General features: G+C 40.4%; 5 gene segments (V, D, J or C); 4 read left to right on the top strand and 1 right to left on the bottom strand.

Moving 5' to 3' along the window:
* Positions 1-9,603: 9,603 nt before the first annotated feature.
* Positions 9,604-10,214, bottom strand: LOC100725392 (immunoglobulin kappa variable 1-39-like). The segment is given in 2 exon segments: positions 9,604-9,938; positions 10,059-10,214. Coding segments are annotated over 2 exon segments (375 nt in total).
* Positions 10,215-34,307: 24,093 nt separating this feature from the next.
* On the top strand, positions 34,308-35,012 carry LOC134471446 (immunoglobulin kappa variable 3-11-like). The segment is given in 2 exon segments: positions 34,308-34,437; positions 34,639-35,012. Coding segments are annotated over 2 exon segments (423 nt in total).
* A 5,380-nt stretch (positions 35,013-40,392) lies between these two features.
* On the top strand, positions 40,393-41,789 carry LOC134471445 (immunoglobulin kappa variable 1-39-like). The segment is given in 2 exon segments: positions 40,393-40,507; positions 40,629-41,789. Coding segments are annotated over 2 exon segments (462 nt in total).
* Positions 41,790-46,134: 4,345 nt separating this feature from the next.
* Positions 46,135-46,767, top strand: LOC100726208 (immunoglobulin kappa variable 1-39-like). The segment is given in 2 exon segments: positions 46,135-46,242; positions 46,365-46,767. Coding segments are annotated over 2 exon segments (375 nt in total).
* A 5,236-nt stretch (positions 46,768-52,003) lies between these two features.
* LOC100733598 (immunoglobulin kappa variable 1-39-like) lies at positions 52,004-52,528 on the top strand. The segment is given in 2 exon segments: positions 52,004-52,058; positions 52,182-52,528. Coding segments are annotated over 2 exon segments (402 nt in total).
* Positions 52,529-72,089: the final 19,561 nt, after the last annotated feature.

Here is a 72,089-nt window from a genome sequence, read left to right as displayed (position 1 = left end):
AGAAGAGACACAGGTAGGCAAGCGCTTGGGTTTTTGGTTTAAATCCTAGAGACATTTGAGCATTTATATTCCTAAAGTAGAGCTTTCTCTCCTCTGCTGAGTCAAGTCAGGGCTACAAAATTCGTTCTCATATAAGATTTTGCAAAACTTTTCAAAATGCGTAATAAACTTAACTAAAAACACCAGGATCATTTCTATACCTTGATAAAGTGAATGCTCACAATGTCCCCACAGTACACACACTAAGTGTTTGCCCACACAGTTAGAGGAGGGGGAGGCAGACATGGACCCTACTGAGCACAGTCACCCATACCTCCCGAGAAGGTGGGAGATCACAGTCCCTGAAAACAGTCACAGCCTCAGAGACTAATGGCTCCTGATGTTCTGTGGAGGCCGCTTCTCCCCAAATGGGTGAGGGCCAACTGTGTCTTTCTTCCGTGTGATCACAGAGGCAGAGCAAGTCTTTAAGCAAAACCCAAACAAAGCCTCCCTGTGTGAGCCGCTCCAGGTAAACTGAATACATTTGGGTAAGTAAAATGATTTGTGATCATGAAGGGAATAAAAGGAGAGAGAGAGAGACACAGAAGGAAAGATGGCTGTGTGTGTACACAGGGAGAGCTGACACTTTAATGTTTGATAGAATGAGTGTGGTCACCGTGATTTCAGGTCCTATACTGTGGAAGGTAGGAATTATGTTATAAGGCAAAGGGGCCTTCGCAGGTGTAAATTAAGGATGCTTAGAAGGGGAGATTCTAAGGGAAGAACTAAAGGAGATCTTAATGATGATTACTATGGAGGGGGAGGGTCAGAATAGATAGGAGAGGGGAAGCAATGGGAAGACAGAAAGGAGACTGGTGTGATGTGGCCATGGCCACAGAGACAGGCAGCCACCAAAAGCTGGGAAAGACAAGAGGCAGAGTTGCCCTAAAATTTCTGCTTGACATAACCCCTGTCTATACCCTGAGCTTCGCCCCCTCAAACTGATTCCAAACTTCTCTGCCCCAAATCTATACCTGAATAAGTTTCTGTCATTTTTTAAAATTTTAAAATAAAAAAACAGGACTATGATACAGAATTTCAAAACACAATAATCAGAGATTAACACTGATTAATATGTTGCATATTGTTATCTTCAAAGTACTTGTTCAGATTAGAAGATACAGGTTAAAAAAGTGATCAAACAGTCAAACCATGAAAACACAACTGTTCTTTCTAGTGAACTAACAGAAATTAGTAGCACAGTGATCTCTCTTGTACACATATAAGCATATATATATATATATATATATATGAATTATATAAACAGATTCATAATCTTTTCCCTTTTTTCTTTTCTCCTTTCCCCATTCCAGTTGTTCTCACCTTTTGAGAAGTTTCTTTTTCATATCACATTATCTATTGTAGTTTTGGATCTTATTTATTCTTTCAGTATTTTTACACTGGAGAGACTGTATGAGATTTATATATTTATACATTTATTTCATCTATTTAGGCAAAAAGTGTTTGGTAATTTTTGATGACATCCTTGGAAACTGGCACAAATGGTGTTCAGGGTAATCCCAGACTGAAGGTGCTGTGGTCATCTGCGATCTCCTTGCTCATCTTCCTAATGCTACCCATAGAGGGGTTGGTGGAGGCTCTGCAGTGGAAAAAACTGCACAAAAAACCCTACAATGTGTGCACGAGAGTTCTCTGCCTGATGCACCAAAGCCAAAATTATGCCACCAGCTTTTCTGCAAAAAGAAGAAACTCTGTCACAGGTTAATTGAGGAGAGGCCTCAAATCTGGGTCCCCAATCAGCCGTGCCAGTGGAGAAATTTTAAGGCCTCTGGGGAGTAGGCAGGTCTGGTTGTGTCTTGGATCTTGATTGTGTGCAGTTGTGTCTTCCAGGGCTTTCACTCTTTCCGTCCTGTGTTGTGAGTTCACGGCCAGCACCCCTGCTCTTGACTGTGGTCTGTGTACCTCACAGTCCTGAATCTGAGTTTCTGTAGATTTGAATCTCTTAGCTCTCTCCAGCTCAGGTTGCTCTTGGGTCAGAATTCAAGGTATCTCTCTGGACACATTCTGTAAAATATTTTACAGGACAGTTAAAAGTAAAGCTACTTTTTTCAACACCTAGTAGTCTGGAAGGAGTTTAGCTCCCAGGCTGGGCAGTATTATCATAGGAGCAGGGTCATGGCTGGAGCAGCTGTGCCTCACCTGCCAGCTGGGGAAACTCACTGACCACAGGTGCAGAGCCTGACGGGATCAAGCCAAGCCCCGAATGGTGTACCGATCATCTGATAGTACAACTTGCCAGATCAGAGGTCAACCTTCTGGCACTAGACACAGCCCCCCCACCCCAGGACCCACTATTGAAGAAGACATAAGAAGACAGTGGCAGCTGACTTGGGGACCACTATGGTTCATGTCATGGTCTCCCTGCTTGCTGGATGTGTATCTTCTCTTTTCCTTCGGAGCACTCTCATCCACTTGAACATTTCTTTTAGCTTCTTTTCCTTTTTCTCTTCATTTTTATTATTTCTGTCATAAAATGCCAGCAGTCTCTCACATCCACCAGCTGTCCTGGTTAACACACCGAACTGGACAATAAGAACCTGGGAAACGCTGCTGTTCCCTGCTTTACCCTGTAACAGTGTGGAGCCAGAAAGAAAAGTGGGGGCTCATAGACTCAGAGAAGTGAGGAGCACAGGGCATCAGTCAGTGTACATGACATGGGGCTAGATATGTCTAAGGATTGCCCACTCCCACACTCAAAGAATTTTGTCCTTTCCCGGAGTCCTGGAGACAGAAGTCTCACTTTTTGATCATTTTATTCTTGGAAATCGCTCAGGGACCATAGAGATGACTCTGAGTTAGAAGAGGGGCATATTTACAGTTCTCAACCATGTTAGTAAACACCTAGTATGAGGAAGCTCGAGCCCATTCAGTGAAGGCTCTGGTATGTCAGGTGAAGAACGAGGCACTGTGCAGTAATTACTGGTGACTTTTAGTTTGAAATGACATCTGGCTAGTCAGACTTCACACAGCCTCACCACTCTAAGACCCTGAAGGAGGCATGAGGAAGAGTATGGTGGACCCTTCTGTAAAGGTGTTGTACTCCTTGGCCCATCATCTGGCAGCCTTCCACCCAGTCCCCCCTTATATCCACAGGGCTCCATTTCACAGAGAAGAGGACCTTTCCCAGCATGGGTGGTTTGCACAGGTGCCATGTTCAACCCAGTTCTGTCTGACCTCCACTGCTCCTTACATACAGATGTATTCACCCTACAGACAGGCACAGGGGGACAACCAGAATGATGGTGTGACAGTCACAGACACCTGCTGCCTCTCTACCCTTCTGCGATGACCTTAACATGAAACTCAGCCCTTCTGGGGCCAAACTCAGCCTTTTCTCACCCAAATGACTGTAATTCGGTGTCTTGCAGTGCCCTGGCTTTTTCATCCTCTCTCCTCTCTGTGCCTGTGCCTCTGCCTAAGTCCTTCCTTTCACAGAGTGCCTGTCCATTGATTGTCCTCCTGTTATGAACCCGATGCTTTTCTCCAGGCCTTTGAGCTCTGAGTCCTGGGGTCTCAGACATCCCCCGCATGACAGCCAAGGAAAGCACCTCACCAGGAGACTCTCATCCCGAAAGGAATTCTGTTTTCTCTCCAGAAACTGTTTCTTGCCAAAACTGACCAAAAGATCACAGTGTGGGAATGGGCAGGAGAACAATCATTCATTCAAGAAGAGAAACACAGTCTCTCCCCTTGTGTGGCTTTGCTGTGGCTGCTTAACCAGTCACCCACCTCACTGGCTTCAAATAACACAGCACATTACCTTACAGTTCTGGGAGGAAAAAGCCTGATCCAAGCTAACATGGGAGCTTTCTTGGGAAAGCTGTAGGGAGAACTGGTTTCTGTGCCTTTTCCAGCTTCAGACACCACCATCCTCTTTTCTTGGCCCAGAGATCTTTCCCTGCATCACACCATCCTCTTTATCCTTGGCCACATCACTTTTCTAAATCCAACCACTCTGCTCTCCTGCCCTGAGAATTTTGTGGTTAGCAGAATCCAAGCTCAGCCTCCAAATCAAGATCCTCAGAGTGAGCACAGCTTCCAAGTTTCTCTTGCCATAAAAGTTACCCTGGGCTCCAAGATGAGGACAGGGATATCTGGGGAGAGAATGGTATTATTCAAACTTCTAACCCCTCTCATGCTCCTTACCTAAAGAAGAATCCAAAATTCTATGGCTGGGAGAAACAAAGGACATGGAAAAATAAACAGATTCATAAAGATTCATGAGGCGAGAGCTGGCCGAGAGTCAAGGGCTGGTCCGCAGGTTTTAGGGGCTGCAGGACCTCTTCTACCACCACCCCTAATGTGGGCCCAGGGGCACAGCTGGGTAGAGGCTCCTTGGTTTTTTGACCCACAAAAAAATTAAACACTTTTTCAACTTAATCAGAGGGAGGCTGGCAAAGGAAACTAATCTAAGAGAGGCTTTCATGAGTTGAAGCAGAGGGCTGTTGCAGTAGGTTAAAGACAGAAAGGACAGCAAGGAAAGGGTGACTGTGGGTGCAGGCAACTCTGACAGCAAAATGCGAAGGGAGAGAAAGAGAAGCACATGGTGGAGAGGAAATTAAATGGTTCTTGAATCTTCTAGTTCCTCTCCCTGGAAGAAAAAGAAAGAAAGAAACTGCAAAAGTTCAGGTGAGAGTTTTCCTCCAACATGTAGATTTGTTTGCTCTTTTATGTCAGTTCCCCCAGCAACAAGGATTCCCACGCAGGCTGCATGTTTGTGAGCCATCAAGAAGCCTGGGAGGAAAAGAGGGAGCGAAAAAGGAAGAAAGATGGAAGTAAAAGGCTACAAATGAGAATGGCCACAGTTCGCACCCTCTGGAAACACAGGGAGCAGAAGTCTGGTTACAGAAGCTGGAGCAAGAGCGCTGGATGGAGCAGGCAGGTCCTCCTGCCATCACCCTCTGAGGCTGACCTGGGAGGTGCAAAGTCTAGGCTCTGTGATCCTCTAGGTTTGCAGGGAAAGCTGCCATCTGCAGCTCTAAAGAGCCTGGTATGTTACATACAGGACCATTAGAATACAACAGAAAATAGGAAGGGAGAAATGACCCAGAGGTAAGACAGAGACTGTTTTGTCTACTCAAAAAGGAATATGGTGTGTATCTCTGGAAGAGGACATGGATCAGCGAGGTACAGCCTGACTTCTAGAAATCCAGTCTCTGGGAAACACAGCAGGACATCTGTGCATAGCCTGCACCACTGTGGACTGGCCATCCATAGTCATGCATGCAGAAATACTCTCGAGACTCCCCGGGCTCTGCAAGTCTGATGCTGAAGACATAGCTCATTCAAATTCCTTTGCTGCTGAACCTGGTTGGGACACCCGGTGCCACAGTGGTGACATGAATATTAGGGCCTCAAGTCATTGACTCAGTTTAATCTTCATCCAAGGCATCTCTGTGTATACATCAGCACTAGCCTGACAGGAGACTGAGAGGTCTCTACTGGAGATGCAGACAAAGAGGCTGGTGTCTGGATCATGGTGACACCCCCACTGCCTGCTAAAGGGTAAAAACGGAAACTGTCATTTACAGAGCATGGAATTTTTATGTACCAAATAGGAGCTGTCTTCAGTAAGGACACAGAGTTTGCTCAACTGGCCTCTCCTTGGGCCCTCCTTCCTCACCTGCTCCCCAGAAAGCCAGGCTCCAAAGAAGCCACACTGGGGCCATCAGAAACATGCTGGCAGAGCCTGGGTACCACACAAGGCTCCAGATCCTTATAAGAATAGGTTGGGGGTTGTGTGAGGAGGAGATATGCAAAGAATGGTCACCAGGAGAACAGTCTTGTGAGTGTTCTTCCAATTTGGTCCTTTCCGTTTTCTCCAGACCACCCAACAGCCATTGCTTTAAAGGCCATGAGGATCCCTGACACAGATAATTACTAACGCATGGTGGACAGGGAAGGTGTTGATGATACAGGATTTCCTGAGAATCCAGTGCAGGTCCCTATGACCCTGATACTCAGGATCCTAATACAGCAGCACTGTGTGAAAAAAGGGTGAATTTTTTGTTGAATCCAGAGTGGCACCTCTTGATGGTGCCACTCAGAAATTACACATGTGTTTAAACATCACTGTATCCCATTAAAATATACAATTAAAACATAATTTAATGGAACAGATCTTCAGTCCTTTTTGGCCTATCTCCCTGGAACTGAGCACAACTGGCCTAGATAAGGTGGGATTGGTTTTAGAGAAATAAAAGCTCAGAGGATCCCGTGAGCTTCCAAGATGGAGAGCAGAGAATCCAGGAGATGAAGATGTGACCCTGCTGCCCACCCCCACCTGTTCCATCTCACAGAAGAATGTCTCTCCTTACCCCGGCCCTAGCCCTTCACCCCTTCCATTCCCACCCATTGATTTCACCAATCAAATGTCAGCCCTCCTTCCTCTGGCTCCCAGCTCCTCCTGTCCACCTCATTTCTCTCTCTCTCCTTTCACATCTTGCTTTCCAAGAGATGCCTGCATCTGTCTCCACCCTTTTTTGCATCCTTTACTGTTCAGCCCACGACAATCAGTCTTCTGCCTTCACCACACAACTGAAATGATAAATTATTACTGATGAATCAACCTAACTAGGTGGTCCCCAGCTCCAGCATTTTAACCTTCTCTTAAGGGCCAGGCCCTGCTGCTCACTGCCTTCCCAGAATGCTCCCCTTTCACTTGGGGATTCTGTTCTCAGTTCACCCTACACCTACCTAATTGCTCTGCTTTCTTTTACTGTCTAAATTGTTTTTTTCAGTCTGACCTTTACATGTTGGAAAAGTCCCTGGAATCTCACATCATTCCTCTTCACATTCTTCCTGGTCCCAAGTGGCTGACATATGTGAAGTTTCACTTGCTGGTGATCATGGTTATGAGCTGGGCAAGGCTCTACCCAGGGCTGTGGGAGAGAAGCTGGATATGAGATCCTAGGAAATTCACCTCACTGGGCCATTCCCAGGAATGGAAAATGTGGGGAAAACTGTGGCCTGAGGAAAGTCTCTTTGAGTGATTCACTGGCATCCAATGGATGTACAGAGACTTCCTGGCTTCCCTCTCAGCAACTCTATTATGCTGTGAACATACCATAGGGGGGAAATGCATGGAATCTTGTAGGTCTAACCTACTGAACACCTTAACTCAGCCTAGGCTGTCTTAAATATTCTCAGGTTACCTACATCACCCTACAGTTGGGCAAAATCAATTAACAGGAACCTGTTTTATAACCAAGTGTTGTCTCATGCACCCATGCTGATGGGGTTTACAGAAGTGACAGGAAGCAGAAATACAAAGCCTGATGTCCAAACACTGCAGGCCTTGCTGTGACGGTTGCTTCGCCTCTGGATCATGGGGTTCACTGGTAGCTGCTGCTGCTCAGCACGGCAGAGAGTATCATATGGAACAGTGCCCGCCCAGGAAAAGACAAAATGTCAAAATCCAAAGTATAGTTTTTACTGACTGCATACTGTTTATACGCCAGCAATGTCAGCAAACACAATGTGATCCACCGAAGCTGGGGCCTCTGTGATCTGATACCATCTCAGAAGCATGGGTCCAGCTCTGATTCCAGAGGGTCAAGGAATGAATGCAACCCTCTCCCTGAGGGCCCTGCCTCTGGAGGAGCTCCGCAGCCCTGGCGGAGGGTGAACTCAGCCTCACTGTCCATAGGAATGTAGGGTTCTGGCAAAGGGCCGCTGTCATATTGGGAGGGTGACAGCCCCAGGAAGTTACAAGAGGAGAGACTGAGTCCAGGGCATGTTTGCGGGCAAGCATAGGAAGGAAAACTCCAGGTGCTCATGAGGTGCTGTGGGGTCAGAGACAAAGGACTCTTATGGGCACCCACCTGTGCACACATGCTTTCGCACTGGCATGCACACACTAGGTCTAAGGGTCATGGGCAGGGAAAGCAGAGACATAGCTGGAATGATTGGGTCTTAAAGGGTGGAACTGGGCCCAGCAGGAAATATTAATGAAGGCATCAGGATATCAGATATCTATTCTAAGCTGTTTGTAATGTCTTGGGAAAGTCACTTCCCTATTCTGACTTTGTTTTTTTTTTTTTTTTTTTCATTGAAAATGAAGAAATTAAAGTGCTTGGTCTCTCAGGCTCCTCCTAGTTCCTCATCCCCTCAGTCACATCTGAGGCTGAGATTGGAAACGCTGCACATATTCATTTTAGCCACTAGAGGGAGACAAAGGAATACCTGCCAATTTCTACGTTTGCTATTGTCAGACAAAACCAGGGGCAGGATACCCTTTCCATTTAACAATAACTTCTTAAAACTTTACGAGTAAAAAGTGTAAATTACCTACCTCTTATAAAACAATAACTTTATTTTGAAATGTTATTTAAAAATTATCTAATGCTTGTTTGGCTATGACTATCGTTTTTATTAGTATTACTTATATGATTTTCATTTGAAAGTACTATGAAAACATCATAGTATTGCAAAGTAAACCATCTAACAACGTTACTATTCCTGGATATTCGGGATAATAATAGATGCTATAAAGGGAGTCTCGGTAGTGGCAAAATGTATTATTCATTATTTTTATTTCTCTGTTCGATAGTAGTATATTTTGAAATTAGCTTTTGAAAATCTTCCATACTGTGATCTACAAAGATTTTGTTTTGCATAAAAGGAAAAACTATAGGGAAGACTTGATTCTCTTACAGAAAATGGAGGATAAAGAAGATGCATAAGTATGAGACAGTGGTATTATAACTGCATTGTGTCATAACACAATTTGGACGTGTGCATTACACCTGGCTTTTTTCCTGAAATATTTAATGTCAACAGTCAAACTTAACGTGAACTGTGAACTTTGAGCTTAAACTTACTTTGATGGGTTGCGATAGCTGCAATTTATGGTGATGATCTACTATGCAGATGTAGAGGCAGAGGCATCGAAAATATCTCTGCACTTTAACTTTTGTTGTGAATGCAGATCTCTAAATGCATATTTATAAGAGGCATGTCTGCAACCATTACTAATATCCTATAATCTTGTTTTGATGTTCTGTATCGGTTATTGTTTTGTTTGAATTTATTCCATTTTGTTTATTTGACTATCACATCTGATGCTATGTGAAGCTACTTTGAATTTAACAGGATACATCTTGTTAGCCACTGTTGATTTTTATTACCTTGTTTTTTAGTGCAGTATGAATTTCATTGTATTGTTTGAATTAACTTTATTCTGTTGTACTTCGGTTTTAAAATAAAAATCTCTTTAAAATAAAAAACCAAAATTAATTAATAAATCAATAACAGTGGAAAAAGATTTTAAAAATTATTGCTTAAAATTCTAAGAATAGCATCTGTGTGGCCAGGTAAATACAAAATAAAGCCATAATCTGCATTACTTCAGTGTATTCATTGGTAGCTTTCATTAAATCGGGGGTGAGAAGCTGAAAAGGAAGCTGGCAGAAGAAGGAGCTTTCTTGGATGCTTCTACCCAATCCTTCCAGTGACATTCAGAGCCTGGATGCATCTGAAGAACTTGGTCTGCAGCTGGAGACACAAAGAGGAGCAGCTGGGGTAGCCCAGCCTCACACTTCTGCTTCCCTGGGAGGTTTATGTCATGGCTTGTATCACTGTGGGAGGGTTACTCTTACTCTGTTGACAGTAATAAGTTGCAAAGTCTTCAGGATTCACGCTGCTGATGGTGAGGGTGAAATCTGTCCCAGATCCACTGCCACTGAACCTTGATGGGACCCCAGACTGCAAATTGGTTGCCCAATAGATCAGGAGTTTAGGAGCTTGCCCTGGTTTCTGCTGATACCAGTTTAAGAGACTGCTAACACTCTGACTGGCCTGGCAACTGATCTTGACTGTGTCTCCCACAGATGCAGATGCAGATGCAGGCTGTGTCAATTGGATGTCACATCTGGCACCTGAAATGGGAAACTTAACAAATATCAACAGATATTCAAGATAAATCAGGCCCATAATGCAATATCAGGCAACTGTGAACCTTCAGAACTAAGTAAATTCCTTGTGCTACCCTTTCTTACCTGATATCCAGAACACCAAGAGGCCCAGAAAGTGAGCGGGGACCCTCATGTCCATGCTGTGTCCTGACCTGGAATGAAGCTGCACAGGGTGAGAACGGCAGCCTGTAAATAAGTCCACATGTAGCTGGCTGGGATCTTGGGATATGCAAATTAGCAGGGCTGGAAGGTTTTTGGCCCAGCTGCAGGTTGGCTCATCTCAGCACAGGCTCAGTGTCCCCTGGGGACCCTATCCACAACAGGGCAGCACAGATGCGCTTACAGAGCACCTGTTTCTCCCTTGGGCCACAGGACAGAATTGGGCTGCTGTCCAATGAGTAGAGTGCACTGCTGCTCTCACGTTACAGAACACGCCTTGCTTGAGGACTGGGGTTCTATGTTATGATCCCTTTGAGAAAGAAGAATGAAGGGAAACACATGGGCTGTTTCAAACAGGGTAAAAAATGAGAAAGCAAGACAAGGATAGAGCAGAATCTGTGAACTCTGTGAAATTCTCTGGGTTTGTCTATTCACTATCACACCATGACTAGAGGGCAGGGAAGGACCTGATCAGTGCTGCTGTCCAGCCCCAGGCTTCCATAGCACACACAGAAGCATGTTTCTGCTTGTCTTCAACCAAGCACAGTTCTAAGGCCCAGCCAGATTCTTGTGCTCGATGTTCGTTGCAGGATAAGTTAGAATCATCTGAGAACAATTTGAGCATCAGGACATACTTAAAGTGGTAAACAGATCTCTGGGGGTCAGAATATTTCTGAGCCAAGGCCTCTGGAGAACAGCAAGGAAACAGATCTGCAGTCAGAGCCCCAGTGCCCTCCTCTTAGGGACTCCTCCAGGGCTTCTCCTCCACATCTCTGACTGCAGTCGACATCTACAGCCCCTGTCACCTCCACCTCAGAGTACACCAGGCCACTTTACTCTTGTTTCACTGATGGCTGGCCACATTCAGAATTGTGGCCCTAGCTTTGTCACCCATCCTATTTCATTGCTGACCAGAGGCCTCCTGGGTAGCTCACCATAGTCATGTGAATACCAGTCACAGATTGAAACAAGAAATAGTAAGGAACTGGCAGATGAGGAAGACAGGGACCATTGTGCACAGAGGCCCCAGCCATGTGAGCTTCGAGAGCTGGGCAGAGCTCCCTGCCTTAGTGGCTCCCTCTCAGGAAAGCACCACTCTTTGTTTAATGTGGGGTTGTTCACCATCTACTGGAAGATGTTTAACACAGCAGCCTGTTCAATTTCTTACCCTCAGGCCATGACTGAATCTTTTTAGCTGTATAGTTGAAGCTGATTGTATTTTATTATGTATGAGAAAAGATGATATAGAAAATTCAAATGACTCCTATTAATAAACCATCCTAGTACTGAGGACAAAAGACTAACAGTTCACCTTGAGATCTAAAGTGATAATGGTAATAAGACAGTGAGCATGACGTGTGTAACCTCACGATCTGACAAATATTTAGTTTTGGCAATGCCCATGAGCCCCTGAAGACCTGCAGGTAATGTTTGTAAAGAATCACACTATAGGTCTGTAAAGCCAGCCCATCCTTCCTGTCCCAGAGCCCCTGACAGAGCAGCCTGTGAGAACACAGCAGCTCCCTAGCTCACACACTCAGTGGTTGGTCACTGGCTGCAAGTGTGACAGCTGAGATGTGAGCAGGTCCCAGTGCTGGGTTCCTGTAAGCCACTCTCCAGCTCTCTCTTCGCAGCCACTGCACAGGGCCTGAGGAAGGGATCGCAGCTAACACTGGAGCCCAGGCACATTCCTGCCTCCACCAACACCTCCTTCCTTTAAGGGATTTCAGCCTCCCCAGATCCATGTTTCACAGTTTAACATCTCTCAGGCAAACATTACTTTCAATTTTCTTTGAAAATTATGAACTTAAATGCTAGGAATACATTATTACAGCTACGGGACACAGCAGTCCTAATTTATCAGAGCTTCATTGCTGGTATATTGGTGACTCTGCTATTGCAGGTGTTGTTCCCAGTGTCACGAATATTCACTCATTCCGGAAATCTCCCAAGAGGATCTATGTTGTCCAAAAAGAATAATGAGGTGATAATATATAAAGGTCACAACAGAAGATTTTCTGAATGGCAAATACTTTGCTACAGATGATTGTGTTCAAGATAAATATGGTAACATATTATTCAGGTTTATCCCTTATTTTTGGCATTATTTAATGTTGGTTCATTAAGGCCATATAGTTTGTTTAATTTATCAGACACGTAGATTGACTTCATTTGTTTTGTTCACCAGGATGTTTTATGTTTCAATGGCAATTATAATTTTATCTGTAATGCTGTAAGTTTTTACATTTCTACACAATTAATATTTATTTTATTGCATTTAGTTAGATCTTTGTCACTAAGGTAACACATTTACTTTCTAACGCTATAAAACTAGAAGTGCATTTGTTTAATATTTATTAGTTATTCTGAGGATCTCTAAAGTAATAAGCATGATTATAAATATTTATTGATGTAAGGAACAAAATTTCTGACTTGCAGATTAGGAAATATCTCCTGAATTTATTGCTGAAATCAGTAGTTGATACAGTGATTAATGCAGAGAAGACAAAGTAACCTCACACATCCTCACTGCAAGAAAACTCTTAGTTAGTATCTTGTTTCCCTCTCTTCCCTGCTTCCTGTTTATAATCACCATCAGCTTGTAATACACCGACAAGGCTGTGATTATAGGTTGAGTAGAGAAATGCTATCAGGTAACCTCTTCCCACATGTCTCTAAGGGATGGCACTGTAAACTACTTTTATAACACAGTTAGATTACTAAAGAGAGGTGACTTATAAGATTTATTCGGACACATGTATTATCACCTCCTCTTCTGAGAGCTTACAAAACAGCAGACGTCTCAGAATAGCAAACACTTTTCTCCAGACAATGAAGGTTAATTTCAAGATAGACAACAAACCCTTAATTTTATTCTGGTTTAGCCTTTACTTCTTAGAATTTTTATATCTTGACTACTAAAGTTTATATCCTTTGGATAATTAGCAGTTAACACCTGTATAATTTGGTTCATTTATGATTTCATTTAACTATCTATAATGATAGATGTTTTTGGATTCTTTTCTTAAATTTTTAAGTCTGAGGTGTCTTGTTCCTTCCAGTTATAGCTTCCTACCTAAGGAAAAAATATTTCCCCTAAAAGACTGTCAACAAAATGACCTAACTGTGCAACATTTCCGTATTTATTAGTTACTCTGAGATTATTCCTAAAGGTAATAAACTCAAATACATTGTTTTACTGAGTTATAGCCCAGGAGCTCCCTAGTGAATTTACATTTGATGCAGTAGCTAACACTGCTAAGGTGAAAAAAATATCATCTCCTATCTCCTCCTCAATGCAAGAATGGTCACGACTGGGATAATTTTGTTTTCCTCCCTTCTGCTTCCTCCTTTCCTACTCACTTTCTCCTGGTCACAGTCAGTCAATTGTCCAAGTATGGATTTGAACAACTGCCCACACAATCCTTAAGAAAGAATGGAGATATGAAACCATAGCACTGTTACATAGTAAGATTGAATCCTTAGATTTATTCTGACAGGGGTCATCCTGAAATAAATATTGATTCAGTACAGGGGGAAAATGAAGCAAAAGCTACAGAGCCAAGGAAACATCTGAGACCAGCAAGCTTATGGGATGCAGGTGGGGAAGTTATGGCTCTGCCTTTAGCAATATGAGTGACATGGGAAACCTGATCAGTGATGACCAAAATAATTTTCCAAAATTATTTAAGTGTATGCCCTCCTGTTGATCAGTAGTCTACCTCATGAATCACATATTTCTATTCAGCCCTGGATCTACGTTTAGTGTAACTGTGGAATTATGTTTCTAATTTTAATTGAGTTTTATCTAGCAAGGTACTTGGATCATCTATCCTGTGTCTAAAGCAGTTATAGACAAAGCCAAGGTGAGGCACACACAGAACATTACTGACTCTTTGGAAACTTCCCTGCATTCTGCTGCTGCAAGAAAAGTGGTGGATCAAATTTCTCCTAGAGACACTGAAAGAGAAGCTGGGACCTTGAGCCCACAATGGTCTCACTAGAATGTAAACACAGAAACAAGACACAGATGAGCCCCTCAGTGAATGATGTCCAACATTGGGGTCTTCCCAGCAAGAGTGATGCTGGCTGATCAAGTGGACGGTTGATATGGGCACAGTGAACATGGTCTCAACCTCAGACCTCTGGGTACTTTGGGCCCTGTCACGGAGGCCTTTCCACATCCTGCTGTCTCACGTGGATCCAGAGAACCAGGACTCAGGAGGCCACAGCTCCATGTCTGCAGCTCACTGCCGCGCCTGATTCAGGTTGATCCTTGCCCAGAGACAGTGATCACATTTTTCCGAGAGCTTGTGACAGACAGGGCCTTTCGAGAACAAGCAAAGCAGCAATAAGGCCTCCAGGTTCTAAAGAGAGGGCAAATTCTGAGCTGCACGAGAGCTAGGACCTCATGTGTGCTTAAATTTATCATGATAGTTTCCCATTTGAAAAGGATAAAATCACCCAAGGTTCTGATTCTTGTGTTGCTGGTTCAATTTTTTATGGCCTATGAGGCAAAGCATATTATTTTCAGTAAACTCTTAATGGATTTAGTGAGATCTAATGTTTTCAGGCCGCATTCTTTTTTCTTTGGTCCTTAGAAGTCAACTTTACTCACATCACCACAGCATTCAGGGCACAAGCTGAGTAATGACAGACACCTTTTCTGGTCACCATAGCAAAAATCTCCAGACATTGCATCCAGTGCTTGAAATCTTTGCTATTTGACAGTTTCAGACTCTGCTGTATTAAATTTCATTTACACCAATATTGTATCCTGCTTTGGCCCTTCAATTAGTACTGCAAAAGTAGATCTGGCCACGAAAAAGCTATTACCTCTTCATGGAAATCACACAATGGCATTAACTTGACTCTGGAAACTTTAACTTTCAATGAAAAAATATCAAATGCAACATAGCCTATTTTTTGATGGAAAAATGATGGCTCATTTCACTTCAGTAAATAGACTGATTTCAGGTGGAAAATATTTCATTGAGCAATTAAATACAAGTTTACAGAGTTAACAAGTAGGTGAGATTCAGTAGATATCAGCGGTACCTAAAATGTACAAACACTGTGATTGATTGTACTGAAAGGAAGGAAAGAGCACCCAGTGGGCGGTGCTTGGTGCAGAGGGTGGGAGAATGTCGTTGGACAGGGATCTGAGTTTTATGAAGAAGGTGCTACATCCCCAAAACTCCCACAGCATAGTAGTTAAAAACGCAGGAGAATCTGAAGAATAATAACCTACCAGGCAGCATTTGTCTTCCTACCTCAGAAGAAATTGAATTCAGGGAAATGCCATGAAATATTAAAAATAAAGGAAGAATAAAACATTCAAAGCACAAAACAACAATGAAAAAGGTACATCATCAGACCAATGAAGGCAGCATACAAAAACAACTGACAATAAACATTGCTTCTGAACTATTCATTTTGCTTCATGTACAAATACCGTTACCTTTATTTCTGAGCACTGTTTAACCATGGTAACACCATCATTTATGTCTCCATGTGCTGATGACGACTTAGGTAGATTCCACTTCAGGCTGTTATGAATAAAGTTGCTTTGATTAGTCTGACATGGGATGCTGGGTGAACTGCTATTTTCATGGACTTTAGTCAGAGGCCTTGGAGGGCATCTGATAGGTAGGAGAATAAATTACTACACCTGAACCAAATTAATCTGCTAAGAACTCATAAGTTCCTTATTTTCTTGAGGAATGAACAGTTTCAGTTGCTCTAACTACTTGTTTCTTTGTTTCAGATTCCCATGAATTAGCATTTGATAGAAAACCAAAGAGATAGAGTTTTTTAGGTTATTTATTATCACTAATTAATTACAATATACTCACCATGTTTCTGTGCTTTACATGTTTTAGAACTTACCTTCATTAATGACATTTGAAAAGGCAAATGTTAATAGAGAAGAAATGAGTAACTACCGCAAAGTAGGGAACAGATAAGAACATCGTACCCCTGGGATGAGGAAGCAGGGAAGGGGGTACACAGAGGGGCTGCATTCTTTGGCCACGTATGAGTTTTTGGGCAAAATAATAGTGCATCTTAAGAACTGGGTCTCTATAGTGGCTGACATCAATTCTATTGCAGCCATCTCAATTGGAAAAATAAAGAACCATTTTGGGGACCCTGCCCCAACTATGCCACCTTCATTGTCTTCCCAGCAATTGCCACTGTTGCTCACACCTAGCAGAGACACTGTGTTTGTGAGACCTGTTAAATTTGCACAGTCATAAAATATCATGGGGAGAAGTGAGAGTAAGGAGAGGAGATATGTTTCAGCATGAAATGAACCCACTTCTTTTCTTCTAATGCTGGAGACCAAAGACAGCCTGCTGGGAACTCTCCTGAGCAAAGGTCAAAGGGTCCATGTTAGGTTCCATGAAATAGTGAATGACTCTAAGTGATATAAACAAATACAGTGAGCATTCTAAACTTTTACCTGTGAATCCAGTTAAAGGTAGGGGCAAAATTTGTATATTCATTCCCATGTTGTAAAAATAGTATTAGATTCTTACTCCATGCAAACCTATGTATATCTGGTGACTTCTGAGATAGAATCAATACATTGAAAGCTTCTATTCCAAAACCATCACTAAGCCAAGATATTCCAGTTAATCATAGAAGGTATTGATGGAACCTTGTAAGTACAAAGATGTTACTCAATTTCTTTTACTTATTGTGTTTATGAATACAGCCTGTTCTGAGATTATCTTTCAAGAACTTCTGTGCTATAAAGGCAAGATTTTGTTATTTTGGAAAAGGATAAAGTATGGGAATGGAAAAGCACGAATTAAGAGAATGAATGTGGAGAATTCAGAGGACTTTTAGGGCACTGAAACAAAATTACATTGTTCCAAATGCTGCATGTGTGTTATTGCAGCTGTCTCTGCTGGGGGAAATGCACAACCTCAAGAGTGAATTTTTATGTGAAATTTGGACTTTGCACATTTATTAATCTTGATTGTTTGCAACAAAATTATCCTTGGATATTGATAATGACTGCATAGTCATGTGGGCAGTGTTATAAGGGCCACTTCTGCATTTTAAATTTTTTATAGCTTTCAATTTATTCTAAAATTGAAGCAAATCTTTAAAAAATTCCTTCCCAGATTGCATAGAAGGGCTTCTCTGTTATTGTCTGCCAAAATGTTGCCATAACCCACAGTGTGCTGTGGTGCTCATCTGTGTCTTCATTAAATCTGGACAGGCACTGTCATAACTGTGCTTCTGGAGTGGAAGAAATGGAAAGAGGGTGTGTAGAGGAGAGTCTTGGTTCTTCTTCTAAAGTCTCAAGGAACTTCCAATCCTGGCTGGTTCAGAAAACTGCTCTCAGCAGTTGAGCACAGCAGTGGTGGCAGCTGGTGCAGCCCAGTCTCACACATCTGTTTCCCTGGCTGGTTTTTGTCATGGATTATATCACTGTGGTAGGAGTATACAAACATTGCTGACAGTAATAAGTAGCAACATCTTCAAGCTGGAGGCTACTAATGGTGAGAGTGTAATCTGCCTCAGATCCACTGCCACTGAACCTTGATGGGACCCCATATTCCAAGTTGGTTGTAGCATAAATCAGCAGTTAAGGAGCTTTCCATGGTTTCTGTTGGTACCAATGTAAAATATTGCTTATACCATGACTGGCTTACATTTGATGGTGACTGTGTCTCCCACAGATGCAGGCAAGGAGGATGGACTCTGAGTCATCTGAATGTCACTTCTGGCACCTGAAATTAGAAACAACAAGTATCAACACAACTATGGTAAAACAGGACCTCCTTGTAGTGCCAGGCAATTCTGACCAGGAAACTATAAATCATAAGATCAATCCTTGCTCACCTTGGACATAGAGCAGCAGGAGCCCCAGGAGATGAGCAGGGATCCTCATGTCCGTGCCATGTTGTGACTGGGACTGACTCCTGCATGGGGTGTGAGCAGCCTGGAAAGATATATTTAGGGCATGGGTTGTGGTCTGTGCATATGCAAATCATCAGAGGATGGGTAGAATGACACATCGCTGCAGTGCTGTGTCATCTCATCATCATCCAAGGTTTTCTGGGGCCACTTCTAAGCCTGGGTGGCACAGATTTAATGGGTTTCTCTCTTGGACCACAGGGTAGAATGCAGCTCTTCTCCCATGAGTACACTGAACATTGTTTTAGATTTGGTTCATAACACACTTTGCACCTTTGGATGGAGATGGCATCTATAAGTTCTGTGCCTCCCTCTCTGAATTCACAAAGTTTCTTCATCCCAGTTTGACTTATGGCCACTCACATTCAGAGCTGTGTACCTGCTTCTCTCACCCTTCCTGTCTCATTGCTTACTGAGTTCAGACTCTAAGAATCCTCCTGGAAGGGAAATCACAGCCAGGTGCATACAGATCAGATAGTAAAGCAGGAATTCCTGAGAAAGTGGCAGACTGGGGAGACATGGTCCATTGTGACTTGAGGACCCAGCCACGTAAGCTTAGGTATCTGGACATAGAGCTCCCTCCTTTAATGGGAAACTCGCATTTCAACATTCCAGCACTCATTCCAACATTTACTTATTTAATCTAGGATGAGTACTCTGTCTTTGTGTATTGTGGGGTTTGTTTGCCATTTAATGGAAACTTTGTTACAGCAACCTTTTTGAGGAGTCTTAAGTTCTTTACTGAATCTCTCCTCCTCACCCCATATTCAGGAACCTGATCTTATTCTGCCCATTACCAGACAAGGGTCTATAGAAATTCACTTGATTTGTATTCTTAATAAATCATGCAACTATTAAGGACAAACAACTAATAATTCTCTTGCAAACCTGAAAAGATAATGATCACAGATCCAGGAACGTGACTGCATGAAAAGACCATGAAAAGACAAAAAAGTAGTTTTGGGAAAGAGAGGGGGACCCAGAATACCCTGCTGGTTGCAGTGCTAGGAAATGATTCCAGGCTCAGGGCTTCTTGTCCAGGTGTCTTTCCTGTTTCCCCAACTCCAGGCAATTTTTGGTAATATGATAATATTCCCCCTTTGAAACTCTTGTGCCTTACTGAGTAATTAAAGCTCACAAGGAAAACTGCAAAATTTCACCAATTTGTTAAGGACAAAGTAGGAAATCCTTAGATGGATACAAAGGGAACTATCTTCAACAACTATTTATTTATTTATTTTTTTAGAAAAATTCCTATAATTGATGTTTCAACTAATATGTGAAGCAATGGCTCTGAAAATTTCAGCTCTGCTGGGCTGACCAAACCTCATGGTGTTTGTGTGGTCCATGACCCATCTGTACTTGTGAAGATCAGATTGCTCATCCAGGCTGACCTAGTTTTTGTTCTGGTTTGTGGTGTAGTGTGAAGAATACTCTATCCCTGGTGACAGTAATAACTTTTGATATCATCAGGTCACAGGCTGAGGGAGAAATCTGTGCCTGATCTGTTGCCACTGAATCTCGAATGGATCCCTGAGATAGACTGAAAGGCCCACTGAATAGCAGCTCTGCAGCCTAATTTATTTTCTGGTGATACCAATGCAGACCGGAGGCAATGTTTTGACTGGCCCAGCAGGTGATAGTGGCTGTCTTCCCTTGCATCACAGACAGCACAGCTGGAGACTGGGTCAGCACACTCTGGCTTCTGGAGGCTGAAACCACCACACATCAGCAGAACATGACCATGTGCATATGAAAGTCACTACAAATGTAGTCTAAAAGAAAACAGGGTATATTTTACAGGGCTTTTAAGAAGAAAGGAGGAAAAAAGAAAGAAAGAAGGAAGGAAGAAAAGAAAGAAAGAAAGAAAGAAAGAAAGAAAGAAAGAATGAGAAGAGAAAGTTAAGTAACACTGTCACTTTGAGCATTGTCCAAGTAGTATCACCTGAAACCTACAATAGTAGAAACCTAAAGAGCTCTGATAAGGATGTTATCTTGACTTTGCCATATCTATTTTTTAAAAGTTTTATTTAAGGAGAAAAAGAAAAAGAAAAAAAACAGAAAAAGGGTACAAGTTATACAGAATTTCAGAAAAAAATAAACAGTAGGAAATCACTAGTTAATAGATTATATATTTTTATCTTAGAAATAGTTGTTCAAGTTACAAAATTAAAGCATATAAAGTGGACTTTCAAACAATGAGACTGTTTGAACAGTTCTGTTCAATGATGCAGCAAAACTTAGTAACATGGTTATCTATCTTATACACTTAAATATACATGCAGGTATATCCTTTAATGCTCTTTCTTTTCCTTTCTTTTGTGCAATGACAATTACACATTTTGGGTTTTATTACTCCCACAGTTCTTATTACTTTTTTTTGAAGAAAGTAAAACCAAATGTGACAGAACAGAATTAGTCAAATCAAAAGGATGATCATAAAACCTAATGTAAAAACAAAATACAAAGTGATCAACAATGGTTACCATACTGCCTCTTGCTATCTTAAAAAGAATTGCCTATATCATCAGTTATAATAAAATTGAACAAAGCAGTAAAGAATAAAACCAAAACATTGGAGACATTACAGGACTTTAAAAGAAGATAATAGTCAACCAGAATGGGCATCATAATGAATCTTATTGTCTTCACAGTTGTGACCTGTACTTTCGAACTTGGTACTATCAAGCCAAGCAGAATAGGGGAAAATCAGTCAAAACCAGATGGTGAGGGCAATACAGGATTTCAAATCAAGTTAATAGGAAATCAAAGTAGGTTACTATAATTTATCCTGCTATTTTTTATTTATTTTCCCTTAATTAAAAGAAAAAAATAAAAAAGTAAATATTTAATAAAAGGAGATTGAGATAAAAGAGGGCTTAACAGCAAAACAGCACAGGTCAAAACATAACCATTTAAGCAAAATAGTGTTTCATCACAAGATATCCTGACATAAACGTAGTTACCATAGTGTCTCTTTCGTTGAAATCTTTGAGTATAACTTTGTATACTGTAGCACCAAACATATCAAGACACTATAAAACCATTCAAGAGAATGACAGTATTACAAGGTATTTACAACCAACTATCAGAAAATGAACAATGGTTTCTGTATAATCTCCTTGTCTATAATAGTTTTTGTTTATATTATCACTTATAATAAAATCCAATAAGATACAACCTCTTAAGACCAATAGAGACAGAAGAATAAAAGCTTGATGGGACTTCAAAGCAAGATGATACTAAATCAGCACTAGGTATTATGATGTCTTGTTTTCTCCAAAATAGCTGTTCCTACCATCCAACCTTCTCTGCCTCATTTCTGTTGAGCTCTTTTTCTTTCATTAGTTGTCAGTTTGTCTTCTTCATTTCGCTTTCTGCTCCATTCATTATGGCCTCTCTGCCACTGTTTCTGGAATCTTGGTATTTTTCTTTTTTAGAATGTCCTGCAGAATTCTCTGTAGAGTTGAATTGGTGTTTGCAAATTCCCCTAGTTTCTCTTTATCCTGGAAGCACCTTGTTTTTCCATTAATTTCTAGAGACAGTTGTGCAGGATATACCAATCTTGGCTGGAGGTTATTATCTTTCAAAGCTTGAATTATTTCCTCCCATGCTCTTAATGATTTGATGGTTTGTGCTGAGAAGTCTGCTGTAATTCTGATGAATGTTCCCTTGTAAGTGATCTGTTTCTTGTGTCTGATGGCTTTTAATATTCTGTTCTTATATTGGATTTCTGGAATTTTGATTATTATATGCCTGGGTGTAGCTCTGTTTGGGTTGTACGTGACTGGGGTCCTGTATACCTCATACATCTGATTACCTTTACCTTTTGCTAAATTAGGGAAAGTCTCTTGGATTATTTCTGTGAATAGCTTTTGTAGTCCATTTGCTTGTGTCCTAACTTCTTTTATGTTCTTAATTCTTAAGTTATAGATCCTCTTATCATCTTCTAGCTTTTGTATTGTTGCTGTTTGTTTTTTTGTTATTTTTAAGAAGTTTTTCATTTCATGTTCCCACATTACAAATCTGTCCTCCAGTTCAGACAATCTATCCTTAGTTTATTTCAAGCTGTTATGCCAGCTTTCGATAGTGTTTTTAGTTTCATGGTAATCTCTTTGAGCCTGCTTCATGTATTCTGTGTTTTCTCTCTTTTATCCATCAAATACTTGTCCCCTTTTTTCTGATCTTCCATTCCACCATCTCTTTTTTCTTGAGTGGTGCTTAGCATTTCTCTAACTATTCTACTTACATCTTGCTTTATTTGGTTAAATACCTCGTCTATGAGGCTCTGGAGGTATCACTTTATGTCTATTGGAGCCATGTCTGATATTGCATGTTTTCTGTCCTCATTCTCCTTTGCATTCACCTTTCCTGGATCTGTGTTCTCAGGATTGGGGACTGAGGACCCTTTCTGTTGCTGCCTCTTTCCATACTTTTTGTTCCTTCCACACAAGCATATATAGGAGGCCCAGTTTCTTTCTTTGTTGGTTACAGTTTGTTTGAATCCACCGGCTATGTGTTCCCACCCACTGCAGTGCACTAGGGAGACACAGACCTGGGGAGCCTCTGCTGGGCCAACACCTCCAGGTCAACCTACTGAAGGGTGCACCACCTGGCACTGGACCCTGGTTTGGGCTAGCCCATTGGGTCTTAAACAGCGGCATCACCCAGGCCAAGTGCTCTGCACCAATCCTGCTTGAGAGGGGAATATGTGACTAAAGTCACTGCAGTGTCCTGTTCTGGCTAGTATGCCCGGTCCCAGCATGTCCTTTGCTGGAGCCTCCCACTCTATGGAAGGGTCCCTGTTCCTCTCACTCACCACAGTTTGATGCAGGTCTCCCCACCAGTCCTGCTGTCAACTCCATTCACACCGATTCCCACTCTCAGAGCTTTCGTGCTTCTCTCTCTGCTGTGCTTGGACACAGCAGCGGCAGCAGGAAATTCAAATTGTGGCTTCCAGTGGCATGGGTTCCAGCTTCCATGCTGAGATTTTATCTGTTCTGGTTATAGCACCAAGATTGCATTTCCTGTTGGTTTCTCTCAGCTTAATTTGTTCTTGGGTCGGCAGGATATATCTCCACTTGCTTAGGACTCCTCGCACCACAGCATTCCTGAGTTCTAAGCTGGGTGTTTCAGAGAGCCACTGTAGCTGCTGTTATCTATATGCCATGTTCTCCCAGAAGTCTGCCATATCTATTTTGCTTAGCCTGCATCCCAGAGAAGGCTTTTGTAAGGTCCCAAAAGCAAGGGTACTTCTGATGTAAGAGGAAAGATAAATGCAGATGATGGGGACTTATGGGCTTAAACATTAGAATTTATAGGTATCTGCTCTCAATGTTTTCTGTCCTAACTGCTGGTCACTGCTGAGCACACCCTAATTTCCAAAGAGCTGGCCCCTTGCAGGATCAGAGGCATGGATCAACAGCAGAGTGCAGACACAATCTGTCCCTGTCCTCTCGTGCAGTTCTCAGTCATCTGGAATGAACAGTGGCTCAGGTCTTTGGCTTGGTTTTCAAGGAGCAGTGTTAACTTTCCTGCTCCTTGTTTTAAATCAGATTGAAGAAATACATCATGTAAACTTGCCATGGAACATCTCATTCCACAAGATACTGATGACAGCTGGTCAAGTAGATTTCCTATGCAGGATAAATTGTAACTATCTTGATTGTCTAATACAAACACTTACTGTGCAGAGGGTGCAATGAAAACTATACAGAAATTCATGGGGCTGTCACATTGGTGAAGGTGTCAAATTTCTTGATGTCTGAAATAAATTGATTCATTGTTGTGCAAGGAATGAAAGTAATTACACCTTGCCATATGCTTCAATGTTTTAGAGTGATTTGCTTTACCCCATAGTCTCCAACTAACAGAATGTCAGCTAATTTATAGCAGTATATAGAAGTAAAATCTCATCTACAGGAGCTAACTAAATGTAAGTAAAGGCTGTGTTTTTCCAGCATTTTTGTACTTCTATCTCTGACAGTACACTAAAATAAAAAGTTAACATAGCTAATGTGAAAATGTACAAAAGGCTTCTGATTAGAAATGATGGCATCTCCAGTAAACTGTCTGTTGTACCACAATGATTTATGAAATAGCTGAAACTTATAATGCAACTTTCTCCAAATTATTTCAATAAAGCAACAATAGTAATTTGTTAAGATTTTGAACAAAATGTCCTCCAAAAGTCACAGAGTACAAAAGTGGCGTTTTCAGAAAGTTTTGGGTCTATGAGTGCTCTAACTGCATCTGTGGTTTAATCCATTAATGAGGTCAGTAGTTGATGGAATCAATTAGGAAGCATTGGAATCTCAGTTGATGTGACCTCGTTACAGGAGTTGGATTACGAGAGTGTGACAGCATGAACTCTATCTTATTCTTGGCTCCTGTCTCTGTCTCTCTATTTCTCTGTCTCACTCCATCACTCTGTCTCTGTCTCTGTCTCTCTCTGTCTCTCTGTCTCTCTCTCTGTCTCTCTCTCTCTCTCTCTCTCTCTCTCTCTCTCTCTCTCTCTCTCTTCCTGCTTCCTGGCAATCATGAGATAAGCAGATCCTTTTCCCAAGCCTTCCTTACATCATAGTGTTTCTATATCATCATCCCCTTAAAAGCACTGAAGTCAGCAGACCACAGACAGAAATCTGTGTAAACATGAGCCAAAATAAACCTCTCTTCTCTTATATTGTTTGTCACAAATATTTTGTCACAGAAATGGAAAGTTCAATAACACAGAATCCTACAGGATTTATCTTGAAATTGAAAAGATGTTTCAAGTATGTAAAAGATGTAGTTAACAAATGGGCTGAATGTTTGAATTTTTAAAAAAAAATTATCCCAATAAAAGATGTATTGCCATGGATCCTCCTTCAAATATTCTCCTTTTTATTTATTTAAAGAGAAAAAAAGAAAGGAAATAAAAAACAAAGCAGTAACAGCCTACAAATAATACAGAATTTCAAGAAAAAAATATACAGTAAGAAATCACTAGTTAATAGGTTACACATTGTCATCTTAGGAACAGTTGTCCAAATTATAAAATTAGAGCATATAAAGTGGACATTCATACAGTGAGATTGAAGATAGTTCCGTTCAATAGTCCAATAAAAACTCAGTAATATGGTTTTCCATCCTACACACTCAAACATACCTGCGGTTATATCCCTTAGGCCACCTTCTTTTCCTCTCTTTTTTACAATAACAATTACACTTTTTGGATTTTTTTACTCCCACATTTCTTATTAATTTTTTTGAAGATAATAAAACCTAACATGACTAAACAGAACAGAGTTGGTTGGAACAGAAGGATGGGCATAGTACATGATGTAAAAATAGAATAACGGGTCATCAAAAATGGTCACCATTGTGCCTCTTGCTATTTTTAAAAAGAATTGCCTATATCATCAGGTAAATTGAATTGATCAAAACAGTACAGTACAAGACCAATAAAACCTACACTGGAGACCTTACAGGACTTCAAAAGAAGATAATAGTCAAACCATAATGGGCATCAGAGTAAATCTTATTGCCTTCAAAGTGGTTGCCTATACCCTCAAACTTGGCATTATCAAACAAAGTAGAATATAGTAGAATCAGACAGAACAAGATGGAGAGAGTAATACTGGGGTTCAAATCAGGTTAATAAGAACACAAAAAAGTTACTATAATATATCCCGCTATTTTTAAATTTAGTTTTCCCTTAATTGAAAAAAAATAAGAAAAAATAGATTAATTTTTTAAAAAAATGTGTGGAGATTGAGATAAAAGAGGACATTGTAACAGAACAACACAGGTCAGAACTGAACAATTTAAGCATCATTGTGTTTCACCCCCAGATAATTTAATATAATAGTAGTCACCATAGGGCCTCTTTCCTTGAATTATTTGAGTATAACTTCATATACTATAGCATCAAGCATATCAAGACCGTGTGAAGCCATTCAAGAGAATTAAAGAATTACATGTATTTGGAATCAGTTAACAGAAAATGAACAACGGTTTCTATATTAACTCTTTGCCTATAAAAATTTTTGTTTATACTATTGCATATAGTAAAATATAGTAAGATACAACATGTTAAAACTAGTGGAAACCGATGTACAATAGCTTGATGGGACTTCAAAACAAGATGATATTAAATAATTACTAGCTTTTATGATGTGTTTTTTTCTTCAAAATAGCTATTCGTACTATCATTCTAACAACCCAGGTTAAAACCTATGCAATTAATGAGTGAAAACATTATATGGCTTCAAACCAATATGATTGAGAATCATGATTACCACATACTTTTTTGTATTCTTATCATTCCTTACACTAGGGAAACTATTCAGTATTTATACACGTGAGTTTGATTTATCTCACTTATGAGTATAGTCTCAAGCTGTGTCCATTTATTTATAAATATCTCAATGTGATCATTCTTTATAGCTGAGTAGTACTCCATTGTATAAAAATACCCCAACTTTTTTTTATCTATTCCTCAGTTGATGGACACTTAGGTTGTTTCCAAGATCTGGCTATTACAAATTGTGCTGCTATAAACATGGTTGCACATATATCACTGTGGTATGATGCTTTCAGTTCTTCTGGGAATATGCCTAGAAGTGGAATAGCTAGGAGGTCAAATGGTGTTTCAAGTGCCAGCTTTGTGAGAAATCTTCAGACTGACCTCCACAATGGTTGTACTAGTCTATGATTCCACCAACAGTGCAGGAGATTTCCTTTTTCCCCACAGCCTCTCAAGCATTTGTTGTTGGTGGTTTTCTTGTTCTTGGCCATTATTTCAGGAGTGAGATAAAATCTCAGTGTGGTTTTAATTTGCATTTCTCTAATGACCAGTGATGGTAAACTTTTTTTCATGTATTTACTTGCCATTTGTATTTATTCATCTGAAAATTGTTTGTTCATCTCATGCCCATTATTGGACTGGATCTTTGAATTTTGGGGGTCTGATTTTTTAAAATTCTATATATGTTTTAGACAGAAGTCCTTTGTCTGAGGGTAAGTTCACTAAGATTTTTTTCCCAGTTTGTGAGTTTTCTCTTCACTATGCTGGAGATTTCATTTGGCATGCAGAAACTTTTTAATAACAGGCAATCCCAATTATTGACTCTGGAAAGTATTTCCCATGCAGTTTGAGTCCTGTTCATGAATTCTCTACCTACTCCTATGTCTTCAAGGTTTTTTACCCAATTTGTCTTCAAGTAGATTTAGTGTTTCTGTTTTAATATTTAGATTTTTGATCCATTTAGATTTTATTTTAGTGCATGGTGATAGGCATGGGTCTAGTTTTAGTTTTCGGTATATGGAGAGCCAGTTTTTCCAACACCATTTATTAATGAGACTGTAGTTCTTTCAGTGAACCTGTTTGGTCCCTTTATCAAAGATAAGGTGATTGAGTGTGTTTGTAGTTGTGGTTGTGTCTTCTAATCTGTTCCACTGATCTTTGGCTTTGTTTTGGTTCCAGTACCATGTTGATTTTACTACAGTTGCTTTATAGTATAACTTCAAGTCAGGGATTCTGATACCTCCTTCCTTGCCTTTGCTGCTTAGCATTGCCTTTGCTATTCTAGGTCTCTTTTCACTCCAGATGAATTTTAGATGTGATTTCTCAAGTTCTATGAGGTATGCTGATGGTATTTTTATTGGGATTGCATTGAATCTGTATAAAAGTTTTGGGAGAATGGCCATTTTCACAATATTTATTCTTCCTATCCATGAGCAAGTGATGTCTTTCCATTTTCTGATATCTTCTTCCATTTCATTTTGCAGTGTATTATAATTTTCCCTGTATAGGTCTTTCACTTCTTTCGTGAGAGTAATTCCTAAATATTTCATTTTTTTTTTTTTGGTTGCTAGTGTGAAGGGTGTGGCCACTCTTATTTTTCTGTGACTTTGTTATTAGTGTATAGAAATGCTATTGATTTTTGAGTATTGATTCTATATCCAGCTACATTACTGAATTTATTTATTACATCTAGGAGTCTTTCAATGGGTATCTTCTATATAGAGTATCACATCATCTGCAAATAATGATAGCTTACCTTCTTTTCCTATCTTTACCCCTTTTATTTCTCTCTCTTGTCTAATTGCTCTGATTAGTATTTCCAGAAGTATATTAAATAGGATTGGTGATAAGGGACATCCTTGTCTTGTACCTGATTTTAAAGTAAAGGCCTTCAATTTTTGGTCATTTAGTATGATATTGGCTGTTGGTTTGTCATAGACAGCCTTTATTATATTGAGATAAAGAGCATCTATTCCAATTTTCTGCAAGGTTATTATTATAAGTGAATGTTGGACCTTATCAAAAGCGTTTTCTGCATCTATAGAAATGATCATGTGATTCTTACTTTTTGCTCTATTGATATGGTGTATTACATTTATTGATTTATGTATATTGAACCATTCCTACTTGGCTGGGATGAATCCCACTTTGTCATGGTGTATGATCTTCTTGATGATTTGCTACATTCTATTTGCCAATATTTAATTGAGGAGTTTTGCATCTGTGTTCATTAGGGAGATTGGTCTGTAGTTCTCTTTTTCAGTTGGGTCCTTCTCTGGTTTTGGCATTCGTACAATGGTTGACTGACAGATGCTGAAACTTTATACACGAGTCTCCTGATCAAAATGCCCTTCAAGTAAACAAATTTTGTTAAAAGCACTGATGCACCAGTGTTCAAACTAGCTATAATTCATTCTTCACACCTTGTAGAGAAACTGAGGAAAAATAAATGGAGGGTCACTTGCAGGAGACCAGCACTTCTAGGGCCTTCTCATGTCTCAGCTGCACAGTTTCAATCACTAATGAACTGTTGAGCATATGAGCATTGTGAGCTGCTGGGGATTTCAGGTTCTGCTCTAGTAGGGGATTTGGGATGGGGAGGATGGGCCTGGATTCACAGATTTAACCAGGAACCCTCAGCTTCAAAAAATTTATAAGCACTGCAGGGTATTCTGGGCACCTTTCTTTTTCACAAAACTACATCTGTGTCATTTCATGTGGTCACATGCTACATCTTAACTGACCTGTGACTATGATCTTTTCAGAATTCTACACAAACTATTAGTCTTTTACCCTAAGTAGTTGCATGATTCATTAATAATTGTATTCAATTAAATTTTCTATAGAATCGTGTGTGGTAACAGGCAGAATAGCATCAGATTCCTGAATACTGGTGCAAAGATATAGTCAAGGCTTTAGAGTTCCAAAAAATAATAGAATGGACATTAAAGATCTTCCACGAGATGCCAAGTGACCCTCCAATAATCAAAGCAGTGAAGTCTCTTCCTGTAAACACAAGGACTGTAGAAGTGATGCTTTTCCAATTGGGAGACTCAAAGGCAGGTATCTCTCTGCCCAGCTCTCTAAGCTCATCTAGTTGGGGGTTTCTGTGCACAATGAGATGTCTCCTCCATCTTGAAGTTCCTCACTGTCTCCTATTTTCTTTAGTCAGTGGTAATGCACCTGACTAACAATGACGCCCCCTCCTAGGAGGACTGTTAGAGAGTGAACTGTGAGTCAGCAATGATAAGAGAACAAGGTGCACAGCCCTGAATGTGGACAGCCCTGAGTGAAACAGGGATGAAGGGACCATATGAATTCAGAGATGGAGGGGACAGAACTGATAGAACCCATTTCTATTCAGAGATGCAAAGTGTGCAGTGAGGCAAAAAGAGAACAACAGGGCACTCTACTCATGGGAGAGCCCTTTGTTTGTGCTGTGGCCTAAGGGAGAAAGACATTCTCTGCTGGAAACGTGTGTCACCCTAGCCTGAAATGGGACCCCAGAGAACTGTGGCTGCTTCTGAGTAGAGCTTATTCTGCACAGGTGCACAACCCTGCCCAGCCCCTGCTGATCTGCATGTGTGCAGGGTACAGCCAGCTACTTAAGAGGCTGTCACACCCTGTGCAAGAGTCAGTTCTATTCAGGACACAGCATGGGCATGAGGATGCTTACTCAGCTCCTGGGGCTACTGCTGCTATGGTTCCATGATGAGGAAAGTTTATTCAAGTGATTTAGTGCATTTAGAGTTGCCTGGCTGTTCAGGGATGTCCTGCTTTTCCATACTGTGCTTGTATTTGTTATGTTTCTAAACTCAGGTGCCATATGTGAAGTCCAGATGCCTCAGACTCCATCCTCCTTGTCTGTTTCTGTAGGATACAAATTCACCATCAATGGCAAGGATGTGGATATTGGTTTAAACTGGTAACAACAGAATCCAGGGAAAGTTCGTAAACTGCAGATCTCTGATGCAGACAGTTTGGAGTCCGGCATCCCGATGTTCAGTGACATTGGACGTGGGACAGATTTCCCTCTCACCATCAGCGGCCTACATCCTAAAGATGTTGTGTCTTTTTACTGTCTACAAGGTTGGGAGGAGCCTCTCACAGTGGTACCAGTGTTAACAAAAACCAGCCAGGGAAGCAGAAGTGAGACACTGGGCTGCCCCAGCTGCCACACCTGCTATATTCAACAGTAGAGAACATTTTTCTGAGCCCTGGATGGAAGTTCACTTGGAGGCTTTAGAAGAAGGGCCCAAGATTGTTCTCTACATCCAACCTCTCATCCAATTTCCTTAGCTCCAGCAGCACAGATCTGACGTGCTTGTCCTTGTTTAATGAAGGTCACACATGAACACACATGAACAATGTATGTGATGGTGTGGTTTTGGATTCAGACAGCAACAGAGTGGGCTTTCTATGCATTATAAGCAAGAATTTTTAAATACTTGCTCAAATTTTAGAGTACATTTTAATATATAGAAAAATTTAAAATATAGAAGTGGCTGGTACAACCCTACACACATGACTAAGCAGTCTATCATCAACTTCCAATGACAAGTTTTTGTAAATAGTTAAGATGATATGCTTGAAAAAAATCATCGTTCATATGAAGATTCACTCTTGGTGTGGTACATTTCATCAGGATAAACAGGTGCATATGCCTCATTTGGCTATGACTCAATATTGTTTCACTGACCTAAGACTCTCAGCCCTGAAAATATCGCCATTCATTCTATTTTCCCTTATTATTTGTGTTTTAACATTCTCACAGTTTGTTTTCTTTTCCAGAATGACAAAAGCTTGTTTTTACAGTATAGAAGCTTTTTGAAATGTAATCTCAGAGTATACTGCATTGAGTAAGAGAATAATTAACTAATATTGAATAACACATCTTGTTAATTATAAGGTTCCTTTTTATCTTCTATGATTATCTACAATATCTTGGCTTAGTGATAGTTTTGGAATAGAAACCTTTGATTAATTGATTTCTTCTCAGAAATCACCAGATTTGCATGCAATAAGAGTTTACCATCATTTTTAAATCATGACGAGCTACTTTTACACTTTTTGGCCCTTAAGTTTAACTGGATTTGCCAGTACAAATTTAGAACTCTTGCTATTCTTCTTTTGTATCATTTAGAGTCATTCACTATTTCACAGAACTTAGTTTGGGCTCTTCTTCTGTTGCTCAGGAGAGTGCCCAGCAGGCTACCTTTGTTCTTCAGCATTTCAAAGGAAAAGAGCCCATTTAATTTCATGCTGAAACAATCTCCTCTCCTGTCACATACTACCATACGATATTCATGACTGTACAACTTGAACACGTCTCATAAACCCAGTGTCTTATCTGAGTGTGAAAACACTTAGCTGAGTGCGAAAACCAGAGTTAAATCTTTGGGAAGAAATGGAGGTGGCTTAGTTGAGGTAGGGTCCCCAATAGGCTGTCTATTTTCCCACCAAGATGGCTTCACTGTCGGTGGTGACAACCACTATAGGGACCCAGGGTTTAAGGCTGCACTATTGTTTTCCAGACATATCTCAGATTGAGGCATACACTGTGTGCCCACTGTATACCACATTCCCTCCTTCCTCATCACAGCAATACGATGTTCTTATTTATCTCCTACTTTGCAGTAATTTTTAATTTCTTGTGAATCAGCATTATTGATTTTAATGGTCACTTCCAAAGCATGTCAAGCACAGAATGCCAAGAAAGTGGTAACTAATAAGCATTAATAAATAACATGAATGATAGGAGTTCCATTTTATTTTATGACTAATATTCTGTCATTTATGATGCTTCCACACCTTGGTTGTTGTGAATAATGCTTACTGAACATGAAAGTGCAGTTGTCTCTTCAAGATTCTGATTCCGTTTCTTTCAGAGATACTCCCAGAGACGAGATCATATGTTGGTTCTATAGCTAAATTTTTGAGAAACCTCTATAATTGTTTCTTATAATGGTTGTCCCAGTTTACATTTCCACCAACAGTACTACATGGTTTCCTTATTCTCCGCACCTTCAACAACAGCTGGTATTTCTCATCTTTTTGAAAATAATCATCCTAGTAGATAAAGGTGATATTTATTATGGTTCTGGTTTGTATCTCCATGCTGATTAGCATGATTAGTGGCATTGAGTACCTTTTTACATATCTACTGATGTTTGCTTCCTTTGGAAATAGTTGTATTCTGACCCATTTTTAAGTTGTGTTGTTTGTTTTATGTTTACTTTTGTATTTGCTCTTGAGTTCTGTTCATATATTTTTTAGATATTAAATACCTATTGGATATTTGATTTGTAAATATTTTCTTGCATCCTGTAGATTTCCTTTTCTTTTTCATTTTGTTGAATATCTCCTTTGTTTTGCAGAAAGCTTTTGTCCCACTTGTTTAGTTTGGTTGTGATTTTTGTGTGATATCTGAAAGGGCACTGCCAAGACCAGGTCAAGGTACTTTACCCGTTTCCTTTCTTTTAGATTATATAGTTTCAGATCTCACACATGAGTCTTTAATAAACTTTGATTTTATTTTTATAGATAGTGAGGGCATAAGTTTAATGATCGTTTTGCTAGTGTATATCCATTTTTCCCAAAACTATTTGTTGAATATACTTTCCTTTCCCTATTGTGTATATTTGGTGCTTTTATCTAACATTCATTAATCTATAGGGAAAGTTTTGTTGTCTGTCTCCCAGAAAATGGTATCAGTACAGGGAAGGAAGAGAAACCTAGTGCTGCTCATCTGTGCACGTGTGGTTGTCCACTGAGCTACACTACTGAGCCTAAGTGCAAGCTGCCCTCTGTCAGTTCTCTTCAGAGTAAGGCTGTACCAGGGATCTCGGGAAAGACTACAAAACTGCAACGCAAATGACTATCTGGAAGACAAATTTCATACAAAGGCTTAATTCAGTTTGACACAATCAATCACCTAGGGAGATGATAAGACACAGTAGAGGTAGAGAGAAGCAATGTCCCTGTTATGGATTAAAAACTGGCGGTCAATTTACCACCAGCTGAGTTAAATCAGCATGGTGCTAAGTGTAGATGGCCCACTGAGGAAAGTGCCAGCATAAGAACAGATGTGGAAAGGAAGAGGAGGTGTTGTAGTTCTCCTAAGTGTTTTTGTTTGAAGCTTTCCCTGATATGAACTCTGTCATTATCATTGGAGGAGCTTGGGGCCTTGTTGCTGAGAAAAATCGCGGCTCAACTTGAGTGAGGTTTGGTCCTTACATTCATCATTGCTACCTGGCTGTGAAGCAGAAGATATGTGTTGTTCATGTTCCTTGAAAAGCTTGTCATGCTGTCTTCCTGAGATGTACTTGGCTGTTATCATTGAAGGAGCTCACAACCTAATTGTCACAGAGGATGTCTGTGATAATTTTTAAAGGAGACCTGGTCCTTATTTTGAGCCTTCTCAGCACAGAGCTATAAAGCAGACTTGCATGAAATGTTATCATGGCTCTAGACCTCCAGTTGGACTCATCAGAGGCATTGTCATGGACTGTATGTCTTCAGCTGTATTGATGCAAAACATTGCTGTGGGATCCAGGCCCTCAGATGGATTTTCTAGGTCTTCAGTATGGTGCACAGATTTCCTGCACTTTCTTGTAGGTCACTCTGGGTGACCACGATAAAATGATATTACAAATTTGTGTCCTGTATGTAGTTCTCCTTGCGGCTTCTGACTACAACAGTCTCGATAAGCTTCTATCCTGTAACAGGTTTGCACTGAACATCATCTGGCTGAGTCTTGGAGTTTGATGATACAGAGTATCACAAAGAATAAATTCTGTGAACACAAAAGGGAAATTCTTTATTTAGGCTGAACAAAGGACGTTTTCTGACATGAACACTTGGAAAGAAGGTGGTCAAGTGTGGAGAAGACCAGACCAATGCTGGCAGTGCTGGAGCCCAGCTCTCTCAGCTCCAGCTGCTTTGCATGCTCCTCCCAGCCCGCCCTGCTGTCCAGCGCCCTTATCAATGCCCTGTTCTTCTGGGTGATCTGCTTCAGCAGGGACTCAGAGTGAACCATGGAAGCCTTGGCTCTGCTCCTCTGCCTCCTGGTACTAAAGCTCCCAGGTGAGGGGACTATGGGATGATGGTTCAGCACATCTGTGGAAACTCTTTTAATGCTGGGTCCTGTGTTCTGGCACCTCTGATCAGCAAGCACAGTAATTAAAGTTCAGTGTTTATCAATGCGCTGAGAAGACACTATTGAGAGTACAATGGGTGTTACCTGAATTACATAGGTAACATTTCTTTTCTATGTTTCAATCTCAGATACCACTGGACAAACCCTGCTGACTCAGACTCCAGACTCTCTGGCTGTGTCTCCTGGAGAAACAGTCACTCTCAGCTGCAGGGCCAGTCAGGGTGTGAGTAACTACCTAGAATGGTACCAGCAGAAACCTGGGCAGGCTCCCAGACTCCTCATCTATACTGCCTCTAGCAGGGCCACTGGTGTCCCAGCCCGGTTCAGTGGCAGCAGATCAGGGACAGACTTCACTCTCACCATCAGCAGCCTGCAGCCTGAGGACATTGCAGTTTATTACTGTTTCCAGTATTACAGCGGGAGTCCCACAGTGATTCAACGTGTGACAAAAACCTCCCTGATTGTTTGTCATCATTTTTCTCATTGCAGCTGCTTCCTTTAAGAACAGCTGCTGTGGTTCCTCTCAGTTTAAATGCTCTGCCTACATCTGGCAACCTTGTGACTCTGAAAAGTAACTTGCTGATAAGATTTTGACTGATTCCTGGATTTGTCCTCAGACTCAGGCGCACAGCCACGTGCAGGAATAGCTTTCCTGCTAATGCCGTCAGATCAGACTCACATTAGTGGTTGCCTAGTAAGATGTACATTTTATGCCCATGAAAATATGACAATACAATAGCCAAGAGCGAAACTGCATCATATGCATGTGAGATTAACTCATAATGCATTCTAAACAGAAAGCGTTCTTCCAATTTTCTTTTCTAGTATTAACTTGATTCATTGCAGTGCTATTTCTCTTGCTATTACCATAAATATTAGCTTTTTCAAAAGTGATAGATCTACAGTTTTGTTTTTCACATCATTTTTCAGTGTTTTGGCTGAGATCAAGTGCAGTGTTATTTTTCTTTTATACCAGCACAGCTGCTCGGTCTGTACTTATACTTCCCACTTATTACACAGGTTAGTTCCATTTTCATGTGTAGTCTGGTATTTCATATCATGTCACTGGCTTTATAAAACTCTTGGCACAAATTTTCTTTTGAAACCTGCATGAGATTTTCTATTATAGCCACTTTTCTTTTTTTCCTTTTTAACTCTGTTTCCTCCTTCCTTTATTTTTTCAATGGTGTTGAACTCTAATAACTGACTGAAACAATCGTAATAATAATCAGTAACGGTGCCTCTTTCTTATTTTCTTGTTATTAGCTCACTCATTCATCTTAATTTTAGTAAGGTAACCCAAACATGAGACTCCAGCCCACAGAATGCAAATTAGGGCAATAATGTTTATCTGACTCAGTGCACTTTACAGCTCCATTTGCTTATCTACCATTAAATTGTTAAGCTCAATTAAGAAAAGTATATTCCTGAGCTGGGCATGGGGGCGCACTACTGTTACCCCAGCATTTGGGAGGCTAAGACAGGCAGGTGTGTCCTTGCAGATTCGAGACCAGCCTGGACTCCAATGTGAGCCAAGAACAGCCTGAATCATGTATTGAGACTGTCTCAGAAACACACATACACACAAAAAATTATATTCTTCATAATTTTTCTTTTTCTCAGATTACATCTTATATACGTATTCATTGCAAAGTATTTCAAATTTGTGCTTTAAACCATTTTGAAATCATTTAATGAAATGAAATCATTTAATAAAGGAAATCATTGAAATGATATATATATATGATGTGATATAAAATATAGTAAATATTTAAATTTGAAAACAATACAATAAAAGACACATTGTCACCAGTTTTCCTTACAGTATTTCCCCTTGCTCTGAACATACTCATCCTACTGTTCCTTCCTCTTTCTGAAGCAGTTCTGGAAGTCCTCTTTCGTGAGTATGTTAACTTGCATTGTCATGTCTTCTTTGATGTCACTTCACAATGTTTACCTCTCAGGTTCCTTTTGACTTTGGGAAGAGCCAGAAGTCACAGTGTGATCTGGGTATGGGGATGCATGCCTGTAATCACTGCACTAAGAAGGCTGAAACACAAGGGTCACCATGAGATTGAGGCCATGCTGCATTACATAGCTAGCTCTGGCTCAAAAAAAGTGTAAGTGAAGATAAATAACAATATATACAAGAGGCTGCCTTCTGTTAGATGGTTCTTGGTAGCAGGCTTCACTAATTCTTGGTCACACCTTGTAAAGACAAAGTAACGGAGAACATTTTGAGGACAATGTATGGTAATGCATTTTTTATTGGGATATTGTTTTAAAAATATAAACATTGGGCCCATTTGTTAACTACACCTTTTATATACTTGAAACATCTTTTCAATTTCAAGATAAATCTAATAGGACTCTGTGTTATCGAACTTTCCATTGCTGTGACAAAATATTTGTGATAAAGTGTTTAAGAGAAGAGAGGTTTATTTTGACTCATGGTTTTAGAAATTTCTGTCCATGGTCTGCTGACTGCAATGCTTTTAAGGAGATGATGATATAGAAACACCGTGGTGTAATGAAGGATTGAAAAAAGGAACCTACTTATTTCTTGATTTCCAGGAAGCGGGGAGGGGGGAGAGATAGAGAGACAGAGAGTGAGAGAGGGGGAGGGGGGAGGGAGAGAGAGAGAGAGAGAGAGAGAGAGAGAGAGAGAGAGAGAGAGAGAAGGCAAAAACGAAATAGAGTTCATACTGTCACGCTTTCCTCATCCAACTCTTTGTAACCACGTCACATCACCTGAGATTCCAATGCCTCCTATTAATTCCATTAACTTCTGACCTCATTAAGGGATTAATCCACAGATGAAGTTAGAGTACTCATGGACTCGTCACTTTCTTAAAACGCCACATTTGTACTCTATGACTTTTGGAGGGCATTTTGATCTAAATCATAGCAAATTCCTATTGTTGCTTTATTAAAGTAATTTTGAGAAAGTTGCATTATAATATTCATTTCATTATAATATTTCATTATAATATTTATTTCATTCATAGCTATTTCATTAATCATTGTTTTGTAACAGACAGTTTACCGGATATGCCATCATTTCTAGTCAGAAGCCTTTTGTACATTTACACATTATTTATGTTAACTTTTTATTTTACTTTACTGTCAGAGATAGAAGTACAAAAATGGTGAAAGGAGCACAGACCTTTGACTTACATTTAGTTAGCTCCAGTAGATGAGATTGTACTTGCATATCCTGCCATAACTATTAGTTGACATTCTGTTAGTTGGAGAATATTATGTAAAGCAAATCACCCAAAAACACTGAAGCATATAGCAAAGTGTAATTACTTGTCAAACCGTGGAAGAGGATGAATCAGTTTATTTGAGACATCAAGACATTCGACACCTTCACCAAAGTGGCAGCCCCAAGAATTTCTGTAAAGTTTTCATTGCACCCTCTGCACAGCAAGTGTTTTCATTAGACAGTCAAGATAATCACAATCTTTCTTGCTCAGTACATCTACTTGACCTGCTGCCATCAATATCATGTGGAATGAGAAGAAGTTCCATAGCAAGTTTATGTGATGTATTTTGTTCAACCTGCTTTGATGGAAGGAGCAGGAGAGTTAACATAGCCTAAGATCAAGCTAAGGACATGAGGAACTGTTCATTCCAGATGACTGAGAACTGCACCAGAGGACAGCGACAGATTGTGTCTCCACTCTGCAGCTGATCCCTGCCTCTGATCCTGCAAGGGGCCAGCTCTTCAGAAACTCAGGTGTGCTCAGCAGTGATCAGCAGGGGAAGACAGAAAACATTGAGAACAGAGACCTATAAATTTTGTTTAAATCAATACAATGTCCATATGATCCTCATTTAACTTTCCTCTTACGTTGGAAGTACATTTGCTTTTGGGATCTTATAAGAGACTTTTCTTGAATGCAGGCTGAGCAAAATAGATATGGCAAAGTCAAGATGATGTCTTTATCACGGCTCTTATGTTTCTAATATTGTAGATTCCAGGTGAAGCTACTTGGATGATGCTCAAAGTGACAGTATTACTTAAACCTATAACTTCCTTCCTTCCTTCCTTCCTTCCTTCCTTCCTTCCTTCCTTCCTTCCTCCTTCTTCATAAAAGCTCTATAAAAATATATCCTCTTTTCTTTTAGACTACAGTTGTAGTGACTTTCATATGCACATGGTCATGTTCTGCTGATGCATGGTTTCAGCCTCCAGAAGCGAGACTGTGCTGACTCAGTCTCCAGCTGTGCTGTCTATGATGCAATGGAAGACGCCATTATCACCTGCTAGCCAGTCAGAACACTGCCTCTGATTCACATTGGTACCAGCAAACACCAAATTAGGCTCCAAAGATCCTCATTAAGTAAGCCTTCCAGTCCATGTCAGGGATTCATATGAGGTTCAGTGGCAATAGATCTGGCACAGATTTGACCCTTACCATCATCAGCCTGTGGCCTGATGATGTCACAAGTTATTATTGTCACCAGGAATGGAGAATTCTTCACACTACACCACAAACCAGAACAAAAACTAGTTCAGCCTGGATGAGCAGGGAGATTGGGTGCTACCATGGTCTTCTGATTTTTGCAGGTGCAAATTGGTCAAGGACTTCACAAACAACATGATCAGCCCAGCAGAACTGAAATTTCAGATCTGTTGTTTCATGTATTAGTTGCAACTTCATTTACAGGAATTTTTCTAAATAAAAGAAAAACTGTTGAGGATAGATCCCTTTGTAACCATCTAAAGATTTCCTACTTTGTCCTTTACAAGTTGGTCAAATTTTGAAGTCTTCCTTGGGGGCCTCCAATCAGTCAGTAAGATTCAATAGTCTTAAAGGTAGAATAATGTGAAATTACCAAGCAATTGCCAGGAGTTGAGGGGAAAGAAAAGACCCCTGGACAAGTACCCCTCAACCTTGAAACATTTCCAAGCTTGGCAACCAGCAAGGGTATTCTAGGTTCCCCTCTCTTTCCCAAAACTAACTTTTTGTCATTTCTTGTAGTCACATACCTGGACCTTAAGTACCCTATGATCATTATCTTTTCTTAATTCCAGGAGAATTATTAGCTGTTTGTCTTTAATAGTTGCATGATTTATTTATTAAGAAGACGAATCATGTAAATTTCTATAGACACTTGTCTGGTAGTGGGCAGAATAAGACCAAGTTCCTGTATTTGGGATTGGGAGGGGTGATTAAGTGAAGAAATTAGGGCCCCAATCCAAAAGGTTGCTGCTACAAAGCTTTCATTAAATGGCAAAGAAACCCTACAATACACAAAGCCGAAGTTCTTATCCTAGAGACTAAATGAATGAATGTTTGAATGTTGAAGTGAAAATTTCCCGTTAAAGGAGGGAGCTCTGTGTCCAGCTCTCTAAGCTTACATGGCTGGATCCTCAAGGGGCAATGGGTCATGTCTCCCCCATCTGCCAGTTCCTCAGGATTTCCTGCTTTACTTTGTGATGTGTAGTGCACCTGGCTATGATGCCCCTTCCAGGAGGATTCTTAGAGTATGACCTTGGTGAGCAATGAGACAGGAGGGGTGAGAGAAGCAGGTACACAGCTCTGAATGTGGGTGGCCATAAGTTAAACAGGAATGAAGAATCCTTGTGCATTCAGAGACGGAGGGAACAGAACTTTTAAATCCCAGCTCTATTCAAAGGTGCAAAGGGTGTTATGATCCAACCATTGAACATGGTTCACTTTAGTCATGGGATAACAGCTGGATTCTGCTCTGTGTTCCAAAGGAAAAACACATTCTCGGGGAAATTGGTGGCATCTTGGCCTGGAAGTAACCCCAGAAAACCATGGACCACTGATGAGACTAAACAGCCTTGCAGCTGTGTGCAACCCTGCTCAGCCCATGCTGATTTGCATGCACACAGAGCATAGCACATGCCCAAAAGTATTTCTTCCCAAGGTTCTCATACCCTGTGCAAGAGTCGGTCCTGGTCCAGACACAGCAGGATCTTCACTCAGCTCCTGGGCCTCCTGCTGCTCTGGCTCCAAGGTGAGAAAAAATTTACTTTGTAATTTAGTCTAGTTAGAGTTCCCTAGTCACAGTTGCCTGTTTCTACAGGGAGGTCTTGTTTTACCATGGTTGTGTTGATACTTGTTGGTTCTGATTTCAGGTGTCAGATGTGACATCCAGATGACTCAGACTCCATCTTCCTTGCCTGCATCTGTGGGAGACACAGTCACCATCAAGTGTAAGGCCAGTCAGGGTATAATCAATGCTTTAAATTGGTACCATCAGAAACCAGGGAAAGCTCCTCAACTGATGATTTATGCTGCAAACAGTTTGGGATCTGGGGTTCCTTCGAGGTTCAGTGTCAGTGGATTTGGGACAGATTTCGCTCTTGCCATCAGTAGCCTACAGCCTGAAGATGTTACTACCTATTGCTGTCAACATGGTTATGGTACCCCTCCCACAGTGATACAATCCATGACAAAAACAGCCACGGAAACAGATGTGTGAGGCTGGGCTGCCCCAGCTCATCTCCACTGCAGCTGTACTCAACTGCTGAGAGCATTTCTCTGAACAAGCCAGGCTTGAATGCTCCTTTGAAGCTTTAGAAGAAGGACCAAGACTCTCCTCTACACCCTTATTCTCTTTCCTTTTTTTAGCTACTAAAGCACAGACAGTCCAGCTCCTGTCCTAATTCAGTGAAGGCCACAGATGAGCACCTCTGAGCACTGTGGGTTATGGCATAATTTTGGATTCAGACAGCAACATAGAAGCCCTTCTGTTTTCTAAGCAAGGATTTTTAAAGACTTCCTTCAATTGTTAGTGTAGATTTGTTCATTGAAGTTTGAAATACAGAGGTGGCCCTGACTACCCAGTACACATGGCTCTGCAGTCTATCATCAACAACCAAGGACGACTTTGTTACAAACCATTAAGATCCATAAGTGTGCAAAGTCTGTAGTTTGCATGAAGGTTCACTATTGCTGCTAAAGATTTCACAAAGGGAAACAAATGTGCAATAACACACATGCAGCGTTTGCTACTGTGCAATTTTGTTTCACTGCCATAAAAATTCTCCACCCTAAAAATTATCCCTGTTCATTCTCCACCAATTCCTGCCAGTCATTTGTGTTTTATCATCACATTGTTTATCCTTTTCCAAATGACAAAATCTTGCCTTTATAACATAGAAGTTTTTGAAAGACAATCTCAGAATACACTGTACTGAGAAATACAATAATTAAAAATATTGAGTAACACCTCTTTGTACTTACAAGTTTCTCTTTATCCCTTCTGTGTCCTCTGTTCAAGACATGGACGCCTTGCTGCGCACCCCTTGCTGGAGCTCTAATTCTTGTATGAAGTCCCTGCCTGTCACAAGCTCTCAACGGGATGTGGTTACTGTCTCTGGACAAAGATTAATCTGAATCAGGTGCAGCAGTGAGCTGCAGACCTGGAGCTGTGGCCCTCTGAGTCCTGGTGCTCTGGGTCCAGGTGAGACAGCAGGGTTTGGAGAGGCCTCCATGACCGGACCTATAGCACCCAGGAGTCTGAGGCTGAGACCGTGTTCATTGTGCCCCACATGCACTGTCCTGGGAAGACTCCGTTGTTGGGATATCATTCACTGAGGGGCTCACCTGTGTCTTGTTCTGGCCTTTAAACTCCCGTGAGAGCATTGTGGGCTCTAGGGCCCAGCTTCCCTTTACAAGTGTCTCTTAAGAGAAATGGTCTCCACCACTTTCCTTGCTGCATCCGAATCCAGGCAAGTTTCCAAAGACTCAGCAATGTGCTGTGTATGCCTTGGCTTGAATCTGTCTATAATTGTGATTTAGACACAGGATAAATGCTAAGATAAACACTTAGTTAAAATTAGAAGCATAATTCCACAATTAAACTAGACATATATCCAGGGCTGAAAAGAAATATGTGGCTCGTGGCTAGACTATTGATCAATAGGGGTGGATACACTTAAATCATTTTAGAAAATTATTTTGATATTCACTGTTCACATTTCCTTTGTCACTCATATTGCTATAGACAGAGACATAACTTCCCTAACCTGCATCTCATAAGCCTGATGGCATTGTTGTTTCCTCAGCTCTGTAGTTTTTGCTTCATTTTCCCCTTCTACTGAATTCATTTTTATTTCATGGTGAGTCCTGCCAAAATAAATCTCAGGACCCAATCCTTTTCTATAAGAGTGCTATGGTTTTCTAACTCCATTCTTTCTTTGAATATAATTGAGGATCATGTGGGGTGAGGATTATCTGATGGCCTTTATTCAAATCCATAATTGTGCAGATGGATGACTGTTACCAGGAGAAAGTGAGTAGGAAAAGAGGAAGCAGAAGGGAGGAAAATAACATTATGCCAGTTGTGAGTGTTCTTGGATTGAGGAGGAAGGACGAGATTACCTTTTTCACCTTAGCAGTGTTAGCTACTGTGTCAAATGTAAATTTGCGAGGTTTTTCCTGAGCTGTAACACAGTAAAACAATGTATTTGTGTTTATTACCTTAGGGAATAATCTGAGAATACCTAATAAATACGGGAATATTGCACAGTTAGTTCATTTTGTTCACAGTCTTTTAGGGGAACTATATGTTACCTCAGGTATGATGAAGCTGTACTTGGAGGAATAAAACACGTAAGACTTAAAAATTTAAGAAAATATTAAAAAATACCTGTCATTATAGATAGTTGAATGAAATTATAAATGAACCAAATTATACAGGTGTTAATTGCTAATTATCCAAAGGATAGAAACTTAAAAACTCATGGTATAAAAATTCTAAGAAGTAAAGGTACACCTGAATAAAATTAAGGTATTTTTTTTTCTATCTTGAAATTAACCTTCAGTGTGTGGAGCAAAGTGTATGCTATTCTGAATGGCTGCTGTCTTGTGAGCTCTCCGAAGAGGACGTGATAATACATGTGTCTGAATAAATCTAGCGAGTCACCTCTCTTTAGTACTCTCACTGTATTATAAAAGTAGTTTACAGTGCCATCCCTTAGAGATGGGTGGCAGGAGGTTACCTGATAGCATTTCTTGGTTCAACCCAAAATCACAGCATTGTCTGTGAATTACAGGTTAATGGTGATTATAAAGAAGATACAGGAGAAGAGAGGGAAATAGGATTCTAACAAAGAGTTTTCCTGCAGTGAGGAAATGAAGAAGTGTGAGGTTACTTTGTCTTCTCTGCATTAACTACTCTATTAAATACTGATTTCAGCAATTAACTCAGGAGGTTAATTGCTGATCTATGACTCAGAAATTTTCTTCCTTACACCAATGTATTTATAGTCATGCTTATTACTTTAGAGGTCCTCAGAATAACTAGTAAATATTAAACAAATGCACTTCTAGTTTATATAGTGTTTGAAGGTAAATACTCATTACCTCAGTGACAAAGATCTAACTAAATGCAACAAAGTAAATAGTAACTGGCTATGAAAAACTGTAAAAACTTGTAGCATTACACATGAAATTATAATTGCCACTGAAACATAAAATATCCTAGTGAACAAACCAAATGATATCAATCTATGTATCTGATTAAACGAACTATATAGCCTTAATGAACCAACATTAAAAAATGTCAAAAATAAGAGACAAACCGGAATACAATGTCACCATATTTATTTTGAACACAAATGTCTGTATCAATGTATTTGCTATTCTGAAAATCAGCTATTGTGACCTTTATATATTGTCACCTCTTGTTTAGTTGGACAACATAGATGCTCTTAGAAGATTTCTGGAATGAGTGAATATTCGTGATATTGGGAACACCACCTGCAGTAGCAGAGTCACCAATTTACCAGCAATGAAGCTCAACTAAATCTAGAACTGATGTGTCCATATTATATTCCTAGCATTTAAGTTCATTGTTTTCAATGAAAAGTGAGAGCAATGGTTTCCTGAGAGATATTACACTGTGTGATACATGAATCTGGAGATGTTGGAGGCCCTTAAAGGAAGTAAGTATTGGTGGAAGCAGAAATATACCTGGGCTCCAGTGCTAGCTGTGATCCCTTCCTCATGCCCCATGTAGAGACTGGGAAGAGAGAGCTAGAGAGTGGCTTGCGGGAACCCAGCACTGAGACCTTCTCACATCTCAGCTGCCACAGTTGCAGCCAGTCACCAACCACTGAGAGTGTGAGCTAGGGAGCTGCTGGGTTCCCAGAGGCTGCTCTGGCAGGGGTTCTGGGACAGGAAGGATGGGCTGGCCTTACAGATCTATAGTGTGATTCTTCACAAACATTTCCTGCAGGGTCTTCAGGGGCTCATGGGCATTGCCAAAACTAAATCTTTGTCTGATCATGAGGATTACACACGTCATGTTCACAGTCTTATTATCACTTTAGATATCTAGGTGAGCTGTCAGTCTTTTGTCCTCTGTAGTAGGATGATTTATTAAGAGGAATCATTTGAATTTTCTATATCATCTTATCTCATACGTAATAGAATACAATCAGCTTCAAGAATACTGTTGAAAAGATTCAGTCACGGCCTGAGAGTATCAAAATAAACAGGTTGCTGTGTTAAAGATCTTCCAGCAGATGGTGAACAACTGCACATTAAACAAAGAGTGATGCTTTCCTGTGAGGGAGCCACTAAGGCAGGGAACTCTCTGCCCAGCTCTCTAAGCACACGTGGCTGGGGCCTCTGTGCACAACGTGCCGTGTCTTTCCTATGTGCCAGTTCCTTACTATTTCATGTTTCAATCTGTGACTGGTATTCACCTGACTATGGTGAACTAGCCAGGAGGCCTCATGGTCAGCAATGAAACAGGATGGGTCACAAAGCTAGGGTCACAACTCTGAATGTGGCCAGCCATGAGTGAAACACAAGTGAAGTGGCCTGGTGTACTCTGAGGTGGAGGTGACAGAGGCTGTAGATCTCGACTGCAGTCAGAGATGTGGGGGAGAAACACTGGAGGAGTCCCTAAGAGGAGGGCAAGGTGTGTGGGGAGAGGGGTTGTGACTGCAGACCTGTTTCCCTGCTGTTCTCCAGAGGCCTTGGCTCCGAAATATTCTGATCCCCAGATATCTGTTTACCACTTTAAGTATGTCTTGATGCTCACATTGTTTCTTAGATGATTCTAACTTATCCTGCAATGGACATCTAGCGCAAGTATCTGGCTGGGCCTTAGAACTGTGCTTGGTTGAAGACAAGCAGAAGCATGCTTCCGTGTGTGCTATGGAAGCCTGGGGCTGGACAGCAGCATTGGTCAGGTCCTTCCCTGCCATCTTAGTCATGGTGTGATAGTGAATAGATGAACCCAGAGAATTTCGCAGAGTTCACAGATTCTGCTCTGTTCTTGTCTTGCTTTCTCATTTTTTACCCTGTTTGAAACAGCCCATGTGTTTCCCTTCATTCTTCTTTCTCAAAGGGATCATAACATAGAACCCCAGTCCTCAAGCAAGGCGTGTTCTGTAACGTGAGAGCAGCAGTGCACTCTACTCATTGGACAGCAGCCCAATTCTGTCCTGTGGCCCAAGTGAGAAACAGTGCTCTGTAGGCACATCTGTGCTGCCCTGTTGTGGACAGGGTCCCAGGGGACACTGATCCTCTGCTGAGAAGAGCTAGCCTGCAGCTGGGCCAAACCCCTTCCAGCCCTGCTAATTTGCATGTCCCAAGATCCCAGCCAGCTACTTGTGGACTTATTCACAGGCTTCTGATTTCACCCTGTGCAGCTTCAGTCCCAGTCAGGACACAGCATGGACATGAGGGTCCCCACTCACTTTCTGGGCCTCTTGGTGCTCTGGATATCAGGTAAGAAAGGGCAGCGCCAGGAATTTACTTAGTTCTGAAGGTTCAGAGTTGCCTGGCATTGCGGTGTGGGCCTGATTTATCTTGAATACCTATGTTGATATATGTTAAGTTTCCCATTTCAGGTGCCAGATGTGACATCCAGTTGACACAGCCTGCATCTGCATCTGCATCTGTGGGAGACACAGTCAAGATCAGTTGCCGGGCCAGTCAGAGTGTTAGCAGTTACTTAAACAAGTATCAGCAGAAACCAGGGCAAGCTCCTAAACTCCTGATCTATCGTGCCACCAATTTGCAGTCTGGGGTCCCATCAAGGTTCAGTGGCAGTGGTTCTGGGACAGATTTCACTCTCACCATCAGCAGCCTGCAGCCAGAAGACTTTGCAGTTTATTACTGTCAGCAGGACCAGAGTTGGCCTCCCACAGTGATACAAGCCATGACATAAACCTCCCAGGTCAGCAGAAGTGTGGGGCAGGGCTGCTGCAGTTGTTCCTCTTTGTGTCTCCAGCTGCAGACCAAGTTCTGAAATGCATCTAGACTTTGAAGGTCCCTGGAAGTATTTGGTAGAAGTATCCAAGGAAGCTCCTCCCTCCGCTAACTTCCTTTTCTGTTTCTCACCCCTGATTTAATGAAAAACCCTGATTTAATGAAATAATATGGATTACATCATCATTTTGAATTCACTTGGCAACAGTGAAACTCTTCTTTGAGTTCCAAGCAATAATTTTAAAAATCTTTTATCACTGTTACACATTTATTAATTAATTTTATTTTTTTATTTTAAAGAGACTAAAACCAAAGTACAACCAAATAATTTTAAGCAAAACAATACAGTTAAATCCATATTGCACTACAAAACAGGGTAATAGAAATCAACAGAGACTAACATATATATATATATATATATATATATATATATATGTATATGTTCAAAGTAACTTCCCATACCATCAGACGTAATGAAGTATATAAATCAAAATGGAATAAAATCAATCAAAATAAAACAGTATAAACAGTACAGAACAATGAAATAAGATTTTAGGATATTAATAATGGCTGTAGATATGCCTCTTCAAGTCTGCCATTTAGAGACCTGTATTCAAAACGAAGGTTGAAGTGCAGAGGTGTGTTTTATGCCTCTGTCCCTGCATCTGCAAAGTAGACTATCACCATAAATTCAACTCTGTCGCAACTCATCATGATAAGTTCAAACTCAAATTTCCCAGTCCACATTAATTTTGACTCTTGAAATTAAATATTTCAGCACAAGACACAGATGTAATGCCACATGTCCAAAATGTTTTATGACGCAATGTTGTCATAATACTACTGTCTTGTACCTATGCAGCTTCTTTTCCCTCCGTTTTCTGTAAGTGAACCATGTCTCCCCATGTCTATAGCATTCCCTTTCCTAGAAAGATAATATCCTGGTGTTTACATTAAAGAGGATTTTCAAAAACCAATGTCAAAATATACTGCTATGTAACACAGAAATAAAAATAATGAATAATACATTTTGCTACTACCAAGACTCCCTTTATCGCATCTGTGATTATCACGAATATCCTGGCATAGCAAGTGTGTTAGATCCTGTACTGTGCAATACTGTGGTGCTTTCATAGTACTGAGTGTGTCTCAGAGGTCACCACATGGATACTGATTGTTTCGATTTATGTTAAGAGTCTATTGTAATTTTAAAATAAGCAGTTGGAGTTCTAAACTCTTTTTTTCTTTACGTTATTTTATTGATATAATGTTGTTATAAATCTGGTGCTCATACAACCAATTGCATTTACAGGTGGACCCTGAGACTCTCACTGTTCTTTTTACATCATTCAGAGCCTTTCACTGTTTCACTGAACCCAGCTCAGTGTCTTTCTCCATCAGTCAGGGAGTTTCCACTTGCTTGTGTTGATCTTTTTCTTCGAAATGAAGAAAAAGAGAAGTGGCTTTATTTTTTTCCAAAGACAAGTATCTCCTGTTCTTATGTCCACATCTTCATATGTGATTTTTAGGTTGTGGCACTGAATACCTTCCATCAAAACAGCCTTTCAGCTCTGCGAGAAAAATAGACTTCATTCTTAGTTAGACATTAGGGTGTGGCCTGGTTATCATAGGGCCATTAGAATGTTTTCTAGTTTCCCAATCAAGATGGCAACAGCAGAAAAGGTTGCAGCCATTGTAGGGACACAGTCTTCAAGTAACATACTGTTATAGATTGAGAATTGGTGGTCAACTTCATGCCAGCTGGATTACATCAGCATGGCACTGAGTGTAGATGTTCCACCTGAGAAAATTTGCCAGCATAGAGCCATGGAGAAGGAGAAGCTATTGGATTGAGGCATTGATTCACTGTGGGTTCACCTATGAGTTTCTGTTTGAGCCATTGTTTCTCCTGTAGAAGGTCTGGTCTTCACATTGAGCATTGCTTCCTGGCTGTGGGGAGGAAGATGTGTGCCCCTTGGTTTCCAGGATGAACTGGTCATGCTGGCTTTCCAGCACATACTCGACTGTGCTTGTTGTCCGAGGAGCCTGAGGCCTCTCTGTCACTGGGGATGGTTGTGGTGCTTTTTAGGACAGACCCGGGCTTTGTTGTGAGTGTGACTTCTCAGCTCCAGCATAGAACCCTCAACCCACCAGCACAGCTGGTATAGATTTCCTGGCTTCCATCGCTGACCTTTGGGCCTTCCCAGCACAGATCTGTAAAAGAGACTGTCATGAGACCTTGTGGGCTTTAGACCTCCAGTGGGACTCATGGGAGGCATTGTCATGAGCTCTGGGTCTTCATCTGGACTCATGTGGGGCATGGCTGTGGGATTCAGGCCCTTGGCTAAATATTCTATGTCTTTAGTGTTGTGGATAGATTACCTGCATTTTCTTGTGTTAACTCTGGGTGATCATTTTAAAAAAAATAATATTATAAACTCCATATGTTGATTCTAATGGTTCTCTGAACAACCCCTGACTATAACACATACCGATTTTTTTTCCCAGAGAAATACCTCACATTTAGCAGTAGCGAGCATTCTCTCTGTGTAACACATTCCCTCCTTCTTGAATCCACTGGCAAGATGTTTTCAGATATTCCTACTCTCCAATGTTTTCTTTACTAATTTTTGCCTTTCAATAGGCTGTATTAATTAAGATTAGCTCTCAGGATTCTAAAACATTTCGAGCATAGAAAATGGTAATTAATAAAAGCTTTCATGACCTCTACCTCATCTAGTTACTATTGGGTATAAACTAACCAAAATTTTTAAAAAGTTACTAGTACGAGCGTCTGATATGCACCTCAATTCCTGCTGGAAATGATTACCTTATGACTTCCTAGGATAATAGCTTGGCAGAGTCTTATAAACCTGTTTTCATAGTGTCACATCCAACAGTTGAAATTTCAAACATTTGAATAACATACTTGGAGACACCTGTTCTCTCACATTTTGCCTAAAACCATCCAAACTAGACTCATTCATAATAGCCTGACAGGAAACTTACTTCAGTCTCCATGAAGCAATACGTTATGACATCTCCATCCATTACATAGTACTCAGAAAAGAAGAGGATCCCATTATTTGTACATGAATAGCATGCATTGAACTAACAAGCAACTGTGTTGTGTAAAAGTAGGAAAGGAATAGGGAATAGAAGATACAAGATATATTTGTGTATGAAATTCTAGAAAAGGACAAATCTAATACATAGTGACAACAAATAGGCTTGAGTTTAAAAAGTCCATGGGGTGAGGAGGAAATTGGTCAAAAAGAACAGCAGGAAAATGTGCTGCATATTTAGAATAATCTGTTATTCCAGTGGAATTTTCTCAATGTCATTTTGATGGGGATTACACCGAATCTGTAATCTACTTTAGATGCTTTGAACATTTTAGCAGCATTAATTCCTCCAACCCAGGAACATGGGGTAACTTTCCATTTATTTGTGATTCTGTGATTTCTTTCACCACTTTCAGTGAAGTCTAATGTATTCATATTTCTCTCCTGTAATTGTGTGAATGTGGGTTTGTGTCTTCTTGAGTTTACCTTCTTTTACAGCCTACAGTTACACTCTTGCCCTTTCTCCTGAAGCTCCCCTACTCACACCTGTTGACCATGTGTTCTATTACTTCATATTTTTATTCTGATGCCATGTGTTTCAATATTTTCCCAATATGTACTTAATTTCATTTTCCTATCCAATTGCTCCTCACCATGTATTTAAAAACACGCACATAAACGTATACTTTACTATGTTTGGAGAAATGACTACCTGTGGGTGTTTTCTCTGGACTCTTCTTTTTTACTTGTTCAGTTTATTTTTGTTCCTCTGGTGCACACATTGTTTCACTGAAATTCCTTGATGATCTTCACCCTTGATGGCAAAGCTGGGAATCAGACTGAGGCGCTTATGCATACCAGGAAAATTCTCTACTGTTGAGCTATATCTCCACTCCCTATACAATCTTAGAATAGAATTTTATGCATATTCTATTTCTGTTCTTCAAAATTTTTGTGGCTGTGGTAGGCACTTTGTGATTTTTTAAAGTATTATAGAAACTATCCACTCATTAAGTACATCACTGGTAGATTGATTGGATTTCATTACATGAAATATATTTTTGTGTCTATATACCTTTTGAAAAAATGAAGCTTTAGTTATATCAACTTTTTGACAAGAGGAACATAGAAAAATTCTCTATTTACCTAAATGTTTTTTTTAATTTATAAGACACAATGACTGTATTGACAATGAATCCAGAGAATTTATGAAGTTATTATTTTGGTTAATTTTGTTGCAGAATTTAGTAATGTATGCAAAACATTTTGTGGAAAGTATGTGGAAAGGACAATAAACTTTTTGGCTTTTAACTTGTGCATTTTATTAGTTTGTTTTATTAGATTTTGAAGGAGCTTCAGCATACTTTAAAAAAAATTAGACATCCTTTTTCATTTATTCTGAAGGATAAAGCACTCACTATTTTATTGGTGAAAATAATGTTTCTAGACACTTTATTAGGAGTGTAAACCCAGTTTTCCAAAGCTGTTAAGGTTAAAGTGTCGGGGCTCAGGTTGACTGAAGCATTGCAATAGAACGAGGTGTAGGATCACCCAGGGAATTGTACTTTGCCTTCAAAGAAAGTTCCCTTTCTGATTTCAGTGCAATGGTATCAGGTGCTGAAGAAAGAGAAACTCAGTGCTACTCGTCTGTGAATTTGGGGGCCTCTGGGCACAAAAGGCCATGTCCTCCCCATATACTGGTTCCTAGTATTTCCCATTTTCCTCTGTGATTAGTAATGCTCCTGACTATCATCCCCTTCTCAGGAGGATTCTTAGAGTCCGAACTGGGGGTCAGCAATGAGGAAGGGTGGGTGAGAGAGCAAGGTTCACAGTTCTGACTGTGGCAGCCGTAAGTGAAACAGGGATGAAGTGACCTAGGGAATGAGAGACAGAGGGACAGAATTTACATACCCCATCTCTATTCAGAGATGCGAGGTGCAGTGTGAACCATAAAGAGAACAGTAGTTCAGTGTACTTATGTACTCAGATTCTGCCCTGTGGCTCAAGAGAGAAACACCTTCTCTGAAGGAAATCTGAGCAGCGGAGGCCATTGAATCCCAGAGAGCCATAGGCCAGTGCTGAATGAACCAGACCTGCAGTTGTGCCCAGCCACGCCTAACTCTGCTGATTTGCATGTGCCCAGAGCATAGCCCTGCTTGAGGATTTCTTAAAGTTTGTCACACTAGATGTAAGTGTCCAAGTTCGGACACAGCATGGACATGAGGAACTATGCTCAGCTTCTGGGGCTTCTGCTGCTCTGGCTCCAAGGTATGAAAAAATTGATCTTAGAATTTAGTTTATTTAGAATTCCCTGGTCAGCGAGGCCTGTGTCTGCTGGGAGGTCCTGGTTTACTAAGATCATGTTGATATTTATTATGCTTCTAATCTCAGGTGCCAGATGTGACATCCAGATGACTCAGATTCCGACTTCCTTGCCTATTTCTGTGGAAGACACAGTCACCATCACTTGCAAGGCCAATGAAGACATTGGCTACCTTTTGTACTGGTTCCAACAGAAACCAGGGAAAGTTCCTAAATGGCTGATCTATGCAGCAAACAGTTTGGAATCCGGGGTCCAATTAAGGTTCAGTGGCAGTGAATCTGGGGTAGATTACCCACTTACCATCAACTGCTTGGAGCCTGAAGATGTTGCGAATTATTACTGTCTGCAAGGTTATGATACTCCTCCCGTGGTGATACAAGCCATAATAAAACCACCAAGGAAAGCAGAAGTGTGAGGCTGCGCTGCCCCAGGTGTCAGCCCTGCTGTGTCCAAAGGCTGAGAGCAGTTCTCTGACCCAACCAGGCCGGCAAGTTCCCTGGGAGGCTTTAGAAGAAGGGCACAGAATTCTCTGTACTCTGTCTTTTCTATTCCCATTCCTCCGCTCTAGCAGAATAGACATCACAGTCCCTGTCCTGCTTTAGTGAAGGACACAGATGAGTCCCTCTGAGCAGTGTTGGTTATGGCATCACTTTTTATTCAGACAGCAGCAGAGAAGCCCTTGTATGCATTCTGAGAAAGAGTTTTTAAAGGCTTGCTTCAAAATTTAAAGTGCATTAAGGCCATTGAAAAATTTACAATACAGTGGTAACCCTCACAACTCTGTCCAGGTGGCTATGCAGTCTGTCATTAACATACAATTACAATTTTTTGCAAATACCAAGATTCATAAATATGCAAAGCCTGTAGTTTACTTGAAAGTTCACATTTTGTTATAATTTTTTTTTTACTTTAAAACAGAAAAAAGGGATACAGAATTTCAAAAAAATTGTAGGAAATTAACACTAATAAATATATTGCATATTGTTATCTTAGAAGCAGTTGTTCAGGTTACAAGATCTAGGCACGGAAAAGATGAATAATCAAACAATGAAAGCACAAACTCTTCTTTGCATGAAGTAACAGAGATCAATACTGTAGCTGCCTATGTTGTACACATACACACACAGATGCATACATATGTACACCTATATACGTAGAATCCTTTCCTTCTTTCTCTCCTTCACTTTTGATGATGTATATTTCATCAGGATAAACAAGTGTTTGATAACACACAGGCAGCATTTCGGCTTGATGCAATGTTGTTTCACTGCTCTAAAAAGCCTCTGCTCTTAAAAATTTCCCCATTCATTCTCTTTCACCCCATTTCCTATAAGTCATTTGTGTTTTACCATTTCTGTAGTTTTTCCTTATCCAGAATGACAAAATCTTGCTTTTACACTGTGGAAGATTATTGAATGGTAACCTCAGAATACACTGTATTAGGAAACACAATAATTAAAAATATTAAATAACACATCTGGCTAATTACAAGATTTCCTTTTTAGAGTCTATGTTTATAGGAATATATTGGCTTAGTTATAATTTTGGAGTGGAAGTTGGCAATGTACTGATTTTGTGTCTCAAATCACCAGAAATATATAGATTTGCTTGGACTAAGAGTCTAAATAATTCTTGAAATATGGGAAGGAGTTTTCATAGTCTTTTACCCTACTTTCATCTGGATTTTCAGGTGGAAATTTAGATCTAGCACTGTTTTTGTTTGTATCACTTAGAATTACTCACTATTTCACTGAACCTAACCTGGGCTCTTTTTCTACTGCTCAGGAGAGTCCCAGCAGGCTGCCATTGGTCTTGCGCATTGTCAAGAAAAGAGCCTGTTTCATTTCATGCTGAAACATACCTCCTCTATTTACTGTCCCATCTTGGCATTTGATTTTCACACCTGTGGAACTTAAATACCTCCCATAAAAACAGTGACTTAGCTTAGTGTGAACACCAGGGTCAAATCTTGGGAACACAATGGAGGTGGCAGACTTGAGAGTCCCCAGTAGGATGTTTATTTTCCAAACAAGATGGTTGCAGTGGAAGTGATGTCAACCACTGTCTTTAAGGCTGCACAATTATTTTGCATTAAAATCTCAAAATCAGCCATAGAATGCATCTCCTCTGTGTACACCACTTCCTGCTTCCTCATCCCAGGCATATGATGTTCTTATTTAGCCCCAGTAATGATTACAGTAATGCTTCATTTTTTTCTATTATCTTTTGCCCTTTCAAAAGTCTGTATTAACAAAGATAAGATCTAAAATATGTCAAACACAAATACATGACAGGAGAATGCTAACTGGTAAACCATAATAAATAGGTTATTGAAATCTGTCTATTTTCTTTACTGTCAAATATTAATAAATGGAAATCTTAAACAAACAAAGAAAGAAACAAGTACTGCAACAACTAAACTATCAATTCCTGATGAAAATGAAGAACCTATTACCTCTTATCAGAGTAGTGTGGGAAAGGCTTAGAAATTTCTGTGAGACCCAGCAGCTGCCCCCCCCAAGACCTCTGAGTAAGGTCCTCAAAAAGAGCAGTTCACACAACATCATGTGTCACACCAATCAAACTAGCTTCATTCATAACAGCCACAATGGAGGACAGAATATCTGTGTAAAAGAAATTAATTAAAATACAGCCTGAACTTGTTAAATAGCAAAGAATTCAAGCACTGGATGCAGTGTCTGGAGATGTGAGACTGTTTATCCACGGTGACCAGCGGAGGTCTCTGTGATCACTCGCTGTGTGCTCTGAATGCCATGGCCACGTGAATGAAGTCATCCTGCACAAGTCAGGGATTTGTTCAATCTTGGGAGCTGCGTATACCAGGAGCTTCCACTGAATCCACTGTTTACTGAAAAAAATATGTGGACAACACAAAAATTATCGAGCAATACAAGAATCATACCCATGGGTGATTTTACTCTCTTAAGGGTGAATAAGACTGTGATATATTGCAGCAGACATGTGGTCCTGGCTCTCTTGCACGGATCACACAATTTGCCCTCTGTTCAGAACCTGGAGGCCCTGCTGTGCACCCCTTGCTGCTGCTCTGCTTGTTCTCCAAATCCCCTGCCTGTCACAAGCTCTCAGAAGATGCAGTCACTGTATCAGACAAAGATCAACCTGAAGCAGGTGCAGCACTGAGCTGTAGACCTGGAGCTGTGGCTCTCTGGGTCCTGGTGCTCTGGGTCCAGGAGAGACAGCAGGATGTGGAGAGGCCTCTGTGATAGGGCCCATAGGACCCAGGAGTCTGAGGTTGAGACCGTGTTCACTGTGCACATTCCACTTGATCAGCCAGCAAGCTCTTGCTGGGAAGACCCTGGTGTTGGACATCATTCACTGAGGGGTTCACCTGTGTTTTGTTCCTGCCTTTCCACTCCAGTGACACCATTGTGGGCTCCATGGCACAGCTTCCCTTTCAGTGACTATAAGAGAAATGGGATCCACTACTTTTATTGCATCAGCAGAATCCAGGAAATTTTCCGAAGATTCAGCAATGTGCTCTATGTGCCTTAACTTGGCTCTGTCAACAATTGTGTTTTAGACAACAGTTCACGTTCCATCTACCTTGGTAGATAAACCTCAGTTAAAATGCGAAGCACAGTTCCTCAGTTATACTACATACAGTTCCAGGACTGAGTGGAAATACGTGACTCATTGTTGGCATACTGATCAATGCAAATATATATATTTGTATCATTTTAGAAAATTATTTTGGTCATCACTGCTTCAATTTCCTCTGTTCCTTGTAGTGTTATGGACTGAACAAAGACTTCCAAAATTTAATCCCATAGGCCTGGTAACCCTAGATATCTCTTTGTTATTTCTATGTTATGTTATGATTCCCTTATGTTTTTGCTTTACTTTCTCTCTCTACCGAATTAATATTTATTTCAAGATGTGTGCTGTCACAATAAATCTAAGGATTCCGTCCTCTTCTATAACAGTGCTGTTATTTTTGAAACTCCTTTCAATCTTTGCATATATCTGAGAACTTTGTGCAATGAGGATTATCTGAGAGCATTTCTCTATTCAAACCAACATGGTTTTTATGCTTCGAATAGTCTGTGAGATGCTAAATGATCCCCACAGTAAACAAATCACAGAGGCCTCATCCCAGAGACCCTGGAACTGTAAAAGAGCTGCTCTCCCATTACGGGGATACTAAGGCAGGGAACTCTCTTTGCAATTCTAGACTCGGTGGCCATAGGATCTCTACGGACAGTGACCTGCTTTTTTGCTATCTACCAGTTTCTTAATATTTCCTATTTTGCTTTGCAATTGATAATACAACATGGCTATGTTGTGCTTTCCTGGGAGATTCTCACACTCTAAACTATGGGTGTGCACTGATGCAATGTTCCCGAGTCCCACATGGGATGAGGGAAGCAGAGTCCACAAAATCTGACCCTATTCAGAGATGCAGATGAGATGCACTGGTGCTGCCCATAGAAGAGGAGAAGCCAGGCAGGGGAGGCTGTGGTTTTACACCTGCTCCCTTGCCATTCTCTGTTATGCTCAGAAATGATAATAAAAGTAATTATTATATCAAATAATAAAGTTATCACATTAAACTAATAGTTAATGTATTACATGAACACATCAGTTAAATGATGTAGGCTTCTATTTGTGAAATGTATGCCTTATTCTCTCTAAGCAGAACAAATGCTGAGTGAGTCGAGACTCTGGGAATGGGGCATTTGCTGACCTTCTTGGCCTCTGGTCATTCTGAGCACAGTCTGAAGAGCCAGGCCCAGCACTGATGTCCTGTTGTCTGATGGCCTCTGTGTTCTATGGGACTTTCATTTTGGTTTAATAGTCAGAGGTCTCCACAACATTCCTTCCTTAGATCCTATGCTAGGCAGTACCTTGGGCAGAGCCCTGACCCCCATTGTGTCCCCATAGTCCAGGGCCAGAGCTGGCTGGTCTCTGCACAAAAAGCCTGACCTCAGCCTTGATTTGTGATCCTACTCCAAAACCTCTCCAGTTGTTTCTAGCTTGAAAGCTCTCTTGGCTTTGAATTCCTAGGACCCTCTTCCACACTGTGCAGAAAGCTGAAGTGTGATTTGCAGGAGACCAGTACTCCCGGGGCCTTCTGACATCTCAGCTGCCACAGTTGCAGCCACTCACCAAACCACTAGGTATGTGAGCAGGGGAGCTGCTGGGTTCTCACAGGCTGCTCTGGAAGGGGCTTTGGGATAGGAAGGATGCAGTGGTCTTATACACCTGTGCCAGGATTCTTTAGTCTACAGATATTTCCTGCAAATCTTTGTGGGCCCCTGATCTTTACCAAAGCTAAATCTTTGTCATATCATGTGGGTTATACCTGTCAGGATCACTGTCCTATAACCATTATCTTTTTACAACTCTAGGTTAACTGTTGGTGTTTGTTCTTTATAGAAGGATGAATTATTATTATTATTATTATTATTATTATTATTATTATTTTGTCTTTTTCCTTTTTATAGGTACCAGGGATCGAACTCACGACTGCCTGCTTGCAAGGCAGGCGCTTATGCCGCTGAGATAAATCCCCAGCCCCCAGCAGGATGAATTATTAAGTTGAATCATTTGATTTTCTATAGAGCCTTTCCTGGTAATTGATAGGATCAGTTTTATGAATAGAGGTGAAAATGTTAGGCCTAGGCCTTTGGTTGCAGAAACGAATAGGTTGATAGGGTAAAGATCGTCCACTAGATGGCGAACAACTCCAAATTAAACAAACCACTGAGGCCTTGTCCTAGAAACACTAGGACTGCAAAAGTGATGCTTTCCCAAAAGGAGCCACTAAGGCAGGGAGCTCTCTGCTCATCTCTCTAAGCTCACATGGCTTAGGGGCCCTGTGCACAGTGAGCCATGACTTCCCTATCTGGCTGTTACTCAGGATTTCCTGCTTTACTTTGTGATTTGTAATGTACCTGAGCATGATGAACTTTCTGGAGGCCTCTGGGTCAGCAATGAAGCAGAGTGAGACAGAGAGCAAGAGCCAGAACCCTTAATGTGGTCAGCTGTGAAACAAGAGTAAGTGTCCTCATGCATTCCAAGGTGGAGGTGACAGGTCCCACAGAACTTAGTTCCACTCAGAGATGCAGAGGAGATGCCCTGGAGGAGTCCCTTTGAGGAGGGGAAGGTGGGCGTGGAGAGGGCCTGTGATTGAACCTGTTCCCCTGCTGCTCTCCAAATACTGCACCAATGAGCCCTATGTTCAGCTTGGTCCTCAGGGTCTGAGCTTCATGTGGCTCAGACTGCAGTGGAGAAGATTTGGGAGGTAATGTGGTGACTCTGGGCTCTCATTGTTGATTTTCAGTTTGCTAGATTTGAAATTATATATATATATTTTTTTTTTTTAATTTAAGGAGAAAAAGGAAAAAATAGAAAAAGGGTACTAGTAATACAAAATTTAAAAAATAAACAGTAAGAAATCACTAGTTAATAGATTATATATTCTCAGTTGTTCAAGTTACAAAATTGAAGCATATAAAGTGGACTTTCAAACAGTGAGAGTGCAAACAATTTTGTTCAATGATCCAAAAAAACCCACTCAGTAATATGGTTATCTATCTTATACACTTAAACATATAGGCAGTTATAACCTTAGATCACTTTCTTTTCTTTTCTTTGGAAAATGACAATTACACTTTGAGTTTTATTACTCCCACTGTTTTTATTACTTTTTTTGAAGAGAGTAAAACCAAATGCGACATATCAGAACAGAGTCAGTCAAATCAAAGATGGACATAATAGATAATGGAAAAAAATATAAGGTGATCAACAATGGTTACTATACTGCCTCTTGCTATTTTAAGAAGAATTGGCATTTATAATAAAATTGAACTAAACAGTAAAGAATAAAACTAAAGCATTGGAGACATTACAGGTTTTTAAAAGAAAATAATAGTCAACTGGAATGGGTGTCATAATGATTCTTATTATCTTCAAAGTTATGCTTATACTTTCGAACTTGGTACTATCAAGAAAAGCAGAATAGAGGAAAATCAGTCAAAACAAGATGGTGAGGGCAATACAGGATTTCTAATCAAGTTAATAGGAAATCAAAGTAGGTTACTATAATGTATACTTCTATTTTTTACTTATTTTCCCTTAATTAAAAAATAAAAAGTAAATAATTTTAAAAAAGGGGATTGAGATAAAAGAGGGCATAACAACAGAACAGCGCAGGTCAAAACATAACCATTTAAGCAAAATAGGTTTCACCACAAGATATCCTGACATAAACATAGTTACCATAGAGTCTCTTTCCTTGAAATCTTTGAGTATAACTTCCTATACTGTAGCACCAAACATATCAAGACACTATAATTATTTCCCCCCACGCTCTTTGTGATTTGATGGTTTGTGCCGAGAAGTCTGTTGTAATTTTGATGGGTGTTCCCTTGTAAGTGATGTGTTTCTTGTGTCTGATGGCTTTTAATATTTTGTTCTTATATTGCATTTCTGGAATTTTGATTATTATATGCCTGGGTGTAGCTCTGTTTGGGTTGTAGGTGGCTGGAGTCCTGTACGTATCATATATCTGAGTATCTTTACCATTTGCTAAATTAGGGAAATTCTCTTGGATTATTTCTGTGAATAGCAATTGTAGTCCATTTGTTTGTGTCCCCACTTTTTCTCTTATATTCTTAATTCTTAAGTTATAGATCCTCTTATCATCTTCTAGCTTTTGTATTGTTGCTGTTTGTTTTTTTGTTATTTTTAAGAAGTTTTTCATTTCATGCTCCCATATTACAAATTTGCCCTCTAGTTCAGATAATCTATCCTTAGTTTCTTTCAAGCCAGGTTTCCATAGAGTTTTTAGTTTCCTGGTAATCTCTTTGAATCTGCTTCACATATTTATGTCTTCTCTATCTTCTCCATCAAACAATTCTCCCCTTTTTTTCTGGTCTTCATTCCACCATCTGTTTTTTCTTGGGCCGTGCTTTGTATTTCTCTAACTATTCTGCTTATGTCTTGCTTCAGGTCATTAATAACTTCATTCCTGAACTCGTCTATAAGGCCCTGAAGATAGCGCTTTATGTCTATTGGTGCTGTGTCTGCTATTGCATGTTTCTCTGGATTGGGGGCCAAAGAACCTTTCTTGTTGCTCCCTCTTCCTATATTCTTTGTTCCTTATATATAAGTGTATATAGGAGGCCCAGCTTCCATCCCTGTGGGCCACAGTCTGTTTGAATTGCACCAGCTAGGTTTTCCAGCCCACCGCAGCACACCAGGGAGACAGACCTGGGCAGTCTATGCTGGGTCCTCCCCTCCAGGTCAACCTACTGAAGCCTTCACCGCTAGGATGTACTTCCAGGCGTTAGGACCTCATTTGTGCTAACCTCTTTGGTTTCAGCCAGTGGCATCTTGCAGGCTAGGCACTCCCCACCAGTCCTGCTTGAGAGGAGGATATGTGACTGAAGTCACTCTTTCTGGGAAGTGTGCCTGGTCTGAGTGTGTCCTCCGCTGAAGCCTCCTTCTCTAAGGAAGGGTCCTGATCTGCTCACTCACTGAAGGTCGATGCAGGGTACCTGGCCAGTCCTGCTCCCAACTCCATTCCACGCTTCCCATTCTCTGAGATTTCACACCTCTCTCTCCGCTGTGTCAACCAGGATGCAACAGTGGCCGCAGGAGATTCAAATCACAGTTTCCAGTGGTGCGAGGTTCAGCTTCCGTGCTGAGCCCTTATCTGTCCCTGCTGTATCACCGGGATTGTGTTTCCAGTTGGTTTCTCTTAATTTAGTTCGTTCCTGTGTTGGCAAAGAATATCCTCACTTGCCTAGGACTTCCTGCCCAGCACCATTCCTGCATTGCAAGTGTGGTTTCTCAGAGAGCCTTTGAGGCTGCTGCTATCTATCCAGCATGTTCTTCTGGACTCGAAATAATATGTTATAGAAGCATCAAAAACCATCATTTATTGCTACATTAAATTAGGAGTTAATATACTAATGCACACCGTGAAAAATTAATTTACAACTTTTTTGTGTAACGTCTGTTTTCATCTTTCTAGGCACATCAGAAGCTCAGTGAGTCGAACTCACGGATTTGGATATTTGCTGATCCTCTTCTTGGCCTCTGTTCCTCAGGCTCAATCAGTGCTGAGAACCTTAAGCTCAGAGGGCCAGGTCAGCACTTTGGTCCTGGTGTCTCACTCACAGTGTTGTTCCTCCTGGGGCTCTCAGCTTGCTCAGAACCCAGAAGGTTGAGTACTTTCCTTCCCTGTGTCTGCTGCCATGCAATGCAATGTGCAACCTCTGTGGTTCTCCCGTGTCTTCAGCCCCATGGGTCTGGAGAGCAGCTACTTCCTCCACAGCCCAGGTCTACAGCTCAGCAGCTCTGAGAACTGCAGGCCTGACCTCAGCTTGGGTACAGGTCCCTGTTCCAAACCTCTCCCATTCACTGCAGTGCTTGGAAATCTGTGAAGACATTAAATTCTCTGCCCATGTCTCTTCAATTCCTGAAACCACTCTAGCAGCTGAATGAAGGAAGATATGTTTTCCTTGTTATCCTAACATCCTACTGGATCCTGACAACACAGCAGATAAAAGTTTCTCTTCAGATAGCTTGTCCCTATCCATTATAAGTTAGAAGCACAGGATTATTTATTTCTTTAAATTTCTAATAAAAAATTATCACTTTCCCAGCAGTTGTCTCTGATTTCTTCAGTTTGTTCAGTAGCAACTCTGCCCTGCTGTGCATGGCCAACACAGATGAACCTCTTTCAGCCTAGGCAGGAGTAGGAAATAGGAGGCTTATGTGACCCCTTCAGGATTGAGATGTAAGAGGAAGGAAGAAGGTGAACAGGTGGTACTGGGACATATTTTCATACAGCTGAATTGGGAGGGTGAGGCCAAACTTTTGCCTTGATTTCTTCTAGAAACAGATTTGAGACTACCTGATGCAGAGACATTGCAGCCCTCTTGAGATTAGGATCCCTTAGGCCCAATCTTGAAAGCTCTGTGTGTTGAGATTTCAAATAGGAAGGAGAAAATTTGTGTCATTTCTAGTGTATCTCTGCTGCTGCCCCAATCCCAAGGATTGCAACAGCCAGACTTTTGTTTATGTATTTAAGTACATTCTGATTCTCACATTGCATCTGAAATGATTCTAACTTATCTTGCAAAAAGACCAAATAACTGAATGGGCCTCAGAACTGCCCTTAGAGGAAGACAGGCAGAAATGTGCTCTTGTATGTGTTTGGGGGAATCTGGGGCTGGCATTGTTCATGTCCTCCCCCGCAGTCTCAGTCATGCTGTGATAGTGAGTATAGGAACCCAGACAAGTTCACCTAGCTCACAATTTCTGCTCTCTTCTACTCATTACTTCCCTTATATACCCTAAATTTGAAATAGCCCATTTGTTTCCTTTAATTACTTCTTTTCAAAAGGGTCATGACAAAGAACCTTGTCCCCAGGTAAACCGAGTTCTGAATGACGAAAGCAGCAGTTCCTTCTAATCATGGAAGGAATCATTGTCCTAAAGGAGGAGCACATTCTCTGCAGGGAAACCTGTGCCATTCGGGTATGAACAGGGACCCTAGAAGACACTGAGCCTGTGCTGAGAGGGGCCAGCCCTGAAGCTGGACCAAATCCCTCTATCTCCGCTGATTTGCATATTCCAAGAGCCCAGCAGGCTACTTGAGGACTTCTTCATAGGCTGCTGGTATCACTCTGTGCAGCTTCAACCCCAGTCAGTACACAGCATCGACATGATAGGCCCCACTCACTTTCTGGGGCTCTTGCTGCTCTGGGTCCCAGGTAAGGAAGGACAGACAGCACCAGGAATTTACTCAGTGGTGTGTTCAGCATAGACTTACTTTTCAGGAAGGTCTGGCATTATCACGGACAATCATTTTGATATTGGTTTTTTCCCATCTCAGGTACCAGATGTGACATCCAGTTGACTCAGCCTGCATCGGTATCTGCATGTGTATGAGATAGAGTCACCATCAGTTGTAGGCCAGTCAAGGCATTAGTGATTACTTAAGCTGGTATCAGCAGAAACCCGGGCAAGCTCCTAAATTCCTGATCTATTGGGCAAAACGTTTGCAATCTGCAGTCCCATCAAGGTTCAGTGGCAGTGCGTCTGGGTTACAGATTTCACTCTCACCATTAGTAGCCTGTTTCCTGAAGATATTGCAACTTATTATTGTCAGCAGTATAAAAGTACTCCTCCCACAATGACACAAGTCATAACAAAAACCTCCCAGGGAAGCAGAAGTATGAGGCTGGGCTGACCTAGCTGCTCCTCTTCCTGTCTTCAGTTGCACACCAGGTTCTTCAGATGCATCAAAGCTTTGAAGCTCACTGGAAGGATTTAGTAGAAGCATCCAAGGAAGCTCCTCTCTACTCTAACTTTCTTTTGTGTTTCTCAAACCTGATTTAATGAAGGACACCAATGACTACACTGGAGTAATGCGGATTATGGCATTCTTTTGTATTCACATGGCAACCAAGAAGCACTTCAATAGTTTACAAGCAATGGTTTTTAAAGATTTTCCTCAATTGTAAAAATTTATATTCATAGCAAAATTTAAAGTGCAGAGGTGTCTCATATAGTGCTACCCGTATATCTACATGGTATATCATCACAGTAAAAGAACTGCTATTGTATTGCAAGTGTCGTGGTTTATTTATCAGTGGCCCCCATGCCTCATGTAATTATGGACTTGACCAAATCTAGGGCTTGTGATTGCTTCATTGTCTGCTACTGTGATTAGTGGTGTGAATGCTACACACACCTTGGGGTGGAGCCAGCATATGATGTAATGGCAGGAACAAGGTGTGTTTCCTCTCTTGTTGGTTTGAGCCTTGCTGTTTGCAGTGGTTATGAAGGGCTGCTCCACTATGACATTCTGCTTTGGAGCCAACCGAGTATGGACCAAAAACTCCAAGTGTAAGAAACAAACTTTTCTTTCTCTGAATTTGGGCATCAAGTATTTTGTTTCAGCATGAGTAAAAAGCAACTAAGAGAGCAATCCATCAAGATTAGTTTAACTTAAAAGTTTACCTTAAGGTTAACTCTTGATGTTCAAGATTTCACTAGAAAATATAGGAATAATGACAGATAGCCAACATGATAACATGGCGCCATGTTGTTCCAACTTTGTAAGTACCACATCTTCCTCTTGTGCATTCTTTTTTTCCTCCATTTTGTATAAGACAATCATGTCTTCTCATGCCTATATTTTAATTTTCTAGAAAATAAAATCTTGTAATTTACAATACAGAAAATTTTTAAGAGCTAATCTCTAAATATAGTGTTATGGAATACAGATGTAAAAAGTAACAAGTAATATATTTTCCCTTATACCAAGACACCTTTTATAGCATCTAGTATATTTATTCTATTAATATTTGTGCATTCCTTAAATATTTATGTGAAACATATTGGTGTAAGAACGTGAAGTTATCTGTTGTTTGTTTCAACTTGCGAAATTTATTACTTTTTCTTGTCTTACTTTATTTCCTAGCACCTTCACTATAACTTTGAATAAAAGTAATTAAAGTGGTCATGCCTACTTAGCTACTCTAAAGGAGAAAATATTTAGTATTTTAATGCTGAATGTGATGATTTTAGAGACTTCATTAGTAGTAAAAGGAAAGTTTTCCAAGATTGTTAAACGTATAGTGCCAGGTTTTGCTTTGATTGATGCACTGTAATAAAACAATGCAGAGAATCACTGAAAGGAATTGTTATTTGACTGAGCAGAAAGTTTTATTTCTGATTTCAGTGATTGGCATCAGGGTTCTAAAGAAAGGCAGATGCAGGGCTGCTCATCTGTGAAGATGTGGTTGCCTACTACCTGCACTACTGAGCTTAAATCACTTTTGCCCTTTGTGAATTCTCACAAGAGCAAGGCTGCATTACAGACTGTTTGGAAAGAGTGCAAACCTGCAAAGGAAAAGAATGTCTTCAAGACAAATTTCTCACAAAGACTTAATTCAACAAGACGCAATCATGTACCTGTGAGGAGGATGAGACACGTTAGAAGTTAGAGAAACAATGTCCCTGTAAGCTTTGATCTTATATTTAATAGGTTTGTACTGAATAACATGTGGATGAATTTAGAGATCTGGTAGTACAGGAAGACACCAGGATCAAGTTCAATGACCACAGGTGAAAAATATTATTTTCTGGCTGTGCCCAAGGGCCTTCTGTCCTGACCACCTGTGCCTGGCTTGCTCAAGTGAGGATAAGAAGAGCCCAGGGTTTCTGCACCTGCAAGCTCAGTTCATCAGGCCCATGCTGCTCTGCATGCTCTCCCCAACACCCTGTGCTGTTCATAGTCCATATCTTTGCTTGAGTCAGAGCTCTGGGGAGACCTGTACCAGGGAAGACCCAGCAAACAAACACCATGGAAGCCCTGGCTCGGCTCCTCTGTCTCCTGTTACTCTGGGTCCTAGGTGAGGACTACATTGAACATTTTTGCATTTCTGTGAAAACTTTTAGTGTTGGTTCTTATGTAGAGTACTAGATTTTCAGTTCAGTAAGCAGCGTAATTAAAATTCAGTGTAGATTATCAAGTTTAGTTCAATTGAGAACACAATTGGTATGATCTAGATAACAGGTGTGACATTTCTATTTTATTTTTCAATTTCAGATTCCCACTGTTGAAACCTTGTTTACAAAGTCTCCAGCCTCTCCCGTTGTGTCTTCAGGAGAAACTGCCACTCTTGGGTACAGGTCCAATCAGAGTGTGATTAACTACCTAACCTGATGCCAGGAGAAATCTGGAAGGATCCCAGGCTCCTTATCCATGAAGTGTCCAGCAGGGTCACTGGCATCCCTGTCTGACTCAGTTGCAGTGGGTCAGGGACAGACTTTACTCTCACCATCAGCTGCCTGTGGTGTGAGCAGGCTGCAGTTTATCACTATTACTATTGTTATAAAGCGTGTTCCACAGGGATCCATTGTGAAACAAAACCTCCCCCAGACTATTATTGTTTTGCTCATAGCAGCTGCTTCCTTTACAGACAGCTGCTATGGTTCCTGTTCAGCTTAAATACCTTTGCTTCAACCTGGAATCCCTGTGATTGTGAAAAATAATTTTCTGATAAGACTTCGACTGATACCCATATTTTTCCTCAGACTCATGTGCACAGTCATGTTTAAGAATAGCTTCTCTGGTAATGACATCAGATCAGACTCACATGAATGGATACCTAGAAAGACAGACATGTTTAAAAACTAAGATAATACAACAGCCAAGAACAAACTTTCAATTTATATATGTGAGATTAACTCATTATGCTTTGACTTTCTAAACAGAAATGATTCCTCAAATATTCTTTCCTGGTATTAATTTTAATTATGTCATGATAGTTCTTATTGCATTACTGTAAGTATTAGTTCATTAAAAATAGTACATTTACATTTTTCTGATCAGTTCTCAGCATTTTGGTTGAGGTTAAATGTAATTTTATTTTTTATATATACCAGCAGAATTTCTAGAACTGTTCTTTCTTTTTAATGTTATTTTTAATTTTAAAGTAGATAAAAAACAGTATAAAAATTATCAAAACAAACCACTGTAAGAGATACAGGACTTCAAAACATTATGAAATTAAAAATAGTTACCATAATGCCTTTTGAAATCTTCTAAATAGCTGCTGATAACTGCACATAGTAAAAATCAAACCGAATAGAATAGAATAAAACAGTAAAAACAAAACAGCGAATGCATTTAAATAATTCAAAATAAGCCTATAGGAAATCCTAAATTGCTACTATAATACATCTTTCTATCTTTAAAATAGCTACTCTTCCCATTAGATTTAACCTAATCAAACAGAATAAAACCCAACCCAACAAAACAATGGAAACGATATAGGACTTCCACAACAGGACCATAGGGAATCAACAGTGGCTGTAGCCTTCAGAAGATCTAGATCCCCCTAGATGTCACACATTTACCACTGTCTTCTGAACCTGTGACTAGCTCACTCGCCCTAGGCCTGCGCTGTCAGTGAAACAAGAAACACCACAGGCAACCAACTGCATTTCACCTCCATAGCTATCATCACTGCCTGTGTTTCTCCAGGTAAGCCACTCGCTTATGGTTGAGTTGTGGGGGCAGATATTGGTTTTTCTAGTTTTCCAGCCTGTTTACAGACAAAGGCTAGGGTCTGTCTGTTCCAGTTCAGCAGAGGCCCGTGCATGGAATTGGTTCCCTGGCTGGGCTTGCTTGCTGCTGTGGCCTTTGTTCTCTCTACCTTGGCCCAAGAATGGTGCTGACTCACAGGCAGAGGCTGGGGTCTCTTTCCCCTGGCTACTTTGATTTAGTACTTCAGGATGCTTCTGCTAGACCTATTCTTACATTTACATTATTGTGTGTATTATTTCAATTCTCATGTGTGTCCTGGTATTTCCCATCATTCTACTGGTTATGTGAAACAGTGAACACAAATTTTCCTTGGAAACCTACATGAGTTTGTTTTATGGCTACTTTTGTTTCTTCCTTTTCATCTCTTTGTCTTTCTTCCTTTCTTTTTCAATGACTAGAACTCTATGAAATGATTGAAACAGTCATAATAGCAATGATAAATGCTGAATCTTTCTTATTTTCTTGTACACTAACATATTCACTCATTCATCTATTAATTTTTGTAAGGTAACCATCGTGGGTGACCCCAGCACACACTATGCATTTAGGGCAGTAAGTTTCATGTGTCTTGATGATCTTCACAGGTCCACATGTCCACTTTCCCTACATGGTTAGTTTCAATGAGGAATATTTTATTCTCTATAATTTGACCTTTCTCCAGTAGTTTATTTCTTGTATGTGTACTCATTGCATGATATTTTAACATGTAGGTGTTTAGAAGTTTCTCAAAAGGAAATCGTATGAATGATATATATCTAACATAATCTAAACTATGGCAAATACGTAGATTTTAAAATATTCCAGTAAAGAACACGTTACTATTACTTTCCCCACAACACTCTCCCTTGCTTTAAACATACTGATCCTATTGTTCTTGCCATTTTCTGAAGCAGTTTGGGAAATTCTCTTTCTTCAGTATCTTTATTTGTGCTATTGTGAATTCCTTGGTGTCATGCACCTCTTTAAAATGCTTAATGTTCAAGGTTATTTTTACTTTGTGGACGAGCCAGAAGTCATACTGAGAGCTGGGCATGGTGAGCCTGCCTGTAGTCGCAGCTCTCGGGAGGCTTAGGTAGGAGGTTCAGCATGAGTTTGAGGCCAGGCTGTATTACAGAGTGAGATTCTGTCTCAAACAAAGGTAGTTGAAAATGTATCATAATATATACAAGAGGCTGCCTTTCTGTTAGAGCGCCTTGGCAGCAGCGTTCACTAACTTTTCACCACATCTTTTAAAGTCAAATCAATGGTGCAGATTTCTAGGGGGATCAATGGCAGTGTGTTTTTCACCGTGATCATATTTTACCACATTTAAGTACTTACCCATTTTGTCAATCACACCTTGTATATATTTGAAACATCTTTTCAATTTCAACAAAAAGTACTCTGCCATTCTGTGTTGTTTAGCTTTCCAGTGCTGTGACAAAATATTTGAGAGAAGCAGCTTAAGATATGAGAGGGTTATTTTGGCTCCAGTTTTAGAGATCTCTGTCCATGGTCAGCTGACTTCAATACTTTTAATCCACTGATGTTATTGAAACACCATGTTGGAAGGAAATACTGGAAAATGGAATCTGCATATCACATGACAACCAGGACTTGGATAGAAAGACAGACAAAGAAAGAGGGAGGGAGGGAGGGAGGGAGGGAGAGAGAGAGAGAGAGAGAGAGAGAGAGAGAGAGAGAGAGAGAGAGGAGTCAGGAATAAAACATGGTTCACACAGTCATATTCCCATCATCCACCTTCTGTAAGCAGGCCACATATACTAAGATTTCTTTACCTTCTATTAATTCTGTCCAGTTATGACTTCACTAATGTATTAATCCTCAGATGGAGTTATAGCTCTCACGAATTAGTTGTGCTTTGAAAATTCCTCCTTTCTGCAACTTTTGGAGAACATTTAGGTATAAACCATAACAAATTCTGATTGTGACTTTCTTGAATTAATCTGGAGAATGTTACATTACAATATTAAGCTAGATTATACATCATTTTGGTATAACCTATAATTTACTAGAGGTGTCTTCTCTTTTCTTGTCAATACAATTTTCTACATTTACATATAATTTATTTTAATATGCTGAGTAAAAGTACAAAAAGATGATAAGGTGCACAGACCGTTTACTTACATTTATTTAGCATCAATAGATGGCATTTTAGTTAGGTATTCTGCTAAACTTATTCATTGTCATTTTATTAGTTGGAGACTATGGTGCAAAGCAAGTCACCCCCAAACACTGTGGGTAGTTGCAATTTCATGTCATTCCTTGGAAGAGGATGAACCACCTTAAGACATCAAAACATTTGACAGTTTCACCAATGTGACAACCTCATGAGTTTTTGCAGTTTACATTCCACAAGGAGCAAGAGAATTAACATAGCCTGGGCAAAGATGAAGTTCTGTGCCTCTGTTCATTCCAGATGACTGAGAACATCACCAGAGGACAGACAGATTGTGTCTCCACTCTGCTGCTGATCCCTGCCTCTGATTCTTCTAGGGGCCAGCTCTTCAGAAACTCGGGTTTGTTTACCAGTGACCAGCAGGGGAGGATATGAAACTCTCATAGCAGAGACCTGTAAATTCTGATGTTTAAACCAATAAGAAGTCCCCTTGATCTGGATTTATCTTTCCTCTTACACCTGAAGTACTTTTTTTTTTTAATCTTTTTATCAGTAACGGGGATTGAACTCATGACCACCTGCTTCAAGGCAGGTGCTTGTGCTGCTGAGCTAAATTCCCAGCCCCTGAAGTATTTTTGTTTTGGGGAATTTATGAGAGCATTCTAACCCAGGATGCAGTTCGAGCAAAATAGATACGATAAAGTCAAGAGAATGTCCTTATCATAGCTCTTTAGGTTTCTACTATTGTAGGTTCCAGGAGAGACTACTTGGACAAAGCAAAAAGGGCAGTGTTCCTTAAATCCCAAAAGTAAATTAGTAAATTCCCAAATTTTCTTTTTCTCCCTTCCTTCCTTCTTCCTTCCTTCCTTCCTTCCTTCCTTCCTTCCTTCCTTCCTTCCTTCCTTCCTTCCTCTCTCTCTCTCTCTCTCTCTCTCTCTCTCTCTCTCTCTCTCTCTCTCTCTCTGTCTCTTTCTGTTCAATTTGTAGAACTTTGTAGTTTTCCTTGGGGTCTCCAGTTAGTAAATCACTGTTGTGTTAAAGGTAGAATATATGAAATTGCCAATTTGTTGCCTGAAGCTGGGGGCATAGAAGAGATCATTGGTTCAGGTTTCGTCAACATGGCTTGAAAGAAATTAAACGGGATCCCACTGCCTGAGCACATCTATTACACTGGATATTTGTCAAGAAAGATTAGGATCAGGACTTTCTTTCACCATAGGGGCATGTGCCTAAGCATTCAGGAGGTGCTAGGTACTGATAACTTCATGCTTTAAACTGAATCCATCAGCAACAGAAATAGACACCTAGTATTTTTGGCAAGAAGGCTGCCTCAGAGAGAAAACATAGCTGCAAAGTACGAGATCACAAACCCTTTACTTTTAGCTGTGGCACTGGCCCAGACTCCAGGACTCTGGAGATCAATGTTAAGCATTCCCAACTTCCCAATAGGATTTCCTACACAAATGCTGAGTGTACCATGACACTAAGAAGCAAAGAAGGTGGCTTTGGGAGCTACCATCAGGTGTACAAACTAAAGCACATAGCATTTCACATCTTGATATGAACATAAAATATGTAGTTCATATGTCATACTAAAATACAACACACTTTGTTATGTAACTATTTTATTTACCTAAAAATGCAAACTGAAGTTTAAATCATACCTGTATTTTATGGGTATTTTTTTCTGTACTGAGTATTGAACCTTTTTACTGAGCTACATCCTGAACTCTTTTTATTTTCATTTTGAGACAGGGTCTCCCTATGTTGTTCAGTTGCCGATTCTGTGCAGTCCTCCTGCTCAGATTCTCAGAGTGTTGGAGATTACACGCATGTGCCTGGTGCAAATCCTTCCTCTAAATCTTTCCATCTCTGAGTGTCAGGACCAGTGTCCTTCTCGTAATTTTCTTAATACCAAGACCTGGTACATTTCTTTGGTTGTCTTTGTGTGGTTTTATTCATTTATTCAGTGAGAGAATGGTATCTCATCTTGATAATGGGAATAAAGTGTTACGTCACATTTGAGGCATTTTAAAATGACTTTTATCTGAATTGTTTGCAAAAAAAAAATGACATCAGTCTTGGTCATTTTTTCTAGTACCACATATTTTAACCCAAAATGAAAAATCACATTATAAAAAGTAATATTTCTGCATTGTGGTTCCAGGCATATAAACGCAGTTTTACAGTTCTTATTTTAAACACTGTGTATGAAAGACCTGGGTTGTCAGATAAAATTGCTGCTCTAACATGGTGGAATCATTGGGAGGTGGGGCTGTGTGGGAGCAAGTTAGGTCATGCTGGGCATATATTAGAGGCGATATTGATATGCAGGCTCTCACTCTCTGTTTCCTGTCTCCATATGGTGGATTATTTGCACTTCCTTTCACTCCTATCCTGATACTGCTTCTTTCCATAGGATCAAAATTATGGAGGTAAAGTGACCATGCTCTGTCACTCTAAAACTGTGAGCCAAAAGAAAAAATTTTCTTTTCTTACATAGATTTTCTCAATTACTTTTCACAATGACAACCATCTGACTGAAACACTGATTAATCTCTTCACAAGAAACTGTAAATTCAATAACATCATAGTGAAGAAATTGGAACTATGAGTCATAGTTTTGAAGCCCCAATTCAGTAAAGGATGAGGGAGAATTTTATTTTTTATATGTGTGAGCTACTGGCCTATATTCTGAACCACGTGCATTTTATGATTTATTCCAAACATGTGCAAATC

The sequence above is a fragment of the Cavia porcellus genome, unplaced genomic scaffold, assembly GCF_034190915.1.
Source record: "Cavia porcellus strain 051 isolate PalLab524CR breed Dunkin Hartley unplaced genomic scaffold, mCavPor4.1 scaffold_18, whole genome shotgun sequence".
NCBI lineage: Eukaryota > Metazoa > Chordata > Mammalia > Rodentia > Caviidae > Cavia > Cavia porcellus.
The sequence above is the reverse complement of the archived record's forward strand: the minus strand, read 5'-3'. Positions and strand labels throughout refer to the sequence as shown.